The sequence below is a fragment of the Cucumis sativus genome, chromosome 5 (genome assembly GCF_000004075.3).
Source record: "Cucumis sativus cultivar 9930 chromosome 5, Cucumber_9930_V3, whole genome shotgun sequence".
Taxonomy (NCBI): domain Eukaryota; kingdom Viridiplantae; phylum Streptophyta; class Magnoliopsida; order Cucurbitales; family Cucurbitaceae; genus Cucumis; species Cucumis sativus.
Window position 1 is genome coordinate 916,881 of NC_026659.2, and position 71,646 is coordinate 988,526.

Here is a 71,646-nt window from a genome sequence, read left to right on the forward strand (position 1 = left end):
ATGCTTACATAATAATGTCATATTTTATAAAATGATTCCATTTCATTGAATTTAAGCATTTATTTCATCTCCAAAACTCCATATAATCATATTTAATTCTTTTTAGTTTACGTTAGATGATATATAAATTCCTCTTTAATCAACTTAGTCTTTTATCAAAACTGAAGACTCCATGTTCAACTTAGTTTTTTTTTTTATCAATCAGTAAATCATAACAAAAGACTCTGTATTAAACTTACCTCAATGAGTTTTTTTTTTTTTTTTCTCTCTCTCTCTATATTTTGCTAATAATTTTTTTCCCATATTCATGACCATTCCTTAAAAAACGAAAAACTAAAAAATTTCCAAGTTTGATTTATATATAAAAGAAACCAAAAATTGCGGGATTTGCATAAAAGAATATATATTGTTTGAAAATAATTCCATTTTAACACATATGGACTGCTCCAAAATAGATGAATATAATATTAAAGGCTGTTGAGAATTAATCAATGATCAAGTTTGGATATATTTATTTTATATATATGTTTGTAACTCAATTAGATCGTATTTATTGCTCACGTGGCATGGATAAATTAACATTATGTAAAGTAATAATTCTTTGGTGGGTACATCACATGTGTATCGTAATTGAAATAATATATATATATATATGTCACATCATTGATTACTAGTTTAATTTAAATTACTCATTATTATTATAGACAGTAAAATATTATTACATGTGCAAGCATGCGGCTTTCTTTTTTAAAAATAAATATAATACTTTAGGACATATATTTATATATATTGAAACCACATTGGTGACGATTTCCAATATGGTGTTGCCATGTCATCATCAATGGATCACCACATCAAAGGTGGACCAAAGAATTACAAATTTTAATGACCAAAAGTTGAAAATAATTAAAATAGTGATCAGTACCAAAGATTTAATTAAGAGTAGGATGGATGAAGTATATATATATTTTAGGCAAAAAGTGTGTATATACTATAGTTAATTAATTTAGATATAGATATTACGTAGCTACAAATAACACAATCATGATGTATTTGAGATCAAATGGGAGATAACCTAAAAAGGCTTTTAGAAAAAGTTGACATATATTATAATAAAATACTTTGATTTTGTTAACTAGTGAACGTTCGTTAACTATATTGAAAGATTATTTAAAATTAAATTTTCAAATTACAGTAAGAATAACTATGTGTTAAGTTTGTGTAATTGTGTTATGAGCTATTTAAATGTAACTTAGTTTAGGCAAACTTAATTATTATTTTAGAATTAGTTGTTCGATTTTTTGCCTTTGTAATTGTTTAACTAATTAAATTTCGCCATAAAGTATAATAAGAATATTGGACGAATAGGATTTTGACAAATTATTATAAGAGAGTACGAATTATTAGAAGAGAGTCGTTTTTAAAGAAAGTTATTATGAAGTTTTAAACTTATACATTTAGTTTCAAAACTTTTAATTTTTGATGGATTAAGTATATGCTTAGTTTAGATGATGCTTTTCTTATTAGGATCAAAAAAGAGTTTTTTTTTTCTTTTTCTTTTTGTGACAATAATAATCTTTTACATGATGAAAAATTTTTGGTTTGAGGTTTTTCTCAAAAGTTTTTCATGTTAATTTTTGCGTTCCATTTTTATTGATTTCTTTTAATCTCTTTGCTATTTTCTACTTACTGTTGCATTCGTAGATGATAGGTTTTTTTTTTTTTCCTACAAAACGATTTAGACATATTTCAGTCGTGTGCATGAAGACTTGCAATCTAGTTTAAAAATAATAGTTCAACAACCTTCCTTTTAGACATTAGGAAAGTTTAAAGATAATTCAATTTTGATGTTTGTCCTTATATGGTGAATTTAATATGGATTGGTGGGACTTACTCTTATACCTTAGTACTTATATGTGTATTTATGAGAATAATTTAGTGTTCTTAATTTGGGTGCTGCATATTCGACACTGCTAACTGATCTTCCCACTATCTTCTGTTGGAATTGGACTTCATATTCAAACCTAACTTTCTCATACAAACTCATATCCTAAAGCCGCACAATGATTTTACACACTATTTAACATATCTCATCTCCATTAGTGAAGCTACTTAATGAGGTCATTGTTCCAAAGTTGAAGACACACAAGAATTTGATCAGACACACTAATCTTTTTTAAGTGGCTTCTCGTAAACCTACTTCCACTATACTTTATTTGTAGTGGTGGTTGGTCATCTCATATACAAGGATATAATAGAAAGATCAGTGTGGTAAAAAAGAATATGATTGGGCTAACTTAGCTTTTTTTATACAATGTTCAAACCCTAAATCAATGTAACTAACCTCAACTAGTAAAATGTGGTAGCAACTCACTTTCCACCTTTTCTAACTTTCAATTGTATTTCAAAAAGAATCATGGATTTTAATTCAAATTTCCTTTGATGCTTTAACAGTACTCTTCATCTATCAAAACTTTTTTTTTTTTTGTGACTTTTTTCTTTTATCTAATTCATTACCAACAAAATCCAACCTATGAAGTTTGAATTTTTAAAATATAATTGCAAAATATAACACCGTTAGAATCAATAATTCAATGCACAATTTTAAAGAATTTCAAATAATATAGAAAAATCTAATAGACTCTAGCAGCAAAATCCAATTGTTTTTATATATGTAAATTCTTTGTATTTTAGTATATCTACTAATGACATTGAGTCTAGTTACTATATTTTTAATCATTGCTTTTTATAAATATAAGCGTATTAATTAGTTTAATACAAGGCTTTATGGAGTTTTTTTTTTTCTTTTAAATTATGATATTGGTTCTATTTGCTTTTATTTGGAAGATTTTCTCTAGTCTCTTGGTTTGTTTGAACTACTCTTGTATCTTTTTGTCTGCATGAAGCTTTCTCTATTAGCATCTACCGTCCCCTCTTCTCTTCTAGTATCTTATTAGGAAAAAAAAAGAGAGGTGCTAAGTCTTTTAACTAATGTGTTTTCTATATGTTCAAAAGAAAAAAATTTGTCTAGCTACAACCAATTCTCAAGAGTTGTCTTTTTCACCAAAGTTTGGTTGTCTATGCTATCGATCTGAGTGTAGTTTAAAATGATTTAAAATATTATAACAAAAAATATAAGACTTTATAGCATCTAAACCCCATATGTTAGAGAGAGAGAGAGAGAGAGAGAGAATACATTAACATAATATTCTAGAGTAGTATAACATTATAGTTATTCTATAATGAACTTTATGAGAGCTTTATGTCAAACCCTACTTTGTAGTTTATAATAATAGATACTCTCCTCTTCTCACTATTGATGTCATCATCCAAACAAAACCCTACTCTATTAGAAGACATAGTAAAAAGAAAAATAAATTGTGAAGTAAAAAAAATAAATTTGAGATTTAGAAAGAAAAACTAATTTGTATGATATAGCATACAATGATATACAACATATATTATCAACATGTTAAAAACTTCGTATAAATTTTTGTTAATTGAACTGTCAAATTCATCTAAAAAAAATACAATACATATGTGGTGTTATTCTTTTGAGATTATGATTTTCTTTCACATGCTCATGAACTTAAATTAGCCAATAGAGAAGTGATGGAGGAGCTAATCACGGGGAAAAGCTTACCATATCTTCCCTTTTTCATATAAAGATCCACTTTTTAATTTACTATATTAGAAAACAATGTTATAATGTCACTTAGCTTGATTAATTAATTTGGCAATGCAATAACCACTTTATAACGATAATTAGAACTATGCGTTTTTTAAGATTGTTATGCTTTCTTCTTTTAACTATATGATAGGATATTATAATAGTATATATAGTATCTTATCTTAAAATATATCAACTTTTTAAATATAGAGCCAAATAAAATATTCGAACACTTTATCTATAATAAAAAAATGTTACTCAAATCAAATCAGTTGAACTATATTCAAGTCATGTATATGACTAATTTAAAAACCATTTTGTTTCTTTCTTTATTTTTCAGATAATATGTATTTTTCTAAAATTAATGGTTTGACCCCTCACCTTTCGTACCTTCAATATTATATTAAGCTAAAAAATTCTTTTGTGAGACCTTTTAAATTTGAACTAATTTTGATATATATGTATATGAACAAAAATAAATAAAAAATTAAACGTATTGTATCTTTTAAAGTCTCTTTGTATGATTTCCCAAATTATGTAATTCATGATTGACATGATATTGATCATCTATTATCACAACATCATTGATTGAACTCTAATAATAATAATCACTAATTTACATTTATTATATTTGTTTGTCATAATTACAATAGCTTTGTAATAGCTTTGTAATATCTTGAATAAATAAATACTATATTTGCAACTATGCCTTGGTAAATATAGCTATAGAGTTTTAGAGTGTGTTTAGTTGAGGAAAATAACAACATATTTCAATAATTCTTTAAAATTGTAGACATTTTCTCATCTTGAAAAGGTAACGAAGACAATAATATGAATAAAGCTTTAATCGATGAGCAACAAATTAAGTGAGTATTGATGTTGGTGTTGCCAATTGAATATAAGAACTCACATTAACATCTAATAATATATACTGAAATTTCCAAATAAGAGTAAGTAAGTGCCTCTCTAATATAGGATGCATATCGTTCATATTATGTATTAGTTATTTCTTTAAATGGAAGAACAGTTGAGTATATATATTTGTTGGGTGCCTTCAACAAATATGTTAATTCACTGTTGGTCCTTTCAATTTCTTCGTTTTCTAGGTTAAATAACAAGTTCAGTCTTATACATTTTAATTTTTATATTTAATACGTCTATCAACTTTAAAGATGTTCCAATAAATCTATAAACTATATTCCATTTTTATCAAATAGTTCTTTGATCTTTTAGTTATAAAGTTATCGATTTTAAAAGGTTAAGTTTCGCATTACCTAACATATACATAAAAGTTAATGTTTACCAAAATATTTTCCAAATTCAACGACGTAAAAACTTAATAGATTAAGCCTTTTAATTTAACAAATTTTTTTGTCAATATATAATTAAATTTATCTTAAAAGTCAAACTTTTGAGTCAAATTGATGATTAAGATTTATTTTAAAATTTGTGTTGTTGATTATTATTTTTTTTCTCCTTAATTTGAAATACCCCACAAATTCATTCTAAAAGAAGTATTTATATTTTTTTTATTAATATATATTTAATTTAAGTTGGGTGAGTACAATGGATTTTTTTATTCAATCCAATCAAACAAAAATAGAAAAATTAAACCCAAGACAACCATAAAATATAAAATTAATCCAATACAACTCTTATATTTTATTGGTCTTGAATAGTTGAGGTTGTTCAAAATGTTAGTTCATTTGAATACCTCTAATATTGAGCATTGATTATAATATCATATTATGAGTGATTAATGAACCATACAATTCTAATTACCAACTTTTAATAATATATTAAGATATTACTTGAACACATACATCATTTTCAATGGTTCAATCAACATCATCTATATATTTAGTGTTGTAACAAAAGAGTTAAAAGTAAAGCCAATTAATTATTAATCAACTACATAGAAATTATAGAATAACAAAAATTCCATTTGGTGAACCTTCTTGACTACTACTATTAATTAACTTAAAATAGTTAATTCTCAAACACACACTTCAAAATCCAAAATGAAAAAGGAAAAAAAATGCTCAACAAGAATTAGTAATAATTAAATATACATTAAAAATAGAATATATATTTTTTCTTTCACATTTCATTTCATGTCTCTTACAAAGAATAAATAATATTTTGAGTGACACATTTGAGACATTGGTAATGAGTTTTACCGACTGACCCTACAAACCCTTTAAACCAAAATTCAATTGATTAATAATAATAATTATAGGATGATCCATCCATTTCAATGCCTTGTAAAAAGCTTTTTATGCCTTTGATTAACACACCTTAACAAACTTCTTGACCTAAGCAATAACCCTATTTTGACAATTATTTTTTAGCTAAATATTATATTCCCCCCCCTAAATATTGACCTAAAAAGGTTGATTACTCGTGGAAATGATTTTTAGAAAAAGAAAAAAAAAAACTTCTTTCACTATATGTTTCTATTAACTCCTATATATTTAATGTACTGTTTCGAATTTATGACATTAATTAAGATAATTAGTGTTGCCATTATTGTGAACGATTTTAATGTTCTTAAATTTTGTGTGCTCATCAATGGAGACGACGTATAGATAGTATAACACCAACTTGGAAATTGATGGATTAATTAATTGTTCATACATATAATAGTCTAAAAATTGAACTAAAATTCACTAAACAGTACTTGAGATAGGTAAAGAAATAGATACCAAAACTTAGGTTAAGTAAAAAAGGTCTCAATTATTATCGAATAAGTTTTTTGATTTATTGATGATTTAACATATGTGGTATCGTATAGTAAAAAGGCTATGCCTATGAACTTTAGTAATGTCGTTTCTTCCTCGATTAGTATTGATTTTCAATTTTAACTACTTAATAATCTAAATTTTCAAACTCACACATATGGTAGAAGTGTAAAATTATTTGTTGGGAATGTGATTAATTAAAGTCATACCTTTGGCAAAAAAGATGATCGCATGTTTATAAAGGATGACTAAGAATAATTTCACTGGTACGAGGCATTTTGGTTCGATGAAACTAAAAACAAAATCATAATGGTTTGACCTAAAATGGACAATACTATATCATCATGGAGAAATATGAAGGACGATTGTCTCTAATAAGTGGTAGCCAAGTCATGTTCTAACTTAGCCAACTTGATAGGGATCTATATACAAAAGAAAAAGGTTGCTCAACTTTTTAATCCATTATTCTCAACTAAACTATTGTTCAAACTTTTATCTCTTTTATCTATGTTCTTAGTACCTACAACAGATGTAAAAAAATCATGTCAATTTACTGTTAAATGCTTCAACCTATTCTATATACATTTAGTCATAAATCTTACAAAATATTTTTCCTAGATATTAGGTCCCTTGTTATTTATTATTACGATAAATTAGTAATTGAGTGCCCATTAGAATTAACTTTAGCTAAGATAGAGTGGTGGACCAATTGAGAATAGATGAATAGGAAAATTAATAGGCATGATGTATTTCGAGGACTTTCTTCTTCCTGCTTCTTTTTAGTAAAATTAAAACTTTAAACTTAATTTCTAATATATGCTTTTTTTAAAAAAGAAAACTTATCTTTACAATATTATAGTTTTAGAGATAAATCCTATCATGACCTACATTACATGTTACTAGGTTGTGTTTTAAAAGATAATTTTAAAATGTGACATAATAAAAGTTTATCAAATCATAAGTCACATTTGAAAGTGATACAACACATTTAGTGTATATCAAAGTTTTGATATCGTGGTCGCTTTTTCATTTAGAAAATTCAATAATGACCTATAAATTATGATTTTAATTATTATAAAATTTAATAAAAGTAATATAACGAGTAAGTGCATTAATTATAATTTTTTCTTATGAGTTCAATTATTTTATTTTATAAAAGAAATGAATAAAAAAGAGAGTAGAACGTGCATCTAACATCTCCTTTGTAAAAAAAAACCTACTAATATTATTAAAAAAAATAGTAAATTTGACAAAATATTTACAACATAGCAAAACTTTTAGATTTTATCAATAATAGACGGTGATAGAAGTCTAATTGATAGAATCTAAAATTTTGTTATAACTCATAATTATTTTAATTTTTTTTGTTTTAAAAAATGTCACTATTATTTATTTACTTAGAAGTAAAACAAAAGAAAAATTGCAAATAGAAAAGGAAAAAATTAAGTTAAATAAACACTCAACAATATTTAAAATGTTGAACTAAATTTTCCACAAATAATTTGGTATATAATATACACACATTTTTAAAATGCAAGTATATATTTAGAGAAATAAAAAGGGTGCAATAACTAAATAACTAAATGAATAGTTCATTAATTTTGGGATCATATTTCACTTTAATTATTAAAATTCAAAGGATGAATGAGATTAACTTTATAATTTAATAGCATCTAAAAATTTTGAATAAAAGTTTGTTGTTAAATGTAGTAAGCTCAAACTTTGTTAATTTGTAACAAATAGATATTTCATATAAAAGAAAAGGAAGTTTTTGGGTTTTTTTTTTTTGGTAAAACTATAATTTTGAGAAACGTTTTTATATATTTAGGAAAACGACTTTAATTATTTGTTGAATGACAATTATTGGGGTTTTTTTTTTCATTGAGAAATGGCAATTATTGTTTGAACCTTCTTTTCTTTGCTAATTAATTGACTAATTATCAATAATTGATTACTATTATTAGATACTTTATTGTTAAGGTCGTTTAATGATTAATATTATGTCTTCTAAAAGTAAGCTTAGTTACTACATGACTACCTGTTCATATTGTTACTTCACTTTATTTTGGATTTGATCATTTTCATAAATATTAATTTACGAAATTATATAGCCAAAATTATTTTATATTCAAAGAGAGCTCACCTCCATGAGTTCATATATTTGTTTTTATTTCTAAAGCTACCTTTGTTTTAGTTCTTAAAAAATTGGCTACAATTCTACAAAGGACAGTATGGCTTAAAAAATAACAAATCTGATAAACCTTACCTCGAATGAAAAACTAACCATTCATTTTTTCGATATTTACTCCATCTTCTTCTTTTTCATTGTGCAATAGATTCGAGGACCTTCAATGAAATGACCACACACATTACTCACCTTCTTATCTCACATTACTCAAAATCTATCAACTTCCATCCAAGCCTTCGTTAATTATATACTCAACAAAGTCGAACAACACTTCTCCATTTATTCATTCCAACTCTCTCATGGCTCAAAGTCAATAGCATTTGAATCTTGTTATACAGGGTTGCTTCCCTAGTGACTTTTAAACAGTGAAATAACAGTCATCCATGAAAAAAAAAACATCGTACCAATCACATAACTTTAACTTCAAATGAACATTAAATATTAGATCTAAGTTTCAACAATTTGGCTTCCAACCTCAAATGAAATCAATCCTGGAGAAGGAATTGTATGTTATAAACTGAATGTATTTAAACTAATTATTAATGTAGGAGTTTATTGTATTTTATTTTTATGTATTCAATCGAAAGATACCTTGATTCTTGGATAGAAAAAGTTTACTGAGAAAATGATAAAATCGGCCCAAGTTCTCCTAGTTTATGTCTTCTCAATTGGGCTTGAGTTTAAGAGATTTCAAACTCTTTCTGGGAAATTGTCGAAAATGACAAACATGAAAATTATTGTTGATATAATGATTGCCTTTATCAGTTTCTATATTTAAAAATGTCACTGATCTGTAATATACTATTTATAAATAAGCCTCAGCATATCACACATATATGAATGATAACAATCTCTTACCGTATATTTTCCACATCTCTACATAAATATTCTTTCAAGTGAATTCTTAGCAAAGTTCATCACAGCAAAGTACAAAAGCTTTGAGCTATTAGACAGACAGAGAGATGGAACCAAAAATAGTACAGAACCAATTTCTTTGATTACAAATCAGCCAAGAACTGACCTTTTAAACTTTATTGTAAAACTACAATAAGGGTCAGCACAATCCTTTCAACATTCTCTATAACATAATGAAAACGTATGGAACTTATGTGAAACCCATTAGCTGCAAATGGGGCAAAGAACAAGGCCATTCTCATTACAATCAGGGCATTTGACAACAATACCTTTGCTGCCATGTCTATGATGCCCTTCTTTTTTCACTCCCATTACAATTTTACAGCTCCCATTGCATTGAAAACATGGTAAAAATCTTGCATTCCCACAACCTTCACAAACAGACCCAGCTTTGATTTTTGGTAACCCTTCAAGTAATTCCCCTAAAACTCCTTCTTCTACCATTTTCAATACCTTTTCTCCATCCCCAATGTACTTCCCTCTTATGAAAACTCTTGGAGGTACCATCGCTTCTTGCCCTCTCCCTTTCATCAATTCCTTCAACTCTTCTCTGAACCCACGATCCATTGACACGTCTCGCTCGCAGATTTGCACTCCGGCGCCTTCGATCGCTGCTCTCACTGCGTTGCACTCCTCGAATGTCTTTCTTATCCCTCGTAACGTTGTTGTGTACACCACCACCCGATTCTCCCCGCTTGGTGGGCAGAGTGTCTCATACCTAATTAAATACAACGTAGTCTATAGTCAGTAGTAGTGACCCAATTCCCCCATTCAAACCTCTATAAAGATCATGTTTTTCTCCATTTTAAAAGTGTTAAGAAACTGACTATCAAACAAACACAAAAACATAAAAAAACAGTGAAATTTACATACGAATTTAGAGTGTAACTACGTCCAAGACAAAAAAAGATGTTAATTATATTTATTAGAGAGCCCCGAATTTGGCCATTCATTCGTAGTGACAGTTGACAGATTCAAGGCATTCAAACCTGTCAAGCAAATGTTTAACCGGAGAGGGAATCGCGATGGGAGCGGCAGCCGCAGCAGCAGCAGGTCGAGACGACGGTCGGAGAACAGATGATTCGACGATCTGGGTGGGGAAATTGGGGTTGGAATTCTCCTTATTTGAATCAATATCATTCTTGAGAGCGAATTGTTTAGATTGAGAGAGAAGAGAGAATCGAAAGCTATCAGCATCAAGGCCATCCATGAGCTCCCAAGAATTGATAACCTCGGGATCGGAGCGAAGGGACTTGGCAGGGATGGGGAGGGGAGGTGGAGCAGCGGCGGAAGGCGGGTCGAGGTTAAGAAGGCCATAAGTGGTGGAAGTGAGGGAAACGAAGTGATGAGTGAGAGCAGAGGAACCAAGTTGGGGGAAATCATCGTCGTGATTGAGAAGATGAGAAGAAGCACAACCCATATTGAGAAAGATGAGATGAGTAATGGAAGTGAATCGATTTCAAAGTGGAAGAAGGAGGGAATTAAAGAAGAGAGGAAAGTGAAATGGGTTTGGATTCTGGATTCAATTTTTGAATGAAAGGATTTGATTTTGGAGAGAGAGAGAGAAAGAGATTGAAGTCTTTGGGCGCTAAAATTGAATTCAAAAAGGGTAGCCATTCCATTTGCATCGAATGAAGAGGGTATTATCATAATTGCTTTTAACAATTCGAATTTCTAACTTTTAACTAACTGTTCTTCTTTTGTGAGCCCACATCTAAACTATACTCTCTTACAACACAACCTTACAACTTTCAAAAACAGCCATTGCCTATGGCTTCCCTCAAACTACACTCTCCAATGGTTTCATATTCATTTTGTAATAAACTCTAAATACTATGCTCAAGTTGCCATAATTTTTATATTATTGAATTGAAGATTCGCAACTTACAAAATTCTAATTACCCATGTTACTAGAAAAAGACTTCAGCTTAATACAATGAGATGACTCAAATTAAAGTTTCAAAAAGAAAAGAAACATAAAAGAGATTACTCAAATTAGCCTCGATGTTTGCTTTTTTCATTTTTTTTTTTTTTATAGAACATATATTTGTCTTTACATAAAAGAGAAAATAAAGCCAAAGAAATTCTTTTAAAAAATATCACCCGACAGATTATTTATTTTAACCATACAATTGCTTTGTTTCCTTTAATTAAAATCAATAAAGTCAAAATTATAATATATATATATATATTAAGTTTTTCGAGGTCTTGGTTGGTTGGCCATAGATGTTACATAGATTTTATTTTGTTTAGAGACTTTAGATTAAATTAGAAAGGTTATAGTTCGGTCATCTTAAATTTCTTAAATTTATTCATTTATTATAGTTTGCTTTCTTTCTAGTTTAATCTATACATATAGTTTTCTTTTTTTAAAAAAATGTTACAATTCAGTCCCAATAATTTTCTCTATTAATAGATGTTTTAAAAACATACATTTATAATATAATAACTAAAAGAAAATCAAATAGTTCAAATTTTAATATATAACTTGACGTATACATTGGGAAAGAGGTGAGGTTGCCTTTAATATATTGCAATGGAGCATGTGAAGAAGTCTTGAGAAGAAGGTTGAGAGAGATCCTCACAATTTTATTTTTGTCTACTTGATGGGGTATTTCATTTAGAAAAATATTTAGATTTATACGGTGTATCACTGTTTCCTTTTATTCTATTAAATTGTTGAATCATAATTTGACACGTGACAAATTCTTCTTGTTTCTTTTTTATAATACTTCAAATTTTTTTATAGTGTAAATGACAATGATATATAGAGACATAGGCGCTACTCATGATCCATCCAAACATATACTTTTACTTATATTATTAGTATGATTGAGGTTTGTTTAGTATAATTTGTCCAAACATTACGATAATTATTGTCTTGTTAGATTTGTATTAGTCCGGTAAAGATGATGAAATTAATTTAGAATGAAACTAAAATATATTTTTTGAAATCTCAAAAATCAAATAAACATTAAAAATATATAAAAAAAATTTGTTTTTATCCATTAACCTAATTAAAGTTGTGCACTCTTCATTCTTTCACAAATTGCTCCATTCTGTCTTGCTCTTCAATGTCCATCTCGAGTTCTGCAACATTGTTGGATTTGAGCACCAGAACGAAAAGCAAAAGAGATGAAAATGAATGTAAGTGTTCTAGCACCATCTCACTCACTAGAAAAGAAGAAAAAGAAAGAAAGAAGAAAACACAGAAGGAGAGAGAAGAAGAAGAAGAAAAGGCAATGGAGGAAGCGAGAAAAAAATGTGGGTTAGTTCTGTACGATTGCTTGAAGATGATGTAAGTAAGAAGTAAAAAACTTTAGGTTTATAAATTTACTCGTACAAATATTTTTAAAAACCTTAAGCCCTTACATTTAAACAAATTAATAACAGAATTTATAATTAGAAATATACATAAATACATCCACAGTTTACACCTCTAATCTTTTTGTTATCCCACCAAATTTTACTGAATTATCTTCATGTGTGTGATAAATTTGAAATGCATAAACATGTATTATCTTATAATTATCATTGAACCAATTCCTCAAAAACTTTTACATCTAATTCAACTGTCACTTTCAAATAAAAGAAAAACAAGAAACTCTATTCACAAAAATATTTTCCACAAAATTCAAACCGAAGCCAAGAAAGGAAAGAAATATTTTAATCAGTTCATATAACTTTTCCCAAAAATAAAAATATGGAGAAGAAACAATCAACCAATTACTTGATCAATGGGGATAGAAAAGAAAAAGAGAGAAGATATGAAATAAATTAGGTAATAATGAGATTGTCCGATCTGAGACTATGTTTTTGTTTGAGAAGAACTCTAAGCTGAGCTTTTTGACACTCCAATTTCGCCTCTGAATCTCTACTTAATTTTGATCCTTTTGTTCGAACCACTCGCCGGAATTCCACAAACCCTTTAATTCCTCTTACAATGTGAGGATTATTATTTTCCATCTCCGGCGAGATACTTCTTCGATCCCCCGTTTTTCTGCACGCGATAGCGTCCGATGATCTCATTGATTCTCTTACCGAAGATTCGTCATCGTCGCCATCGGCATTGTTGTTGTCCGAATTCACAGACGGGTTGTCGGCCACCGTGTGTTTTAGTTTGGCAGAAAAGTCTGGAAAAATGGCGGTGGTGGTGGTGGTGGTGTTGTTGGTGGTGGTGGATGTTCCTGATTCAATCTCTGAAAGCATATGTTCGAAGACAATTTTTACCTCTGCAAGCTTCATTTGAACTCTCTCTTCTCGTAAAACCTCAGCCAACCTTCATTATCATTTTAAAAAGAAATCAAGAATCAGTTTTCACGACTCCGGACAATTAATTCTTACTTAATAACTCAATTCAGTACATTTCCATTAAAGATCCATTCTTTTTTGTTTTGAGATATTTCAAAATTTACGATAGTTTAATATGATAGTAGAATAGGATTTAACTTGATTTTTTAAAAAATTAACTATCACACTTTCCAATAATTTATTCAATTTATATCATCAACTTTAATATCATTAACAATTTAGTTCATGTTTGACTTAATTAGTTTGTATCGTGATTTTCTTATACATGTAGATAAATAAAACATCAAAAGAACAGTTTTTTTTTTAACCTATGAATAACAAGGTGTTAATAAAATTTGAATGATGAATTTGAATATTAAGATTTTTAAAGTTTAAAGACTGACTTACTACTAATCAAAATTTGTAAACAAAATTGTTACAAATTTTAAAGTAAATAAACTAAATCTAATATAGTTAAAGAACTAAGTTATTCCCATCAAAAATCAAATTTTGGTTAAATTTGTTTATTTGATAATTATTATTTGCTTAAGTTTAGTTAAATTCAATAGTGTGATTTAACATTGTAGTAGAATATAACAGAAGTTTTGTTTAGAATTTGTTAGTTTCTCATCAATTATTTGTTAGTCTATTTCTATTTGTTTAATTATGTTTTGGCTTTAGGGGTGATTTATTTAATTTAGGTTTATATCTTTCAAATTGTTTTCTTAAGTACTCTTGAAAAAAAAAAGTGCTATTTCCATTATTTAGATTATTTTGTCTGCTACCCATTTTGTCCTATAATCTATGGTCCATCAGCTAATATTCTCACATCAACATTCAACATTTATTCATTTGTGAATCTCAACCATGTTTAGAAATTTTTGTAAGAAAATGCAAACTTAACAATTAAACTCAAATTATTTCCAATTATATCACAAAAACAAATAAAAAAATCATTATACACTTTATCCTAAAAGTATTACTTATTATAATTACAATAAACAAATAAAATTTAGTTATACCATAAGTTTGAAAAAGTTAATTTGTTTCTTCATTTCAACTCCAACTTTAGTTCAACTAGAAAAGTTAGAAAAGAAAAAGCAATATAAAGCCAAACCTGAGCATCTTTCTCTCATCTTCGATCTCTTTCTTCATCAGATCCATCTGAGCTTCATGAGAAGAAATCTCTCTTGCAAGTTCTTGACAAAGTCCTTCCATGGCTTCCCTTTGTTTCCTCTCTTCATCAAGTTCCTTAGCTAGTCTCTTGGTCAAAGACTCGAGCTTTTTCCGAGCCTTGCGTTCGTACCGAAGCTGGGTCTTGAGCTCTACGATCTGGCTTCGGGCGAGATCGAGCTCTGAATCCATTCGCCTTTTAGTAGGAAATAGATCAGAAGAAGAAGAAGAAGAAAATTTCAAGCAATAAAATTGGAGTTGGTTGTTGTTGTTGGTGTTAATGGAGGATTTATGAGAAGTTTGATGACGATGATGACGGTGATGATGATGATGAGAAGGGGTAATATAAAAAGGGTTTTCATAAAGTTTCCAGCTTGGAGAATTAGTATCATCAATCATCTCATCCTCCATATCTAATTGATCTCTTCTTCTTCTTCTTCTTCTTCTTCTTCTTCTTCTTCTTGGTCTCTTAAACTTTTATTTTTCTTTTCTTGTGTTTATGAAAGAAGAAAGTGTGAAGAGATGAAAGGTAATGGGTTGTAATGGGTAGGTCCATTGGTTGATTGAATTTTGCTTTTGAGAATGTGGGATTTGGAAAAAGGAAATAATGGCACCATGTCACATGCACCTCTTCCTTATTAATTACATCATGCAGGAGGTAGGTTTATTTATTTTTATTTTTATATCTCTCTTTAATAATTTATTGTATCTTCTCCCAACAAGCAAATCATTAAAGTTGCTTTGATTTGGGTTGCAAACACCCTTTCTTTATTTTCATTCTACAAATTTTTAAATGTCTATTTTGGTTTGGTTTGAAAAAGAGATCGATAATTCTATTCCTATGGAAAAAAAACTTAGACAAATTCGGTTGCATCCATACATGCTATCATTTTTTACTTATTATTGTAATAATATTATATTTCATGAGTTCCAAATAAATTTCAAATACTTTCGAAGAAGAAAGAAATGAGCAACATGCTTCTTTTATTGGTAGACAATCACAGACAATATGTATACTAAAACCACAATATTTATCATCATGCATGTCGTAATTTTTGCCTTCATATTAAACAATCATAGAGTGATCAAAAAACTTGAATGTGTACAAACATATACAGCCTGCTTTCTCTTTCATACTAAACTTGTAATTTGACCAAATTAATAAGGAGTTAATCTATGCTTAATTTGTGAATTTGAAACTAACTTGGTGGATAAAATTTGATAATCATATATGGTTTAGGTGGAACAAAAAGTATGAATTTGTTTAGGAGAGAAAATGGGCCTTTTGGGCTAAGGGTGGTATATAAATGGAATGGGCCTCATTAAAACATAGAGATGGGCTTTTAACACAAAGTACGTAATCGATTTAGAGTAGGAATGAGGTTAGAGATGGGAGAACTAAAAAGGCTAAAGGCCCAAATCAGTATGTATAGTACATACCATCAAATAAAGGTTTTCAAGAAATTCTTGATTTTCCTTTTTTAGTCCATTTTATTTGATAGTTTTTGAATCAAATACATTTGTTTTTGTTTATTGTTTGAAAGTTTAAGTTGAAACTTTTTTTAAGTTAGACACACATGATATCAAACTATTTTCTATAATTTTCCAACTAAAAGATGATCAGAAACAAAAAAAAAAAAAAAAAAAAAAAAAAGTTAGATGATATTTCTTTATTCAATTTAGATTGAAAATCAAACCTACAATTTGATATCATTTCATATGTCAATTCAAATCTAAATTCATGCCACATCTCCATTATAAAATCTATATGAGTAAGAAATGAAAAATATACATTGTTTAATTATTTATAAAAATAATAAAATAAGAACATTTTTTTAGACCTATAAGAAAAAATACATTTTCAGATATAACAAAAAAAAAAGAAAAAGAAAAAGAAATTGAACTATCTATTTGTTATTCATAGCTATTTAAAAAAAAAAAAACAAAAAGGAAGAAGGAAATTTTGGAACAAGTTGAAGTTTGTATTAAAAGATAATTAAGTAATGAAGGGAAAAAAAGGAAATAAGTTTATTAGTTTTCTAACTATCTTAATATCTCATTTATCAGTTTTAGACAAATTTAAATAATTAAATAGGGAGAAAATAAAATGGATTGAAACTAATCCATAGTGATTCTACAAATCATTCCAAATTATTCTTTTTTGTATTTTTTAGCGTGAGTGTTTGGACTTTTTCAATTTTCTAAATTGTTCTATATATATCGTGTAAATATTTTATCGTTTTGTTATATTATTGAAATATACTCTTTCAAAAACGTCTTTTTCTAATATTAAAATTGATAGATACAAAACATACCTGATATTTTTTAAAAATAATGTAAAATTTGAAACATATGTCAAAAATAGGTTGAGTGCAAAACTATTTTTAAATAATGAAAAAAAGTGAAATGTGTGAGACTCACATATATAAATAATGAAAAAATACAGAGTCCAATGTAGTATATATATAAAAATAAGAAAATAATAAAAGATGTGAAGTTCACTGCATGAAAGTCGTGCCTCAATTCACACCTTTTTAGAAAAAGTCTTGCACTCAACCTATTTTTGATATATGTTTTAAATTTTACATTATTTAAAAAAAAAGATCCACAAATACATTTAAAACATTTTATGGTAAGTGTACCTTTTATTAAAATGGACCTATACATAATATATATATTTAAAGCATTTTATGATTATGTGGTCAAAATGAAAAAAACAATATTTAAGAATGAAGGTAAAAACGTAACTAGAAGAACTACTGATCAATTAATACATGACAGAAGAGACGTATACTAAACAATTTAACAAGCAAAAGATGGAAGTAATAGGAATTAATTAAGGGTCACTTCCAAAAAAAAATACATAAAAGAATTTAGGATAATACGGTCTATATGAGTCCATTTTATAAATGGTAAAACTAGTAAACTTAAAAGTTGATAATTATTTTATATTCTTTTGATAGCCATCTAATATAATTAATTACTTATCATAAAAATTGTGTCGGCTATTTTTTTTCTAAATGTTTTTGTCGTATGATGCAATTTTTCATTAATGTATTTATTAGCCCCTACCCTCTAATTTCACTTAATTTTCATATAAGAATTTTAGAAAAATTACCGATCAAAATATTCTTTTTAGTTCTGAATTAAAAATTTAATTTAGAAGAATAAATTTTAAAAATAATATCGTTTTTAGATATATTTTTAGAGATTTTAAATATAGGGTAAAATCTAAACGTACAATTTATCAACTACAGTAAAATCTTCAAATTCTATACAGAGGTTCATTTGAGTTCTATCGTATTTTTTAAAATAATTTCAATTTCTTTTTGTTATTTATGATATTTTCTCTATATTTTTTTCTAAATTTAAAAAGTATATCATATAAATAATGTTTAAAAAACCAAATCAAAATTATTTAAGAAATTTTTAAACCTATTTTAAAACTCCACTGATAGAATATGAAATTGGAAAAGAGTCCAAATAAACATATTTTATGAACTTAATAGTCGAATGTACCTTTAGAACTCAAAAACCAAATATATAAATATATTCTCGACCAGAAAAGAATTTTACCAATTTTTTTAAAAAAATTTAATTTACTCACGGCAATAAGAATAGAAAAAAAAGCTTTAGTAGGGTTTTTAATTTTGTTAAAAACGTGAAAGAAAAATATTATTGCTCCCTCCAGTATTTTCAATATGTTCTCAAGTGTTCTGTTTTTTTTTAAAAATAAAGTACTCTATTTAATATTTTCTTTTATCTTAAATATTTTAGACTAGTTTTTTTCTTTTTGTATTTGAAATTAAAAAAATTAATAAAATATTATTGTAAATATAAAACTATTTAAAACTATTTATAAAATATAATAAAATTTGAGGTATAGACTTTGTTAGTGATAGAGTATGAAATAAAAAGAGTATTGAACTTGTTTTCCTTTTTGGTTTGTTGATAACTTTTACCTTTTATTGAAAATTGTGGTTCTTCATTTAATAGTCGATTTTGACAAAGGGTGGTGATTGTGATTTGTCAAAGGTGTTTGAATTTAAAATCTAAACTAATAGTTAGTATTAATTTAAATTCTAAACGTTGAAATTGTTCCAATTTAAACTCGCAACTAAGAGTTATATCAAATTAGACATTGTGTAACTTTATAAAGTTTAACAATTTAAACATTTAACTTTTATAAATGTATTAATTTAAACTCTTAATTTTCATACGCATATCTAATTAAGACATAAGTGGACGGTTTCCTTTATTTTTTCTCTTTGCTTCTTATTCGAGATTTTCTTGTTCCTCTTCCGCTCTCTTATGAGAGAGTCTTAAATTGATACAATTATGAAAGTTAATGATTTAGATTAATACACTTGTGAAAGTTCTAAAGCTAATGTAATATAACTATTAATTTCAAATTTAAATTAATATAAAAATTTAAGGTTTAAATTAATACAATTATTATAGCTTATAGTTAAATTTACACGATCTAAAAATTTGAGATCGAGAGTTTAAATTGATATTTTTGAATCCATTTAAAATATCTAACACTTCCATTCTTAGGGATAAAAGAAACTATAAAATTCCTTTGCTTAATAAGATTTTTTATAACAATATTATATCTATGCTTTATTTCTTAGAGATATTAAATTTGTTTATTTTTTAAGTATTATTTACCATTTAATTTCTTAGAAGCTACTTGTGGTTGATTCAAATATTTTGATTTAGATAATGGATAGCCTAAATCATGTAATTAGTTCTATACATTACATTTTTTTTGTTTCCTTAATTAGTTATAAATTCAAATACATTTAACTTAATAACAATAATTCCACATTAATTTTTACCACAATTTCCTCGCAATTTCATTTTTTAATATATTCCACAAAAAGAAGTATAAAGGCAAATAAAATATATGAATTAATTTTTACTATAATTTCCTTGTAATTTGACTTTTGAATTATATCCACAAGAAGAAAAAGTGCTTTATCTTTGTTGGGCATGAGTTTAAAGGCATGTAAATTTAGGTCACACTTAACTTTTAATTAAAATGGAAAAAGTATTATATTATTGGAGTGCAATCCTAAAGTTGAATGTATTTCTTTTTTAATTCATGAAAAAAATATATTTAAAATATCTTTTTTTTCTAAAAATGTTAGACGCTTCAATTTTTGAATAAACACTTGGATTGCATGAATATGAATAAATATGGGTGAAGGCTAAAACAACAAAATATTTTTCATTTGAATACGTATTCTTTCCTTCCGTCGCTGTTTATCAACTTTAATTCGAATCGTGTATATAGTTAAATGTCAATTTTAGTCGTTATGTCAGATATTTTTTTTCTTTGGAGGAAATTACTATGTGTTGACGTTAATATAAAAACATTATGGTTAAGGGTACATGAAAAATGGCATTTATTATTGTTTAGTTAATTATTATAGATGACCCATTTAACTAAATTTAAGTCTATTAAATATCCATTCGTATAGCTCATCACTTTGTGGTTAACATTAACATTTTTTTTTTAAAATTTAATATCAATGAATAATGAGTACTAAAAGAATTTAAAATCCAATTCTTGTATTATACACATTATTAGTTGTAAATACAGTGGGTTGATTAATTGAGATCATGTGTATCCAATGAAAAAACACAAAATGGATATTGCAATTGAGGCAACAAATTAAACATAGACTTAAAGTCCACTTTTGAGTTCATAAAAATGCATCTTCCAAACTGACAAAAACACACAATATTTAGTTAATTAAAGAGTCATGTGAGTATGGCCCCTTCTCTCTAACCATATAAAGATAAAGCCTCAACCATTGGCTAACTACTAACTAATACCCACACGGTTCTGCCACAGCCACACCCTCTTGTTCAATGGCCCCTCCTACCCTCCTCCTTTGACCAAAGCCCTCCCTCTCCCTCATATTTCGTTAATGAAAAAGTACCCTCTCTAAATCATTCTCATTATCACTTAGTTCTCCGTTGATAGCAATTTCGTTTTTAGATGTTTTCTACTTTCTAATTTTCCTAATTTCTTTACTGTGAAATGAATTTGGATGGTAAAATATAAAAACAAAAACTAATTTTTCTTAAGTTTTCCAAAACTCACGGTTGGTTTTATAAAACATAGATAACATGACATAGAAAATTTGGTAGTGAAAATAATGTTTCTAAACAAGCTTTTAAGTACTAGAGTCGATTTCAGTGATTTAACATTGGGTAACAACACATATGTAGATCATTATTTGTAAAAAAAAGTCTCATATACTTGTTGGAGAAGAGATAATTGCTATGGTTTATATTAATTACATAGAAAATTTTCTCATTTGTAATAAATGCAAAGCTACAATGGGATTATTCGTAATGAAAAGAGACCATATTTCATGACATGCAAAGCTGCCCACAAATGAATTGGGGAATCTCTTTATCAAACATCTCTCACAGCTCATTTTGTCTTTGAAACTATGACAAAATCCAAAGTCAAAGGGCTTTGATGTGTATTGTTTTTTGAGATCTCTCTTTTTCCTATGTACACAAACTTTAATTTTGAATACATAAATGAAATTCAGTTACCCCATCTCTCCGTGTTTGAATATATATATATATGTATATATAATGGAGGTTTTACAGAATAGGTTTAGTAATGAGAGAAAAGTTGGATACAGTGAGGCCAATTTATGGCACCAGAAAAAGGTCAAGAATATGGTATGATGAACATTTAAGAGTAGTAGAGCTAGAAAGTCAATGAGATGAATGGTACATATGACCTTGTTTTTAGGTTTTGTGCGACATGCCACGTGGCTAGAGTTGACTATTAAAAAATTGTAAATGATTATACTATCTATTGACTTTAGTTTTTTTCTTATTAAAAATTTTATATTACTAATTTCGAGATTTCGATTGACAAGTGTAACATTGTGTATTACAACAAAAATATTTTATTAATACGCTGTAGCATGCATACGTTGTATGAATGCATTCTTTAATTTAGTATATTTAGGATAGAATGATTTAATACATGTATGCTAAAGACATGAGTTACTCTCAACTTTTGATGGGAAAATTCACATCATTCTCTCTACTAAAACAAGAAATATATACGCTTAGATCCATAATAAACAAAAGAAATTGAAAGGAAAATTTTTGAATACATACTATAATTAAAAAGGGGTAAAATTAAACAAAATCTGTCACCAAACCAAATTACTATGACAATTTCTAACCCTTTGAATGCTTCAAACGATAACACAAATGCAAACAAAAAAACTAGAAAAAGAAAACATATATTTCAGATTCCAAAATGACCATTTCAAGTCGTAGTTGTTTGCAAAAACATGCACATATTATGTCTCTTCTAGCATGACACTATCAACTTTTTTAGCACAGATGGTTAAATAATCCAACAGCTACGAGTCGAGCCTTGGGAATGTTTGAAAAAAAAATGGAGTTTTCTAAATCATATGTTGTGATGGTCATTGTTTTCTTCATCAACTTCTTTCATGGTGGTTTTTGTTTCACGACCTTTGTGTTTGGAGACTCGCTTGTTGATGCAGGGAATAACGACTATATTTTCACCCTATCCAAAGCTGATTCTCCACCATATGGTATTGATTTTAAACCCTCCGGTGGCCAACCCACAGGAAGGTTCACCAACGGTCGAACTATTTCAGATATTATCGGTAATGCATCCCTCCAAACTATACAGTATATATATCAAACAGTTATCACCTTGATCTATAACTATATATAAGTCAAAGGTATATAAGAATCGATCTCAAGTACGCCTCATATATTATTAAACTAACAACGTTGTTATTGACAACAAGTTATACATACATATGTATATACAATCTTAGCGATCAGTTTTCTATCAAAAGTAATAAAAGTAATTAAGCATGTGATGTAGGATTGTTTATATTATGGAATGTTATTTGAATCAGGGGAATATCTTGGAGCCAAATCATTTCCTCCACCATTTCTAGCTCCAATAAGTACACAATCAGACACAATAATATATAAAGGAATAAACTATGCTTCTGGAGCTTCTGGCATCTTGGATGAAACTGGTCTTTTATTTGTAAGTAATTAATGACTCAATATGTTGTTTTCTTCTTTCTAATAACACCATTTTTAATTTGTCCCAAAACGCTTTGAATTTAGTTCAATTTTAACATCTTTACTTTCAAGTGTTCCTTATATCAAATTTTCGTTCAATTTTAATATCTTTACTTTCAAATGTTCCCTATATCATATTGAGTTAACTTTTGAGGGACTAAATTTAAGATTGATTTAAAGTATGGACTAAAATTGAAAAAAAAAATCAAAGTACAAGGTTTGAAATAGTATATTTTAACTTTCCTTTTCTTCTAATATATATATTATGAACAGTTGGGAAGGATTTCACTTAGGGAACAAGTGAAGAATTTTGAGGAGAGTAGAAATGCGATGGTGAAAGTGAAGGGAGAGAATGAAACAATGGAGGTTTTGAAGAATTCAATTTTCTCTTTAACAGTTGGATCCAATGATATAATCAATTATATTCAACCCTCCATTCCATTTCTCCAAACAAACAAGCCTTCCCCAAGTGATTACTTGGATCATATGATCTCAAATTTAACAGTACACCTCAAGGTAAGATAAATTGATTAAGAAAAATCTATTAGTTTCTTTTCATTGAGTTTATATATCTTTAATTAATTCCACCGTTTTATATCTACAACATAGTACTTGAAAAGAAAATGGTTTATATGTAACCCTTTCTAGCTATATAACAACTCTTAGTTCCTATAGCTCTTGTCTTGGTTTCAATCAAGACCTTAAGTTATATAAATCTCCTTTAATATTCTTATAGTTTTAAAAAAAGTTAATAGTTTTTCATGCATCAATTATTCTCTCTTTTGGTAGGGTAGAGAGAGATGATGAGCTAATATTATTCAAAAGAAAATGTATAAAAATAAGAAAAACAAATAAAAGAATTTATTATTTGGGGAATTAGCAAAACTATAGCAAACCATGAAATCAATTTAAAAACGATAAACAATTTCCTTTTAACAAAATCCAAAATGGAAGCATCGGAGAACCATAAAGATAAAAGATGAAACATAAATTTTCTTCGAACCCATGAAAATTAGATTACTCTTTCTAATTGGATATTGGAATCATTCTATTGATCAATGCAAGAGATTTTGGTAACTAATTATGTTTTTGAAAAAAATAAAAAGGAAAAAACAACTTTGATCGATCTTCTCTACATTTTCAAAATTCTTTTTGCTATTGTGACTTAAACATTTAATCATGGATAATGACAGACAATGAACTAAATATGAATTCTCTTATTTTTGTATGAATTACTATAAAAAACGTGTTTTGTTTTGATATCTCACCTCCTAAAGCCAAGGACACACCCTTCACTGAAGGGACAAAAAGGTGATCCCACCATACATGATGGACGATGCCAATCTTTTGTATGGTGAGACACTTTAGTGTTGGAACCAATTTTAGGACAATTATATCTTGGCAAGACTTGAAGAATAAGAGTATGACTTGGGGGCAAAGAAAAACTTAACAAAGCTAGTAATTACTTAAAGCTTACTTTTCCTACTTTTGATCAAAACACAAATCACCCTAATGGGTCATTTTTTAATACAATTAAAAAGTATCCGATACTTACTAGTTTATATTGAATATGGTTATTTAATTTGTATATTTCTATATTTGGATAGTAAATTTATGATTTGGAAAATATAGTTGGATAATAAATGAAGTTGTTTCATACGTCTAAATTTATAATTAGGTAGCGTGATAATAATTATATGTGTTTACTTATGAAGCGATTGCATGCGTTGGGAGCACGAAAGTTCGTAGTGGTTGGAGTTGGACCGCTTGGTTGCATTCCATTCGTACGAGCGATACATTTTGTAACAAATGAAAAATGCTTAGAAGAAGTGAATCAATTGATCGAAACCTATAATTTTCGGCTTAATGGAGCGGTTGATCAATTAAACTTAGAGTTTGGTCTTAGTACCATGTTCATTTATGCCAATTCATATGCGGTCTTCACGAAGATTATTGTCAATTATCGACAATATGGTTAGACTCCAAATCTCATCTTCTTATAATTCGATGTTATTCTATTTCAAAGTTCGATTTAAGTTTTTCTTTTAAAGAAAGATTGTTTCATCATTTTAGTCTAGATAGTTTGAGCATTTAATTTTATTTTAGCTCCTATATATATTTTCTTAAAAAATTCAAACAGTTAACTTTTACATTTAATCCATGACATGAATTATCAGCCATGCTTCATTGTAGTAGAGAAAAGTAAGATACATTGACCTTTAGGTATGAGTTAAAAGGAAAAATTGAATGACCATATAGGACTTTGTTGTGGTTTAGAGTTTGAACTTTAGTCCAAATAAAGAAAATTTGGTGGGATTTAGGTAAGAAGGAAATAGGTTGTGTAGAAAAAAGGGGTGTGTTTGAATACCATACAATATTACAAAAGTTCTAATCCCAACACACCTATAATTTTCTCTTTTTCCATGTAAAAAAATAATAATAAACAAAGAAGTGGGTATTAACGTAAACATTATATACTAGATGCATCGTTAATAAATCACGTAAATATATGTATCCTTCTTTTTCCCGGTGAAATATATTAATGGCTTTTCAAACATGAAAATAGGGTTTGTGAATGCAAAGCAACCATGTTGTGTTGGATACTTTCCTCCTTTCATTTGCTACAAGGATCAAAACCAATCATCAAGCTCTTTCTTGTGTGAGGATCGATCTAAATATGTGTTTTGGGATGCATATCACCCAACAGAAGCTGCTAATATCATAATTGCCAAAGAGCTCCTCGATGGAGATGAAACCATTACTTCTCCCATCAACATTCGTCAATTGTATGCCTATCGTTTATAATGTACTGTGTTTGTTTTTAGCTATGTTTGTATTGGTTATTTTTACATGTGATGTGTAAGTTCTTCTCATATATAAAATAGATGTGTTTTTCTTATCGTGGCCTATTTAAATATGGATAACCACACAATGGATATATAAAAATAAAAAAAAAAATTGAAAGTTATGGTAAATCAAAGTCTTGTATCAATTAAAGAAGAGAAAATCCATGTTTTAAATGAGATACATCTTATCATTTAACTTGACCTAATAATTATAATGTAAAAGGACTCGAATGTACAAAAAATGTGACTACATCATAAATAGGCATAATGGGAAGATATATCATTTATCCATCGATATCATTTGAGGTGTGTTCACCTAGAATTAGTCCATAATGAGATTGATGGAGGAAGAAAGAATTAAAAATGAAATAAAAAATATATTTTAAAAGAGATTAAATGAAGAAAACATGTTGGGATTTAAAGGGAAAATACTAACAATCTTTTCTTAATTAATTTACGTGAATTGTATTGTTGTCAAACTCGTTGTATGAAATAAAGAAATATTGCCTTCAATGTTGATTGAAAAAACTAAATAAGGATATACAATTTTAGTTTTTTTTTAAAAAAGTGCGAATCTTTTCTGACTAATTTTAATGTTGATTTAGAACCAATGTCAGTTTTGATTTAATGTAAACTAACATTACGACTTTAAATTAGGTTGAAATTAGTACATTTTGGAGTTCAACGAGATGTATATACAATACTAATAGAAAAATGACTAAAACCTGTAACGATTTGATCGAAGATAAAACTAATCTAATAAGTATTGTTCAAATTCGATTCCAAATCGATATTCCAAAGTAGCTAAACACGGGTATAGAAATACGAAACTGACACCCCTTAGCTTGATTTATAAAGTGCCTGCACTTCATCATGATAAACAGTAGTCCCACTAAATTAATGGGGTCACTTTGTGAGATGGTAATGTCTCCTTTTGGTATGTCTCAGTAAAGGTTGGGATGCAGTAAGATATTATTCACTTCCTATATACCAATGTTTTCACCATAACATATTTCAATTTATTTTTAGTGTGTTCAATAATATTTAATAAGCAAGCTTTTCCTAAACTTTGATTCATCTACACCCCTTAATACAACATTCAAAACAACTCATCCCAAGTTTTCAATTACTTTCCTAATTGACCTGGATTCGTAATATCTCTCGTACATACACTTTTTTCTAAAATAAATTGGTTAACTTTAAAAAATACATAAGCTTAACCTTGATAACTTCTTCGTTGAAAGAAAAAATAATATTCTCTCAAAGAAAAAGAAAGAAAATCAACCATATGATATATGCTCGTCACGAAACGTATTGTGTTGATATCTTGCACAACATGTTGCAAAAAAAATCTGACAGTCATTTAACACATATTGTTATAATAATTTACGACATTTTTAATGAGATAATGCATAAAGTTAAATTCGATACACAGTTTAGATAGTAAAAGAATTGTAAAATGGGAGTGGTGGTTGAAAATTCATGTTTTTATTTAAAATTTCATTACGGTAGTTTTAAATTTTGTTTCTTTTCTAAGGAATAATAATTGTTTTGAAAAAGTCATAAGAAACTAACTTAACTAACTTACAAGAATAGTTGAAAATCGCATTAAATTACACTAAAAAATAATGAAACGAAGCTTAGGAAAATGAAGTAAATGTAAATTATTTATCAATATATAAATAATTGAACACTTATTTAGCATTACACATCATCCATATTTTTATTTTTCAATGTGTTAGAACCTATGAAAAAGTGTTATATTCCACCAAATTTATTTCAAATCCTTTTGTAGAATTGAATTATATATCCATGAGAAATAATACATGTGCACAAATATAGAAAACCCTATAAGATAATATATACTTTTTTAAAAACCATTAGCCTCCAATGTTGTATGTGTGTGTGTTTTTTTTTTTTTTCATTCTTCAAAATAGAAGTAGATTTTCTTTTAAAATTTGTCTCTATGTATTATGATTGTCTGAAGCAGTGGGCCAAATATGAACCATTTTCAATCACTCTTGTTATCAGATAACGTTTTAAATATGTCCACAAAATATGATTCACTTATTAAAAAGATTCGTCCACATATAAACCATCTTTCCATCATACTTGGAAAAAAAATCTCTAGATATATATTTTCACGATGATATGATAATTAACATTGTTCACTTTATAATGCATAAACGTATCCGTTTGTGACTTTACTATCACTTAAAAGATCAATTTATACAAATGACACTACAAGAAATTTTGATTTCCCGACGCAGCTTCACACAATCGGAAAATAAGGTCTCTCCCAACGCATTACTCCCGACCTTGGTCCTGACGGCCATTTGTGCATTGAAAAAGAATCTTCCAACGCATTTTCGTATATCTCCCGACAAGTTTATGCGTCGAAAGATCTCCCATAGTTTCTTGTAGTGTGAATTAGGTATATAGTTGTCTTCACTAAGTATATCCATGTTTATTATATTCTCAGATATGATGTACAACATTGATGACATTGCATTTTTTTAATTAGATTTCAAAATACAACTTGAATTTAGAATACAAGTCGTTGGATAAGATAAAAAGAAAACAAACAAAAATATTTATAAACATGTTTTTCAATTATAAGAAAAATAAAAAAAATAAAAAAAAAATAATTGTCTCGCTTCAAAATATTCGAGTAAAGTGAAAAAAAAATAAAATGGTTATCGAACATAATTTAAATGGTTAAAAATGAAGTACAATATATTCACACGTTGAATATGTGTGGATAGAGGCACATAAAAACAACCCGGAAAGGTGTGGTGGGTTTCAAGTGCTTTTGAGAAAGTTTGAATCCCAACATCATGTTGGACAATAATCAATATGTTTTCATTGACACAAAAGGTTGCAAATAATTTAGAATTTGGATGTTTCTAATTACTTTATCACAATACATAATTTTTACGTTTCTATTTTATTTTTATAAATTCTTGTTTGAGTTGAGTCGATAGATATATTGGTTGTATTGTATTTTTTTTTTAATATATAGATATGATTTATACAATAAATACCAAACATCACAATCTATTAGATAGAGACATATTTGAACAAATGCTCATATTATTGTCCGGCCGCTACAGTTAATCAAGTTAAAGTTAAATGGGTATGATATGTAAACCATGGATGCAAAAACTACAATCTAACGGTCAAGATATGTCTAAATTTATTGACGTTTTTTTCGAGATCTCTCGACTTGTTTTTTGTATATCAGCAAGAGAATAAAAATCTTGTAGTGAAGTGGAAAAATAGTTTCAACCAAATTATGCTAAAGGTTGCATGATTAGAATGCCTTCTTTCCCTACAAATCTTATATAAACATGTATTCACAAGTTTCAATTAACTAGTAGTTACTAAAGGCATGATTTGTTTGATTTCTTAAGGAAAAAAAACAAAAATTCTAACCACACATGTAATTGAATTTTTATTTTGTTTTAGTTCATGTACTTGCAATAAATCTTAATTTAATTCATGCTGTTAGTTAATCGAGAGTTTATTTTTTCTTTTAAAGAAAGTAGATATAGACTAAAATGGAACGAAACTCAAAATACATGGACCAAAATGAAACATGGATGTGAGAGAGTACATACACGAAAGTGTCGACGTAGTGAAAATTATGTTAGAAATTTTTTTATATCATAGTTACGGAAAAATAAATATTCATTCCATTTAAAGTAGTCTTTATCCAGTATATATATGTAAAGTTGACTAACCATACATTAGAGAATTTTTAAAGGGAAAAAATGCTTCATTAAATAGGGACCCTCCCCACCTCACCTCATTAGGGTTGGGATTCCTCGGAAAAAATGGACATCCCTATTTATCGTTGTTCTTTAATTTAAACATAGTTTTAAAATCGACCACCACGAACTTAGATTTAGATGTTAAAGAACTTGACATTTACCAGTTAGGACGGTGGTGAAGATGACATCTTTAGAGAGTTGAAGGGGTCATGTGGTCTATGCAGCTTGCATTTAATACTAGAGGTTTGGAATAGAACTATATTCATTCATTATATTCATTCACTCACTCACTCACTAAGATTAATTGTGAACAAATATTTAATAAAGTTTGGCCACAAATTTCTCACTATAACATATACTTCATGAGCTGTAATCCTACTTGACAATAAAATCATAATATTATTTTAAGTCTCACCCATAACTTTTCTTAGTGGCAATGCCCAATATCTTTTCTTTTTTATTCTCTGCCTTAGATTCTATTTAAGGTTGAAACTAATAAATTAGTTTTTCCCTAAAATTATAAAAATAAAAATTAAAGTTTCTATCTCAACCCTTATTATACTCTACTTTTATAGTTAGTAAATGGAGGAATGAAAAAGATTTGAACTTTTATGTTGAACGATGTGGAACACGTTTTCAAATCAAATTTATTTGTTTGATTGCAGTTTAAATTCGATAATTAACCTATTCACTCATGCCACTCTTTATTTAATTACAACGTTATTCTTATTTATGATCAACTTATTTTGGCTATTTTGTTCAGTAGGAATGACTTTAGTAAGAGATTTAAAGTTGTATCGTTACCGTTACTAAACGTTTGCATAATTATTTTCTTATATTTTTGTTTAGTATATTAATATTAGTTGAGCTAAACTTTTGTTAACGTTTTTTTTTTCGTTTTTTTTTTTTGTTATTTGTGCACATTTCAAAATCCAATCTAAACAATAATTAAAAAAAGAGAAGCTTTAATTATAGATTTACTTTTTTTTGTTATTTATTTTTCATTATTTTTTAAATATACTCTAAGGAAGATAAAAATCAATCACATAAGGAAATTGTAAAAAAAAAAAAAAAAAAAAATCAATGGAGAAGGCCGTAATTTGCAAGAAATTATGTTTTATTTTTAAAAATTTAGCAAAGAGTTTGAAATTAACTTTCTTGAAATAATAATAATTTGGAAACTAAGAGAAAAGAATTGAAACACATTTCTATATCCAATTTTTATGCTTTTGTCAATTTCCTCCTATTTCTTGATTTCCACTTTCTTTTTTAAAAAAACATTTAAATCTTATGTCAGGATATCTATTTAATTATTGTTTTAAATGATAAAAGTGTAAAAAATATCTATAGATAACGATATTTTGCTATACTTTTAAATATTTTAGTTCATTTTTTCATGTTTGAAAACAACCCTAAAATATAAAATAAAGATAATTTATTTACTTTCTAACAATTTTTTTTTAAACCAATAACTAGAACTAGGATAAAATAAAAGTTAGAAGTAAAAAGAGAATTTTCAAATAAAGCAAAATGAGTCACAAAATATATAACAAAATTAGTGATTTTAATAGGAGGTTTTTAAAAAATAGTACAAACGATAAAATATTTATAATGTATTGAATAGTTTAAAAAACAGAAAAAGTTTACATGTCCACAATGAAAAATACAAAAAATGTTCTAGTCAACACGTGATTAAGTGACTACTCGTGCGTGTAATATATTTGGTACATGACTGTTTAGATTTGTCTACACGATTGTTTACATTTGACAACGATTTTTTTTTCAAAATTATATGGTATATAATTGTTTAGATGTGGCTCGTGTATAAACATCTCTAATGATTTTTTTCACTATGTTTTATATTTGATACATTATCTTAAATCAAACAACTGTCTGAAAAAAAAAAACAAGATTTATAATTAATTGAAAACTAAGATTATGATTCCGAAAAAATATAAAAGAAAAATTCCCGAAGTTCAAGAGAAGAAATACGATGGAAAAGAAAAGAGAAATTACAGAAGAGTAGAAGAAAAAAAAGATAGAAAAGGAAAAGCATAAACGTGTAATATTTTTTTTAAAAAAATTGGTCGACTCCATACACTTTGATTTTGTTAGGTATGTGGTCAAAATTAACCATTTTATTAGTTAGAGATGTTTTTCCATTTACAATAATGTAGCAAAGTACAATTTATAAAGGGTGATTTGCAAATACCAAACACTAATTAAATAGCTATGAAATCAAACAAATTACGCATGTTAATTACTTTCAGAAACACAATAGGTTACTCCAATTTTTGAATAGATACGACAAATTAAACCCTCCACATTTTTTTTTCTTTTAAAAAAGAAAGAAAAATGTGGAAAGCACTTCACAAATTTCCCTTATATAAAGGAAAGTGATTTGCATTTTGTTTGGTGTTAAAAAAGAAACAAGAAGAAGGGAAAGAAAAAAAAAACTTGTATCCAAGTCTATAAAATCCCATTTGCCAAGAGAGAAATTGTTTGCCCTCCTTCTCTCCCCAAAGGGAAGTTCAACTACCACCAACCTTCTTTTTTCTTCTTTCTTTCTTTCTTTCTTCTCAACAGATGGCTTTAAATAAAACAATGGATTCATTATTATTTCATCTGCTATCTGCTATTCTCTGACTATTTATCTCTCTCTCTCCCTTAAAAAAAAGTCAATTTTTTAAAAAAAAATTATCAATGAAGGAAATTACAAATTAGCTAAAGAGAAAGGTTAAGGTCTTTTTTTTTTTATATCTCCAAAATCATTACTCTTTTTTTCCCCTATCAAAATGACGGCAATGTCTTCTTCTTCTGCTTCTTCTTCTTCACTTTCTTCTTCAATGGCTAAATCAGCCAAATGGGTTCTCAAATCAATTGGTAATTTCACAAATGAAATTCTAAGTATTTTTCTCTTCTCTCTTCTTGACATCATTGACATTGTGTTATGCTTTCTTTACAAAATGGCTGATTTCTTTTTTGAATCTCAATGGAAGCCTTGTTATTGTTCTTCCCATAAAGAAGCTATTACAAGTTGTGATGGGAATAAGGTTTTGGTCTCTCAAAATAATGTCTTGTCTTTGTCAACTAAACTTCAACTTGAAGAAGTTTCTGATACTCTTTACACTCGCCCTTCGTATCTCTCTGAGATATCTAAGGTTATGCCTTTTGTTATTGGTTCTACTGCTACGACGGCAAAAACTACCGTCGGATCCACGTTTACAGTTCATTCCACCATTGTTGAAATGCTTCAAGATAAGATTAACGGTGGGCAGAATCCTCGATGGTCGGATTGTGATTGTAAACCTTGTACCCGTTGGTCTTCTTCCCCTAAACAATCGCTCTACGTTCGTTCAGAAGGACTCACAGGTAGTTTTCATTGTGCTTCATTCTTAATTTTAGTTCATCAACTTTTAACATTATATTTTTCTTTTTTATTTTACTTTCAAATACTTCATTTTCAACTTCGAAAAAAATTTGATATTTCTCTTTCAATAGTTTTTTTTTTCTCTCTCCCTCTCTCTCAAACGTTTTAAAAAATGTCAATTTCCAACTTTTTGAACTTTTTTTTTTTGGAAAGAAAATATTGTGGCTTCCAAACCTAAACTTTGGAGAAATGGTTTTTTTTGGTTATTTTTATCACCTAATTTTAGCTAATGTGTTTACCTACATATTACCATTAATAAAAAATTTGATAATTGTGTACTTTAATTTTTCAAGGGAAAAAAAAGTGGAGAAAAAATCTTTCTTTTTCTCTATTTTGCAATTTTCTCTCTTATGTTTCAGAAACATTAAAAGTAGTCAACAAGAGCTCTCTACCAATCTGATTTTTGTTATAAACCTATAAATTAGGTGTTTATTTGTTAAAAAGTAAAATATTCCTAAAGTAGTCAAAATTTGTCATTTGGCAAAAGTTCCAGAAATTAGAGATCAATTATTAAAAAAAATAAGACGAAATTTCACTGTCCACAAAAATTGAAGCTTCAAATTAATCTCTTTATTCATTTGTTGCATTAAAAAGAAGAAAGAAAATTTGACCATTTAAGCTTAACTATCATTGAATGCACATACAACTATTCAAGCATAACTCAAGAATGGGTGGTTTTCAGATCACCCACGTGAAGACGTGTTGTTCATTCATGGCTTCATTTCGTCATCGGCTTTTTGGACGGAAACCCTCTTTCCAAACTTCTCCGCGTCCGCCAAATCGTCATATCGGTTCCTCGCCGTCGATCTTCTTGGCTTTGGTCGAAGCCCGAAGCCGGCCGATTCCCTCTACACACTGAAAGAGCACGTCGACATGATCGAAGCCTCCGTTCTCGATGCCTATAAAGTCAAGTCCTTCCACATCGTCGCCCATTCCCTCGGCTGCATTTTAGCCCTCGCTTTGGCTGTCAAGCATCCTGGCTCTATCAAGTCGTTAACGCTCCTTGCACCGGTACGTTATTTCAACCTCCTGTAACACAATGTCATCTTTGTTAACAGTAGTGGTCCTTTGTTCACTTCGTTTTAGTATCCAAACTCATGTCATGTCGTTTTCCTTCTTCTACCATTGATATTTAATATCACTTGTTGTATCATCTTGTTTTTGGTGAATTCCTCTCATCCGTGTCATTTTCTTTCCTAACTAATTAACATTTAAAGCATTTGTCCAGTCATCTTCTCTTTGATATTCTAAATCGTCGTGTTTTCTGTTTCGATTTTATATTAGTAACCATCTTCGTTGTATTGGAAAATGCTATTTCCTTCCTAATAAAAAATCTTGTTAGCAACTTGTTATGTGTTGGGTTGTTATTTCCTCCCTAACTCATACTAAAAATCAATAACTTTGTTGTCTCGGATAAAATACAATTTTTTCATAATATACATTAATAAAGAAAATTCTTTCATTTATTACTTTTAACAACGTGAGTATATTTTTTTAAAAAAAATGTAGAGTTCATTAGTGTTAAAAAGACATACTGACGTGAAGACAAATTTCTTTTGTCGACATAGCAAGTGGGACTAAAATTTTTTCCATCATCTTGTGTCCCAAAGTCTAACAGGATGCATGTTATTTACTCACCGTTAATATTGATAGTTGTTTATAGAATTTTGTGCAAAATGTCAACAAAATGTATAAAAGATATATTAAAAACTTTAAATAGTTGATTAAATTCCCGAGAATTCATTTGACGAGTCTAGTAATAACTTAACCATTTAATAATTGGGTTGCAGCCATATTATCCAGTACCAAAAGGAGTAGAACCGAGTCAATACGTGATGAGGAAAGTAGCGCCACGACGGGTGTGGCCGCCGATAGCCCTTGGGGCATCAATTGCTTGTTGGTACGAGCATATCTCAAGGACAGTGTGCCTACTCATATGCAAAAACCATCGCTTTTGGGAGTATCTAACCAAAGTTGTCACCAGAAACAGGTATTTTCCCTCTCTTTACTTTTCTCACCATACTTCAATTCCTTGTGCTTTTTTTTCTTTGTTTTAGGATAAGAAACCCAACCATAATTAGAATCTTCCAAAAAAAAAAAAAAATAGAAGTTGAACACCCCTTAACTATTGTTTTGATTGGATTTTGGTTTAACGGTTCAGTCATGTTCATGCGTAACTTATTAATTTGTTCGATAGGGTGCTACTTATTTAAATTTTTAGGTTCGAGTCAACAAATTAAATCACCTTTCGTACATTCAATTTATTTTTGGGTTGAATAAATCTAGTGTCTAAATAGACTTCATTAAAATTCAAAGATATATTAGACATAGATTTAGTCATGTGTCTATTAAAATATTAAGTCTCAAATTTGAGCCTCAAACATTTATGTGCTTTCATAACGTTATAATGTTATAATGAAATAGATTTTGAAAATTTAAGATACGATTTTCTAACATGAATTTATAAACTCGTGTTCTATACTCTCAAATTTAAAAATGAAATTAATAAGACAACTTTTAAAAAATCTAACTAATTTAAAATTTGGCTTAAATTTAAATATATTTTCAAAGGATGCGAAATGCATTAAAAAAATATTTGTAAAAATAAACATAATTTCTAAAAATATAAAACTAAGACGTATGGTCCATATGAATCCATTATTAAAAATTCTTTATTTAATATTTTCTCTTCTTCACATTTAATGATAATACTGTAAACATAAAATATCATACACATAACTAAACTTCTATATATTTTTAAATAAATAAACCATTCAAACATGAGATAGTCCTACATTTTTTATCATTCAATTCTGTTTAGGCCAACCAAGTTTATAAATCTAATCGGATTTAGGTAAATTAATATACGACTTGGTCAAATTCATAAATACAATTGACCCTACCCAATTATTTAAAACAAACGCGTCAAAATTCTTACTTGTCAGTGACTTAGGTCACTTCTTGCACTCATTTAATTAGTTTGGATATATATATATATATATGTATCATAAAAATTAAATGCAGATATTTATTATATCAATTCTCCTTTACGCTAAAGACATGCTGGAAATAGAAAAATCCCAAAAAGAAAAAACTGACTCAAAATAACCTACTAAATTTTATAATTGTATGAGATTTTTGCTTTGCCACCTATAACCTACAATTGAAATTATTAATCAAAGTATTGATATTAAGTGGTGGAAATGTATGGTTTGTACAGAATAGAGTCATTTCTAGTGGAAGGTTTCTTCGCACATACACACAATGCCGCGTGGCACACACTCCACAACGTCATATGTGGCACTGGGGGAAAGATAGAGAGATATCTAGACGCGGTTCGTGAACGTGTGAAGTGCCACATCAACATATTCCACGGCAGCGACGATGACGTGGTGCCGGTGGAGTGCAGCCAGAGTGTGAAGGCGCGTGTACCAACAGCGCGGGTCAATATTGTGCAAAACAAAGACCATATCACTATCGTAATTGGAAGACAAAAGGCCTTTGCTAGAGAGCTTGAACAAATTTGGAGCAACTCAAGTGCTTAAATTTAAGAAAATAAATTAATGAAGCAATTATTATTGTTGTTGTTATTAATATATATTAATCGTAAATTAAAAGGTTTTTTTAAAAAAAAGAAGAAGAAGAAGGGAATATTGGACGATGTTTAATTGAAAAGAATTGATTCAATAACCTCATCAAAGGAAGGTTTTTAGAGAGTTTGGGTAATTGTAATTCTGTTTCTTTCTTCTTTCATTATGTAAAAAGTTTGTATTTTGTGGAGAGCCAAAGGCATGTGGAAGTTTTTGGAATATCCCATAATATTGGGTGTGTTTCCATTCAAAATATATGTTAAAATTTGTCAATCATATATAAAAATTTACATACATATATTCTTGTTTTTACTCTTTTAACTTAGGTTATATGTTAAAATGAAAACCTTATTTGAGTGAGTAGATAGTATAGATGGAGTTCTTAATCAAGAAGGTATTTGATTTCTATTTTACATGAGGAATTGAATTGGTTGCAAAACATAAATTTAGATTTTGAAGTGTTGGGGTATTATTATTTTGGTTAAATCATAAAGAGGTATAACCAATGTTTGTTCTCTCGTGTGCTATTTTTCTCTACTACTTATGTCAATTATTTCTACAAGCAACATTAAATATAGATACATAAATTATTATAAAAATTATCCAAACACTCTGCTATAGAATTTAATAACATAGCAATAATTTGATATTGCGTATCTTATGCACCACTCAATGTATTTATGGTATATGATTCAATAGTTACTCAGTAACGTTTTTAATAATTATCAAGGGTAAGTTTTGGGTAGGGTAAGTTACTCAGTAATGTACATTTTTTTTATAAAATAATTAGAAAAAAATATCAATTAATTTTCTATTTTTTGAATTGACCATACTTCAATTGGTCTATATGTAGTTTAGATTGGTCAAAGTCTACAGTACTATTAGTTCTTGGGATGCTCAGATTTTTCAGAAGTACTTCTTGAACTTTATGGTGCGTTATTTAATTACCCTCACTTATTTTATTTATTGGTACTGGGAGTTTTGTTTTCTTCTTTCATAAGAAAATTAGATTTCTCATTACCTTCCATTTTGATGCACTCAATTAATTTAAACACGTATAGTTAACAATAAGAGATCTTTTAGGTTTTGATTGTTTAAATCTTAGGTCGTGTTAAACTAAATAATAAGATTAATAAATTATGTAATTTGGTTTGTGTCATAGTGTGTTATATTGCACTCTCTTCAAGTGATTTGTAATTTGGTTGTTTAATTTGATATTTGTATATGTTGTTCTAAGTCATTTGAAGCTTCTCTATTAGTGAATTAAAATGGTTAAACTAAAACGATTTGCTAAAAGAAGTAGGATTAAATTAGAGATATATATTACACTAATTAAGGCTACATTTTAGCCAAATTTCTTACCAAACTATCAAAGCATATTGTTCAAATCCCCACCTCAAAAGAAAGGTGTTAGGTTGTTGGCTAACCTATTGAATTATATTCAGGTATTTCTTGTGGGTTTTGTCAACAGAACTTTTTGTTTCTTGAAGTCTCAAAATATTTTATATATATATGACCATTGGAACATTAATGATTGAAAATCACAAGTAATATATAAACTAATTTAAATATATATTTGAATCTATAGTGAAATTTAAAAGATAAAAGTAGAAACATGATTGTAAAAAGTGTATATATATAGACACCTAATAACACCCTTTCACATTTGTACATTATATTGTCTAAAGTAAAAAACTGCCACTAAATCTAATATTTTGTTGTACAAAATCTCAATGTTACCTTTTTAAATAATCAATTATTAATTATATGAAATTTAAGCCTTGTAGATGTAGGTAATAGGTTGGTCACTAGTCATTTTGAAACAACTGAAAAAATAATAAATAATGAAAAGAAGAAAAATAAACTTAAAAGGATTATTTCAAAACTATGGTCTCTTATTTAATGTGTTTGTACTTTGAATAAATAAATAAGAGTTTTGTTAATTTGAACGTTTTAAATGTTTTCTTTTTTTCATTTTTGCAAAGGGAGAGGTGAACAATACTTTCACATTGAATTGCCATCTATGAATTCAATTTTTTTTACAACATATCATTAAAAATCTAAGCATATATTATTCGAGTTAACAAGATGTGTTACATAATTTTAGATGCAACTAGGCTCAATTATTCTTTTGGGCCCTTTTGCAAGCCCATTTAATTGTTCAATGTTTTTGGGCCCTTAGTTAAGGTATCAACACCACTCCCAATTCAACAGGCCCACAGGATATTGATTAATTAACTATTAACTTTTACACTTTACAAATTAATTAACCTCGAGAAGGCCAAAAGCAAATAGGAAATCAAAGTTCCATATCTCGTAGAATGCATTTTTTTTCTTTTTTTCATTTTTGCAAAGGGAGAGGTGAACAATACAAGAAACCAAACACAAGAAGACAAAGACAAAGATATAATTAATAATTAGAAAATAATTGTATTTAGTTTTCTTACATTGTTTAGTTTGTAAAGAGTAATGTGTTTTGAATATTACCAATAAAAGATGTAGCCATTTGTTTGGAATTTTATGTTAAATTTTTGTTATTAATTAAACAATTATAAAAAGACTACATGTTTTTCTTTCCCTTTAATTTCTCTTTTCAACTACTCTACCACTCACTCACCAAATTCTAATCTAATTTACGTACGATAGAAATATTAATATATATTGTGTAGTATAAAATCAATCAATTGTACCTTTAACATTAAATAAATTTTCTTTTCGCAAGGTGGTGAATTACCATCAAGACTCATTAAAATTAAACAAAGTTTGAGCACACAAAAAATACATAGAAGTATATCGTTTCGTTTTGCACCATTAGCCTTAATTGCAACCTTTTATCACAAAAATGGTGTTCCATGCATGTAAGTTAACTTTTTATTTCTACCATATTGTTCTTGCACAATTTCTATATAGAAGTGTTAGCTTTTGAAGAGATAATTGGACATATATCTTCCTCACATGCATGTAAGTTAACTTTTTATTTCCCAAGAAGCAATTTGAATTATGCACTTTAGAAAAGTTGACTTATGAGGTCCATAAATTCTATAATAATACTAATAAAAGTTAAGAAAGAGGAGACAATGGCATTAATATTATCATGTGGTGGGGATTTTGGAAGAAAAGAAAGATTGTCTTAATTTGAAATGATACCAATGGAAAGAAAGAAGAAAAGAAGAAAAGAAGAAAAGAGAGAAAGCCAAAGGTTTGGACTAAATTTTGAAGACATTTTCATGAAAGATATAAGAAAGAATTAGGTCAAAGGGAAGGGTCAAGTCAGGTGGTTGTGTTTTTCAATGTGAAAGTGTTGAATTTTTTTTGGAAATTTTCTCCAAACTTTTGTGGTCAAAAGCCAAATAGTTATTGGTAATTGATGTCAATGTCAACTTTTTAATCTCATTTTTTTGCCCAAACCCAAACCCAAAGCTTAAGACTTTTTCTTTTCTTTTCTTTTTTTGCAAACTAATGAATATAATATTTATTTTTATGTCAAAAAGTTGAGATCGAATTATTACAATTTTGAAAAGTTTGTTTCTCAATCTTGGCTTGAGTTCAAGGTTTAGGAAGAATTGATTTGATATTTCAATTTTCCAAGTAATGACTATAGAAATTTTAACAGGTTAATTATGAAGGGGCAGTGACAAAATATTGTGCACAACAAAAGTGGTATTCGTTTAATGCCAAAAACATACAAGTTTTCTATATATACTAATTAGATATACATTTAAACCTTCAATCTATAAAAATTAATAAATAAAAATGAGAGGTGGATTACATAACTTAGATATCTACTCCTTAAGCTATACTCCAATTGCTAGATTAACATAATCATACCATTTAAAAGAACTAAAATAATTAAATTCAAAATATGTAATTAGAAAAAAATAATTTTAGATAACAAAATTTCTAAAAGTATATATAAAAATAATAAAATATCTTAATGTTCTAATGATAGACCAAGATAAATTACTACACATAGATAAAAAATAGTTTATTATGGTTTATCATAATTCATCGTTAAATAGATTGTTTGTTATATTTTATAAATATTTGAGTGTAAAAACATATTAGTGTAAAGATTATTGAGTTTTGGTGTGATGGGAATCCTGGAAAGCAGAACCTAAAATCTTTCTAATATCTTATATCAATTTCTTTAATTGAACTTTATATATATATCTATATATATTACACCTACTCCATCCATCACTAATGCTTATATACTTATTTCAAAACTCATATTGGTTTGCTGAGTTATACTTTAAACAATTTAATCTTTTTAATAAAAAAAGAAAATCAAATGATTGATGATCACATGAATCAATAGATGCATTAAGATCTTCCAATCATTTACAGTGACAAAACCCATTGCATCCTAATCATCTAATCAACAACTTCCCAAAAGAATTTTTTATGAATGTCATCTCATCCAAAATGAAATAAATGTACAATTTTTTGAAAACTTTGAACCTAAGCCTAAGGGGTCAACAAGAATAATAAGTTTGAAAGTATTAATAAGTAGGGATTGATAGAATATTAAATTTAATAATTTGATCGTTTCAACGGCTTATTATTATTTTTCTTGTATGAGTGATTTTACATTTCAAACCTTTAAATGTCATTTCGTCTTCAGTTTCAATAATTTCCAGTATTTGTGCTTTAACATATTTCAAATAATGAGAGAAGAGTTAATTAGAATGTTGATATATATTAAACTTACGTGGGTACGTGAAGGTAAATATAAATATTATATTGACATTCTATTTAAAAAAGTAGAAAATTAATAAGTCTTTTTCTTAAGAAGGAAAATTAATCCTCTTTCTAACCTCAGCACTAACAAGTATTGTCGAGGAAAAGATTTAATTAGGATGAATTTATAATGTACTAAATAAGGATGATTAAACTCGAATTCTAATATTGGAAAAGAGGTGCTAGTTCAAATCTCACCAAAAGAATCGAAGAGATAAAAAAGAAAGGGTTATATTCTAATTCTATCTCAGATGCCTTATTCATTGTCCCTTTTTGTTACATTGAGAATAATATATTTTATCCGAATATAAACCTCACAGTTCTACTTTACTCAAATGAAAAGAACCATCTCTAACAGGTTTAGTTCATGCATGTATGCAATAAACACCAAAGATCATAGTGCTACCCCCAATAAACAAAATTTCCATTGAAATAGAGATGTCAATTACACGAATTTGGAAAGGGACTTGATGATTATTCAAATCAATTAAAACACTTACTTAAGAAAATGAGGGGAATAATGTAAATATATAGAAAATTAACCCCAACCAAATTTAATAAATAAATCTTCCAAAAAAATACTTCCATACATAGATTGTTCCATTATTGGTCAATCTTAATTCTTAAACATACCTTTAACAAAAAAAGAAAAAAAAACTAACATTTCCATCCTAGTTTACCGAAGGATTTGATTAGAAAAAAATAAATAATCTATAATAAATATTGACAAATCTTGTATCTCCTCGATAAAAAATATATATTTTTTGTTGTTGCCTATAATATTCTAAATCTTTTCTCTTGTTTGGCATACAACAACGATTTTAAATATGTTGTTAGAAATATAAATATTACACAACAAATCATTTAATCAAACTTAAATGCATTTAAAAGCTTATGAATTCAAAACATATGTGGTGTTTTTGCATAGTAATTGACCCACACAAATAAATAGGGGAAAGTGAGAAGAGAACAATAAATATATACTCTCACTAGTCATTTCAATTCATTTTAAATACAAAAACAATGGGCAGTGGACAGGAAATAATAGTACTAAAGCTCATCCCACTTTTCTCCATTTCAGAAAAAGAAAAAAAAAAAAGCTAATAAAATCTCAAAGGTGGGGAATTTCATAAAGTAGAGAAAAAGATTAAAAAAAAAGAGATAAAGTAACAGTAAAAGGAAAAAATAAAAGTTAAAATATTATTTAGATCATTATATTTTTTATTATTTTTATTTATCTTCGAATATAATTTTTATGCTTTCTTTCATTTATCCAATTTTAACAGTATATTTTCAATAAAATACTAAATCTACCCCTACAAAAATTATCAAAAATTTTAAAATAATGATACTAATTAATTTCATACCATAAAATATAATATACAAAATAAGTTGACTTACTTTGCTATATTTAAAAACATTGTATGGGAAAACATATTTTTAAAATTTAAATTAAAAATACTTTTTTAGTATAAAAAATCAATAATGAAAATAAATTTGTGATTTATTGAGAGCGTGAAAACTAAAAAAATAGATAAATTAAAATTAACCAAACTTTAAGATGTTTGAACCGTTGTAAAGTAATGTAGTCCTTTTAATCGAGTGTTTTAGATTTGACTTGTAATATAAAACTCATTTCATTCTTATAATTTTCTATCCAACCATCTTCTCTGTTTAATTTTGAAGCTTCATGATCATATGATTTATCACACATTCAAATAAAAAAACAGATTGGATGTTAAGATAAATGAGAAAGATGAGAACACATGGGGGTCTCTGTGGACCAGCAGTCACCTGAAAGAAAAGAAGAAAAGAAAAGAAACCCTAAATTTGATATATTATTTTCTGACTTTCCACCAACTATTTTCTCTATACACATGAGGCCCCCTCACCTCTACTCTCCCCTCCCCTCCCCTCATCTCCTCTACTCTTCCCTCTTTCTTGATCTCGAACCCCCCGCTGCTAACGTAGAAAAATAGTGTAGACCCACTGAACGAGGATTTGCCTTTTTTATGATTCTTTTGTGTACACTTACCCCAATGCTTTTTACACTTACCCTCCCTCATCAAAACACACACTCAAACACATCTAATAAAAATTAATAAAACCAACTTCACCTTTTTTTTCTATCTCTTTTATCTTTTTATTTCTTACCAAAATAAGGTCATTGGATTGCCTCAACCAATCTCTCATCCAATATTCTGGCTTTTCTTATTTTGTATATAGTCATTTTTCATCATCACCATCATCTATTAATCATAGGGTTCTTACAATGGCTGATGTCTGATTAGGTCATTATGATTTTTTTAGGTTAAATTTATTTTTATTTATTATTTTTTTTTGTGATAAATGATAAAACAAATTGCAATTCCACCTCAAACTTTTTGAACATAAAATTGAATTTTTACGTTTATTATACGTTTTTAAATAGTTTAAGAGTTTATTTGCAAGTATGTATGATATGATGGTATAATATAAAAGGATTTTAAGAAATTTTTGTTAAGAATAAGTAGATGTAAAAATACAATTATGGAATTTGAAATGTGTATATATAGAGGGGGGTAAGTATAGGATGGGATTTGAGAGAGAAAAAAGGGTTATATATATTTCTTTTTTTAGAACCCAAAAAACCCGGTTTTTGTAGGTACCCCCTTTGTCCTTTTTCACTTTACAATTCTATCCCTTTTTTCCCCATTTCAATCTTTCATCTTCTCGAACACGCATTTCTCAGACTTCCTTTTATCTCTTCCTTTTCCTTCTCTTTCTCTTTTTCTCTATATTTCTTTGTGTTCTCGGAAGAACAACAACAAGAACATGAAGAACAAGAAGCAATTTTGTTTGAGGGGAATGTTGTCTGGCTCGAGGTCACTTTTTTTTCTTCTCAAAAATCAATTCCATCTTTTATATATTTTGGTTTTAATTTCAAACAAATTTCGACGATCGACGAATTGATTCATTCAAAACCAAAGTGTCGTCGGACCAGGCTTCATTCCCCCCACAAATTTTGCTTCAATTACTCAAACCATCAACAAAAGCACAAAACCCCAAATCGATTTTCTTCGTGGGGTTGTTGATTTTGATCTCCTCTTCAAGATCTACAGGTAAGGTTTCAATCTTTTTGTGTTTTTTAAGGGAAAAAAAAGATTTCAACCTCGGATTCAGTTTTTTTAGATGGGTTTTTGTGAAAACTAATGAAAGAGAAAAGAAAAAACAAAAGATTTAGATTTAGATTCGGTTTGAGGCAGCAACAGATTGGGGTAATGATGGTGTTATTTTGACTGTCTTTTTTTAGATCTCTTTTCTGACCACAGAGTGAAAATATCATCATTACATTTTAGTTTTTTTTTTCTTTTAATTCAATTTCTCTTTCATGAATCAAGATTGTGTGAATGAGAGAGAAGGATCTAAACTTTCTCTTCTAAATCTGATTTTTTTACAATCTTCTTTGTCTCTTTCTTCATTTCTTTCATTAGGGTTTATATTCAATCTACCAGAGTTTCAAACTTTTTCTTAGATCCATATGTTATGTTTTGTGTTATATGTTGAAAAATGTTCTTTTATTTATTTAGTTTTGTGGATTTCACTGTTTATTTCTGAGGCTTTTACATTATCTGAGAATTGCAGCCTTCAAACTGAAGTTCAATCATGTTCATTGAAAGGGGTAAGTTTGGTATAGTCTTAGTTTTACAGAGAATCTTATGAAAACATGAGATTTTAATGCAATAACTAGTACTGTGCATGTTTCACCCTTTAGACCACTTTGAAAAGATATATGACTTTGTAATAACTTGAATTTACATTATTACATTATGATTAAAAGAATTAGCCTATCCCCTATTCTATTCTGTTCCTACTTGCTTTGATCTATTATTTACATACATGACATGTTGATTGAATGAATATACAAGTTTTGGAAAGATGTGACACAACTAATGGGTTATGAGATAAAATGGAAACCCAGATCTAACAAAAAAAATTTGTTTAGTGTGTTTTATTTTTGCTCATTCTATATCATTTGTAACGATAGGAGATACAAACTTTATGTAAATTGAATTGTGTTTGTGCTTCTGTTTCTGTACGTTAAATATCCTTCATTCTATTAGATTCATTCCTCTCAAAATTATTATTAAAAGAGTCAAAAACATTTTCAGTTTCAAAATGACTAAGAAAATGGTTAAAAACATATTTAGTTTTTAAACTTTAAGTGATAATCAAGTCTCTCATCTAACTTCTTAATCTCTATTCTTTATGATTTGTAACAATTTACTTTCAAAACTCTGATAGGTAATAGATTTTAAATCTTTGTATATTTACAATTTATAATGATTTAAACCCTATTGTGAAAAACATTAGTATGATTTAATAAAATTTCTTACGTGCGTAAACTTACAAACCAGTCAAAAATCATATCTGTAAGCTATATAGATTAAACCATAAATAATAAAAAATAAATGTTTTATTTTGATGAAAATTTTCGGATAGAGACTACTACTAAGTCATTACACTCATTAAAGTTTACTAATTAAATAGTTACAAATTGGGAAGGACCAAAGAATTATTATTTGAAGGGTTTAGTGATGGAAAGTGTTTTTTAATGCGAGAAAAAGGTCGTCAGACTCAATAGAATCAAAATGATAATGGAAGTTAAAGAAAAAGGAAGAAGGAAGAAGGAAGAGGAAAGAGAATAGTGATTGAAAAGGTGAGGAAAGAGAAATTAATGGAAGGGAAGAAGGTGATGGGGTTGAGTTGTGTAGGGTTGTGTGTCTCATTGTGTCATCAAATTTTGAAACTGAGACATATGCTTCCCATCTTCACTCATAAATGTCTTCAATAATAATAATAATTAATTCTTTCAACAAAGAAATAATTAATTCATTATTGTCTCTTCTCTCTCTTCCCTTTCCTTTTCACTCTGTAAAAATCTGAATCATTTGTGTTAAATTAGAGAAGTCAACATCATCATTTACACACCATGCAAACAAAAAAAAAGAAAAAAAAAACTGTGATGTGTGTTCTTGTTCTGCCTCACCAAATAATTGAAATTATATATATAAAGAAGAAATATTAAGTGTTCGTATGTATTAATCAAGGTTTGATTAGACAGAGAATGAGAATTGTGGTGGTTTGTTTAAAGGAGAATGTTTTTGGATTCAACAATTCAACGTTATCAAATCAAAATGAAACATTATTTTTGGTATGAGACGCAAAAAAAACACTAATTCATTTTAAATCTATTTGGAAAATATCAAAACTTCTAAAATAAATATTTATAAAATATAGCAAAATACCATATTTTATCAACTATACTATCACACTTCTTCTCGTTTTCATTTACAAGGTAATCATGATTAGGCTACCTATAATTTATATTATTTCCTCGCCCATTGAAAAAGTTAAAATCTCATGCCATATTCAATCTTAATCCCACAAATAGCAATGGAGAATTTGTAAAGGTAGATAAAGTATTTTCCATATTTGTAAATGTAGCAACATCAATGCTCAATTAGGTATATTTATATTTTTGTTTTCTTCTTTGTGGATTGGGCCCTTTGTATTTTGCTATTCTCCAAACATTGATACTTCCATGCTACTTTTGTAAATTTCTATCTTTATTTTGTTGATGCTCGATCTTGTTTAATAATCATTTATATTTTCGTCTTTATCTTTTTAATATATGTTCGTTCTCATACAACTTTTTTTATATTAATTTTCATATTTTATAACAAATTTTTAGCTAAATTCTAAAAAGCATATGTTGGTTTTTTTTTCTTGTTGGAAGACATCTAACAAAATTTAAAAAGTAATGCACAGAAATGATGTCCAATAAGTTTAATTTTTTTTAAGTTACGAAATGGAGTTTATTTTGAAAATAATTAATCAATCAATCAAAATTTTGAAAAAGGGAACTACTTTTGCCACTTTTTCCTCCACTTCTTTGAGAAATAGTATAGACTTTCCCACATAAAAAATCAGTGGTTCAAAAAAGAAGATCAAACAAAAACTTCTTTGATTTTAATTTCTTGGATCCTTTTGAAAAGTGTATATAATGGATCTGTTTTGAATCTTTCTTGTTATTCTCAATAGAGTTTTATAAATGCTTTCTAATTTAAAGAAGAAGAAAAAAGTAAATATATTCCTCTCTATCTAATAATAGTCAACTCAAGAACATCATAGCTAATAAGACATAATAATTCTGATTTGATTTTGATCACAAACACTCAAATTTTTATTTTTATTTTATTAATTTTTCAAGTTTAGAAGTTTCTACCTTTGTATGTCTAGTAATTTATAGACTTTCTTGAGGGTTTCCCGTAGGAGCTTAAAAGTAACTCTTCAAAATTGAAACTTATCTTTTTTAAAAAAAGAATTTAATATTTTGAACTATATATCTTTATTGAATATGGTAAAAATTAAATAAATAAACTTTAATTTATCCCTTTTAACTTATGATGAAGTTTGCCATCCTTATGGTTAGATTAGATGAAGACTCTAATTTCATGCATCTAATTTCATGAATCATATGAGTCTTTAAATTGGATTTAATTTCCATAAATCTGTTGTTGGACCTGTCTAGTGTAGCAAATAATTTCTTTACTTAAATGCTAATTAAGTAAACAGTTATCTACTTTGATTTTCCTGACATAAACTTAATGTAATGCTTAGACTAAAAATCCCATTTTGCTAGACGTGTGATATTTTACTTTATCTACATTTAAATGGTAAACTGTAATATGATTGGCTAATTTTATCTTGTATTATGTCAACAAGTTGATATTAGTAGTACAGATTTGTGGGTTTGCTTTTTCTATGTTTAGTAATATGGTTTGCAACATATTCATGTATGATGTCAATCATAATGTTACCAATATAGCAGGTAGTTTATATTTTTGTTTCTTCATCTGTTAGCATTTATTTCAGTTTTGGTGATAATATTTTTTACTCTCCTTAAAGATCTTTCTAAGGCTTGAGCGTTATATAATATTGTGTTCTTATTTATTTTTTTAGAGATAGCCAATTTGAATAAAAGAACATGTGTTGAGTTTTGCTAAGAACGTTCAAGTCAAATTGCTCTTATTTTAACAGCAAAGTATTGTGTTGAGATTGTTGTTGTTGATGGTGTTGCCTAGAGTCATTTTAGACTAGGTTGTTAATGAAGATAAGGGAAACTCACACCTTCAGAGTTTAAAGTATACCACGTTATAAATTCTCACGAGAAACTTTTTTGTGGAACGTCGAGGAGAGCTTAAGTTGAGACTAAAAGAGTAAGTTATAAGTAAATCAATAAAGAAGTTTATCAAACAAGTATGTTGTTGTAATTGTTAATCTTTTTTTTTTATATAGTGAATCTTAAATGTAGATGATATTGTATCGAATTGAATTATCAATCTCTCGAAATGTTCAAGCTTAAATCATATTGGTTAGCCTCTTGCCAACATTATTTTGAAAGCAAAGCTGTGACTATATAACAATATTCTTTACTCTCACAAACAGCTCAGATCATAAACTATATCACAAAAATCAGTAGACAACTAATTGATCATATGGAATTTGATGACAGGTTAAAGGGCGAAAGAATACAAATGTTTGTGATAGCAAGAACTCTAAACTTCGATTATTTCATTTCAATTGAACTTGCAATTTAACTCCAAAAACATTAAGCCACATAAACTTGACTCTTAGCCCCAATATATATTATTACAAATTAAATATACACATCTAAGTGTATATGTGTGCAATTCTCTCTTTATATAAGTCACTACACAAATAAGATCTAAATCTATAATTAATAATAACCCCCTTCTAAAACACACCCTTTTAGAAGATATATGTTTATTCTTTCCTAAGAAACTTAATTAAAACCTTAAACATTAAACTACATTCGTTTATTCTAACAAACACACATATATGAAAGTGAAATCCTTCAAATCTTCATCTTCAACAGTGCCTTCTCCAATTGGTTCCACTTCTGCTCCAGAGTTCCAACATATCCAACAGACATCCTAATCAATCCAGGAGAAATGCCAGCCAATTCCTTCTCCTCCCCATTTAACTCGCTACTCGTGCTACTACCTGAACATGACATGAGGGTCTCGAAGAAGCCCAAGCTAACGGCCATGAGACCGAAGTGTGTATGGTTTTGAAGGAGATTCATGAGTCTGTTGGCTCTCTCCTCGGTCCCCATGTCAATGCACAAAACTCCGCCGTAGCCGTAGTCTTTGTTGGCTATGGAGCCTAGAAGTTGGTGATCAGGGTGATCGTTGAGGCCAGGGTATATGACTTTGAGGCCGAGATTCTTCATCCTTTGAGCGAAAACTAAAGCTCTGTTAGAATGCTCCTTCATTCGAAGGCTTAAATGGGGGATTCTTTGAGAGAGTTCAGATGCAACTTTAGCATTCATTGTTGGCCCCAGAAGCATCAATGTGCCTTGGTGAAGGTCCATCATAGAATTCACCAACTCTTTTGACCCACAAACAGCGCCTAAAATGAAAAGTTAAAAAAGGATAAATCATTTTATCATTTTTTTGTATACATTAAAAATCAATTAAATGGAGTTTGTTTGTTCATAGATTAACATTCATTTATAGTAACATAACTTAACTCAATTGGTCAACGCCTTTTCCATCCACCATAAAAAATATTCTCTTTTTCAATTATTTTTTCAAGTAGAGATTTTTGGGGGGGAAATTTGAAGTTCATTATTGTTTATATACTTTTTTTAATTACATTATCTATTTTTAAAACATGACACTATGTAATGACGAGTCACCAAAACCTCATTCAATGACATGTCAAAATAGAACATAACCATTATTCATTAAACAATATATTAGCCAATTTTTTTAAGCTTCCACGAAAGATCAAATTAAAATCATGTTTTCATTAGCTTACTTATAATTAAATAGACAAGAGTGAATATATAATATATAAAACATAGACTATACTTTAAAAATTGTTTAAATGTTAGGCTTTTATTAAATAATGGGTTATGTATAATTAGTGTTTTTTTAAATAGAAACATTTAAAACATATTAAAAAATTATTATTTCTAAATTTGCAACTCATAAATCCTAATAAAATATTTAACTAAATCAGAAAAAAATGGACTAATCATATACCTGCAATAATGTCTGCACCACCGCTGATAAACTTTGAGCAGCTATGGACGACGACGTCAGCACCGAGCCTTGTCGGTGAGATGATTATGGGTGAGAACGTATTATCGACTACCACAGTCACCCCCTTCTGGTGTGCCATCCGACTGAGCTCGGGGATGTTTGCCACCGTAAGCGTCGGGTTTGCCACCGTCTCAAAATACAATACCTATAGGTTCAACAAAAGGGTAAAATATTTAATTTCTTTGTAACCTATAAACCTAAATTAATTTTGAAAAATTGATTTAACTTGTTATATAAAGGAAGAACTCGGATTCAAACGTTTGAAAATAATTAAGTTTTTTTCTTATTAATGTTTAATTATCAATCCTTTTGTGTTAATTGTCATCCATGATTCGAATTAACGCGTTAAAAGAAAGTTAATCGATATGAAAATAAATCAAACCAAAACTAAAATTAAATTAAATACATTTGAATCATTATAAAAATCAAATTGATAGGGTAAAATTTCTCCCCAGGAAAATGACAGTGTAAGAACCAAATTCATAATTCAATCAAGGAAACATATATAAACCTAAAACTTTTAGTAGGTGTTAGATTATGTACCTTCGTCTTTCCCTCTACCATGGCATCTCTAACCATTTCATGGTTCCTCACGTCCACAAAAGTCGTTGTTATCTTGCTTACCCTCGGCAGAAAATGCGACAGCAATGCATGAGTACCGCCGTAGAGCGTCCTCGACGCCACGATATGCCCACCGGAGCTCACAAGCTGCAGCAAAACAGATGAAACAGCGGCCATCCCACTCGACGTACAATAGGCTGCCTCGGTCCCTTCCAATGCCGCCATCTGCCGGCTAAGGGCCATGACGGTCGGGTTGAAGTGGCGGCTGTAGATGAAGAAGTCCCGCTCAGGCCCCAACTCCCCTTCAAACATCCTACGCATCGTCTCCGCCTCCATCACCGTGAATGTTATGGAGTTTTCAATTGACATGTTCACGCCACCATGCTCTCCGAACTCGGGGCTGGCCATTGCCAGAGCGGCCGCTGGATCTAGCTCACCCATTGGCCATGATGATAGCCTCGTGATGGAGGTCGGTTCGGTATCGTAAGAGAAATTATTGTTGTTCTTGCATGGGAGAGAAGTGTCGTGAGCTCTTACTTCAGTTATCATTCTTAATGAAGGAATAGAGATATCTTAATTACAACTGAACTATAAACAATGGATGCGAAAGAATGAGAATTTGAGAATGAGATATGATTGTATTTGAAGGATAAGGTTTGTAGGGGTATTTATAAGGGGATAGGAGAGAGATTATAGTGTTGATGACTTTGATAATTTAATAATCAAGTCTAATTAATTTGATTAATTGAATAGTTAAAGTGAAAATAAAATATATAGTCTCTATAATCAATTAATAATTATGCTACATATTTGACCATATGGACAATGATTATTCCATCTTGATGCCATTCATTTCTTTTATACCAACACCATGAGATTTGGGTTTAATTATTTAATTGGATGCATACGAGAAGTTAGCAAATTAATCCTTCTTTCAAATAATCAATATCTCTAACCTAAATATTTAGTGTAATTAATCCAATGCAATGAATACCAAATTAATTAAACATAACAAACTAATTAGAATCACATTCTTGATATAAATTGTTGTAGAGTTAGATACTTCAAAGGCTCACAATAATGTGCATCATCAACTACATTTTGAGTTTTTTAAATTCATTTTTCTACTCAATTATTGTTATTATTTACTATTATTTGTGTGTATGATTCTTTTTTTTTACAAAAACATCTTTTTAAAAAATTTAACAAATCTCGATTATATCCTAACTTGTAACTTTTAATTGAGTTCATAGATCATTCTTACCATTTTTGTTTGGTAATCATTTTGTTTTTCATTCATAGCAAAATTTTCACAAGTTGCTTTATTTAAAATTTTGCTTGATTTTTATAAATGGTTGATAAAAATTAGATAACAAATCAAAAAAGTTGGACGTAGAAGTAGAAGTAGTAGTAATGTACATAAGTTTAATTTTCATAAACGAAAACAAAAAATAAATGATTACCAAACCAACATCGCTACATCTTTTAAATAACTTAAAGAACTCTTCTAACAATAAATCACTCAGAAATCGAAAAAAAAATAATAGTAATATTTTGAGTAATTATAATGGATAATAATTTAATTGATAATAATTAATAATATAGCAAAAAAATTAAAAATTACAATATAGTAAATCTTATTGGAAAAAAAATTTAAAATTTTTAAAAACTCAACACTTTTTAAAAACTCATAAGTATTTTAGACATTAAAAAATTTGTAATTTTATTGAAACCAACTAGAGAAAACTAAAAAGAAAATTGTAAAAAATCGTAAATTTGACAAAATATTTACAACATATAATAAAATTTTCAGATTCTATCAATAGTAAATATTGATAGCCACTAATATGCTTGTATAAGTGACATTGATATACAATGATAGAAGTCTATTAGTTTTTATCATTGATATCTAGCAAAATTTTGCTATAACTGGTAAATATTTTAATTTATTTTACTATTTTTTAAAATTATCTCAAACTAAAAATCATTTTTTTTCCAAACAAATATATTTCTTTTATTAAACTCGAAGAACAATCACATATACAAGAGCATACCCATCTTAGCTAAAGGTAAAAAACTCGAGCACCACGTACCTTGTAATAGTTTGTCTCAAATTTCATAGATAATTCCCAATTTTCTTTAAATAAAAGTAAAAACAAAATAATCATTTAGATAATTATTAGAAATATATATATATAGTTAAGTTATAGTTTATAAGTTATCTCAAATACCATTTATTTTATATAAAAGTACAATAGAGATCCACATGCAAAATATTTATAATATGGAGGTAGAAGAACACACCATAACAATTTATTATAAAATTAGAATACATATACTATATCAAATGTATGCATATGTTAGGTTTCACAATTGGTCTCTAATATAATGCCATGTGAAGTTGAGTACTAAGTCTTTTCCCAACTATCATATAATATACATATATTCAATCATTTTTTATACTACGACGTGTCCCGATTCACTGTAACTTCAATCTATTTAAAGTTTTATTGGATAGCTCTAATTTTTTTTTAATTTAAAATAATTTAGATAAGAATTTAACTTTCGTACTTAACAAAGATAAAGAGTTATGCATATTTCAACCCATTACAATAATTAGACTTTAAATGTCAAGTTGACATGATGCAATACTCAACGGTGATTTGTTTTTTTTAGAAAATGCACTTTATTTTTTGAATTTAATGTAAATTTCTTATATAAAAAAAGAGAGAATAAGATTATTGATGAAAGTCGTTTTTCTATTGTCATCGTATGTCTTTTTTTTCCACCTAATCACGATTGATCTTAGGTTTATACAAAACTATATTGTTTAGAAAATCGTCAATTTTGATATTATTGTTTTCATTTCAACCTGTAAAACAGTATCATTTTAAATTGAACTGCATAATAACCAATATTGCTCTAGTAAATACTATTTTGTAGTCATCAATTAGATACAGTTAACATTATCTCAAAACTCTCATTTGCTATAATCATTTTTACTATCTTTATATATTAATCATACTAGAATAATATATACCTTAAACACAAATTATTATAATTCAAATACAATAATAAAAAACTATATAACAATAATCAACTCTTACCATAACTGTTTGTTAAATTAAAACAAAATTAAAATTTTTCAATAATTGACTTTTTCTTTAATTTTTTAATATTAGATAATAACATAAGTAATCATGATTTAAAAAAAAAAAAGGTAATCTCAATATAATTACCTAAAACGTTTGATAAGACAAACATATGGTTGTTGAAAATAATAGTTGAATATATGAAAGTCCACTTTAAAAACTCTATTAAATACCTAATTTGTTTAGGGTCTTTTTATAATAATAATAAAAAAAAATACAAACTATACACAATCATAATCATAAAAATTTATTATACTTGATTTTAATATAGTTTATTCATTTTATCATTTTTTATCCCCTAATTTTTATGATTTTCTTTTTTAAATTCAGTCTCTCTTTTAATTCATTTTATTTTTACTCTCAATACTCGTATTACCAATTTCCTAATTAATATGACTCTTTCAATTGCTAAATAATTTATTTGCAAAATTATACATTATTAAAAAAATTCAAAGCTTGTCATTATATTTCATTCTCTCTCTAAATTTCAAATACTGTAATTTTCTTTTAAAGAAATCAAGTTTTTTTTTTTTTTTTTTCAATTTGATCCTGATTTGCATTTATTCCTTCCTATATTACGCTTTTAACCTCAATTTTTTTTTATAAAGACATTTACTTTGAGTCAATACCATTTATGTCTAGGTATGGATTAATTTAAAATAAAATTGTAAATTTAATTTTAATTTTAATAGTAATAAAAATAGAAAGATTAGTGTAAATTATAAAATAAAAAATATTTATAAATATAACAAACATTCAAATTCTATTAATATTATTAAATATGTAATTTTACTATATTTAAAAAATATTTTGATTAATTTTGTTATATTTAGAAATGATGGGTTTGAAATAATATTAACATAAAAAGAATAGTGTCTGTGTATATCATTTGAATAATTGAAACAAATTAATATGATAATAACGAAATGAAGAGACGTCAAATGGATAATAATTAATTCATCGCTTTCATTTTCATGAGTGATTGATTTTCAATAATGTGAACATAATTTTCATTAAAATAATAGTAATATAATAACACATTTAACCAAAAAAGAAAAAAAAAACGTGAAAATCCTCTCATTTACTTTAATTATTATGATTTTTTAAGAAAATAATATTATAATTAAAAAAAAGACCATCTAGAAATCGAGTTAGGTCAAGGCTGACGACGAGATGAAATATATATAATAATGTACATGTGTGCCCTTATTCGCCAAAGTTTAAGTACTACAGCATTATAGCGTCGAGCCATTTCCGCTAAAATCATGGTTTCTCTTTGCCATCTAATTACCTCCGTTTTGCCTCGGTTGATGCCTAAAGACTTTATAGTTGTCCAAATTTGCTCCAGAATGGCCTTAGCACCAAATTCCACGTATGAATTTACAACACAATCAAATAAGATCATAAAATCAGTCAAAATTAAGAAAAAATAGATAGAATAATTCATAAACTATTTATATACTTAATTTTCCTTTTTATATATGTTTACAAAACATTATAAACATGTATAATGTGTTTAAACAATTATATTATTTTTAGGTATTAACCCAATTATTGTTCGTCAAAACCATGAGGCTTTATTCTATATCTTAGAAGCTTCAAATATAAACATGGAATGTACGTACAATAAACTATATAAACAATGATGATTACTATTTTAATTAAAACTAAATAATATTATTATGCTTTTTTCATTATTAGATTTTGTTTTATTCTATTGCTTATTCTTTCAATTATTCGATTACTCTCAAACATTTAGTTTTTTTGTTTTTTTTCTACTTTTAAGGAATTTTAAATTTAGTTTGAGTTAATTTATTTTCGAAAAAATAGTTGGTTAAATTTAAAAAAATAAAAATGTATAGGAATAAAATGAAAATTTTATTTTAAAATTTATTAAAACTTAATAGAGTGATATTTTTGAATTAACTGTTATTATATTTTCTTTTTAGATATAATTTTCAGAAAAATTTTAAAAATGATAAAAATAGACAAACTACTTTGTAAAAATGAAGTGTAATGAGTTTTTTTATAATGTGTAAATAATTTGTATTTTATATTTTTGAAAAAACCCCACAATTTTCTCCATCGATTTTTTTCAACTCTTTTCCAAAGTTGAAGCAGATATATTTAGAATATTGCATTAGTTCATAATTTTCAATGAGTACACCAATATTTTGGGAAGAAAATCACATACATTACAAAGAATAATCGATATAACGATCTCTCTAAATATTGTTAAAAAAAATATTCCCAAGATAAACTACCTAAAAGGGTTCATAAAGAAATATAGAAACAAATAGCTTTGATTAAGAATGACTTGTATTTTACACTTATAAATAAACTATATACATGACATTATGTTTAAACTTCTCACAAAGCAACTACTAGGGATATAAGTAACGACTATTTTCGATGTTTCTACTCGTATGCTCATAGATATCATCACCATCAATGGCTATGTCATTACCTCTGCCATTGTTAAATCTGTAGAAGATGCTGAGGCTTTGAATTTTTTATTTTCCAAATACATGAGGAAATCGATCACGAATGGATCAGTCCATGGAAAACCGAGGGGAGCACCGGGCCCTGCAACCCACCCTAGATGCCCACCTTTGGGTGTTACTATTAACATACAATTTGGATTTTCCTACAACAACAATCACGTTTCAAAAATATGCTCACTAATCACAAGAAGGGTGCATGTTAAACAACGGAAGCGTACGTAGAATCACATTTGAATCTTTAGTCAAACTCTAAAAGACAAAGCGATGGTAAACATGAAAGGGTGCATGTTAAAGGTTTTTATGTTTCCCATCTAACTTTTAACAATATTTTCAAAATCAGAGCAAGGTTTCGAAAACAAACAAGAGAAGATCATTTTTAGAAACATATTTTTGTTTTCAAAATTTGGTTGAGAACTTTGATGTTTTTTTTTTTTTTTTTTGGGAAAAATGTAACTTATTAGAAGAAATTGTGTGAAAAAAATACACAAATTTCAACAACCTTTAACCATGAAATGGCTGTTAAAGGGAGAATAAACCAAGAACTTATGTCCGCACACATATTGCTTATAAGCATGATTTTCAAAAACAAAAATTAAAACCGCCTTAGTTTTTAAAACTTGGCTTCTAAAAAAGTAAATGCTTATGAAATGACATTAAACTTTTCAGTAGATTTTTAACAGATAACTTTAAAAACTTGAAGATAAAGATGTGTGAAACCTCTATATCTTCTCGGGGGATTCCTCTATTTGGAGCAATTGGATCATTTGCTGCCTGAAAACCAAATTAAGTGCCCCTTAACATTACAAGAACAATATTGTCTAGAATGCCCAAAAATATCTGTGAGAGAACAGTGCTCTTAGCTACAATTTCCCTAGACATTCTGTAAGTTCCCTAAATTCAATTAACAAGAAGTTAAAGGAAAAGAGAGAGTTTAAGAGTTGTTTGGAAACTGTTTTCAAAATAGTAATTACAATATATTATTTCCTTACAGATGATAACTTAAAAGAGATTTGACAGCAATTTTGAGTTCTAAAAGAACAATTAAACAAGACAACATTTGAAAAAACAAAGATGGTACCTGGATGCAAAGCAAAGGAATTTTGACATCTTTTATGAATTTTGAACTGCTAGACTTTGAGTAGTATTCATCCACAGTGTTGAAACCAAATGAAACTGAAAGTTGTTCAAAGAAAAAAGTAATAATAAGATAAAGGTATAGAAGGAGAAGAAATGGCATATATGATAATGTTCTTCGAATGAAAATAATTACAAAAACTAAGAGAACGTATACCGCGTGTTAAGGCATCATCATAGTCTCTAACAGTTGTAGCTTTGGCAGCCAAGCGAATATTGAATTCACCAGTCATATCAGTGAAGAGAGCAGCATGCCTACAATCTCAGGGGAATATAGTGAGATGATACATGTTACAATCTAAGGCTCGACGAATGTTTCAGTTTCAGGTTATGACTCAATTAACAAAATAAAACGTATTCAGATAAGAGAATTACTTGTTGAAAATTTTACGTAACGCTCCAGCCAGGGATTTATCATAGACGTTGTTGAAGCCCTTCCGAAAGTCCTCATCTGCAACTATTAGATCGAATGGATTACATAAAGACACAGCACCAGACAATGGACAGGTCAGGGAATCCTGCAATGAAGATGTAGGAGTGATATGTAAGAGATAAAGATGGATATATACATATAAGTACGATATGGAAATGCAACTTAAACATTGTACTGAGATTTTGGCATAAGAGGGTCCTTAAACTGTCAAAAGGGAGTTTATCTAAGGGGTAATTGACATGTATTACCTCCAGTTTGAATTCCCATACCCCACTTGTTGAATTAGAAATAAACACAAACAAAAACAAAGAGAGTCCCCAGATCACCGAACTCTCAGACAATGAACTTTGCATTATCACCAAATATGTTATTCAACAATGTAATCTTTAAAAGAATAGCTTTCTTTGTTTCAAGTTTATTCACACAAATCTTGGAGTGTCTTATGTGTTGCTGAACTTCTGTTACGCTAAATCCCCAAAATGTTATAATATTGTTCATTTCAAAAATAAGCCCACGAACTTAAATTTTTGCTTCGTTGTCTCGTCAAGACAAACATTATCCCAAATGACTTTTTCTCGCAAATTTGAATTAAATACCCCAATTTCCGTCGTTCCATGAGACTCAGGAGGTTTAAACAAAATGACAACCAATAAGTAGAGTAAAGAGTGATGGAGATTAATATGTATTGTTTTACTTTTACCTGTCCCAAATAATTAACAAGAATGTTACCACCAAGTGACCAGCCAACAGCATACAAATTAGCCTTGGGATATCTTTCAGTAACATGCGCAACTACTTCACGCATATCTCCTAAAAATGAAGCCGAATAGAACTGCATATATCAGTGTTGTAAAGTGAATCATAAACAAGAATGTCAATTCCGAATATTGAAAAGGAAGAAAAATCATCTGATGTCAAAGCTATATGATACTCAATACCACATAAAGAAGAACAACAAATGGATACCTGAGGAGTGGTAACAGGGCTATTCCCACATCCACGGCTGTTGAAAACCACAACCCTCCACCCACGATCTCTAGCTCTAACCAACATGTGTCTTACATATGAATCCTGACTCCCTCCTGTTAAACCAGGCTGCAGAAGTTCAAGAAAAAAAAAAATTAAATCTTTTGATATGAATCGAGGAACTATAATGATCCCAATTACAGGAAGTCGACAGTAAAACTATATCGCAATATCAAAGGTAAAATTACAGTATCAATAGCCTTTCAAGAGAAATATTTCTCTCCCAGAATCAGTACTGTAGACTGATTCTCATCTCTCCATAAACCGCACCTAACCTCCAAAATAATTACTACAAGCTGAGAATTACACAATGATCTATCCACACACTCATAAAGACGATTAAACCTCACAACCTCCTACACTTCCTTACCAGGAAAGGGAGAGTTTGTAGAGTCCTCCCAACTATAGAGGACACAGAGGACACACTGCCTTCTTTTCTTTTTTTTAACCATGTGTTCAAGTTAGATGTGCACCTAGACTAACCTCACAAGATAATTGTCTCTACAACAATGGGGTGTCAAGAAACGGTGTCAAGAAATCCATAGGATATTAAATACTAGGTAGGTGGCAAACAGGGCACACTTTGAGCATAGAATTAAAGGAGAATGCCACATTCTACCATGTAAAGGTTTCCAGGCAAAGAACTTGCACTTCCTTACTAAAGATGGGAAAAATTAAAGCCCCTCAATGGGAGAAGGGGGAAAAAAAATGGAAAAAAGAGCGACACGGGAGCTATAGACCGTAGAGTAATTACAAATACAATTAGGATTAAATGGATTAACAAATTGGGTATGTAAAAGCGTTTCTTTTCAAGGATGCCCAAATCGATTCAAATAATTTTGGTATAGGAATATCTTTGCCATTTCTATCTAATTCATAAATTCTTCAAAAAACCAATAATCATTGAGCACAGACCAGAAGAATAAGAACAGGAGAATCAAGAGGCAAACGGAGATCGTCACCGGCGACCCAATCGAGCGCAACAGTCCCATTATCAGCCGCACGAAGACACTCCCGGTGGAGGTTAACACTGGGACAAGTCCTAAAAAAGGAAGCAAAAATGGTCTCCAAATGGCGATTCGACCCAATTACAGGGAAAGGCTTATAGGGGAGATCCAAGTCCTTAAAAGCTGGGAGGAACTGATCGCAGCCTCCACCGATGACCTCGAGAGATGGGTGGGGCTTAATGCGCTTCTCCGACGGAAGCTCCGCCATAGGGACGACAGTGTCGGTGGTGAGACGAAGGGAGCGAGGGCGTTGATTGGTTAAAAAAAATGATGGGGTAAAGGAAGAGAGGCGTAAAGCGATTAGTGGGGAAGAGGAAGGCGTGGAACCTAAGAAGGCTCTCGCCATTGGTGGGGAATGAGAAGGAATCGGAATATTGGAGATGGGTGAGGAACGGCTGTGATTATTATTAAGAATCCTGATGATGCCATCATCTTGAATTTGTATATCAATCTGATCGGAGGAGGGCCCCGCCGGTAATGCTGCCCAAGTTCCGGACAGAGATGACATCGACCGTTGATATTGGTTGGATCTTTTTCTTTTAAGATTTTGTATTTTGTTTCTTTACAATTACATTGTTCTATCAAATTATCTTATCATCCATACCAAATTCTCAAATACATAAAAGCATAAAGAAGAGAGAAAAAAGAAAAAAAAGCATAGTAATTGGTTTAAGAAAGTAAAAGATTGATCATTGCCCACACAGTTTTCCATTGGATCACTCTCCCACGAACCTACTCTACTGTCTTCTTGTCAAATCCCACGTTAAAATTGCAAACAAAACCATTTTGATTTTACTTCATATACTCCCATTTCAAAACTCTAATATCATTTAGTTGTTTTAAGTGTTTCAAAATCGTCACTCGAATATAAAAGAGGAGAGAATCGGCCTACGAATTTACGAAAGTGACGACTTTAGTAGAAATAATGTAAAAGAAAAAAAATGCATATAACAAAATAGTAGAGTCTCTAGACTTATACATCGATAGGAATTCTAAATGAATTTTGGAAATTCGTGTACTAGTCATTATTATTAACTTTTTAGTAATTTTTAAAACAAGTCGATTTGAATTTAAAAAATTAGTTTAAACAATCATTTTTATAAAGTGGTTGCTATCATGCAAATTCTTTATTTTTCTATGTTTCTTAACTAACCAATATAATATTCTACTCCAAAAAAGTAAAAATAATTTTACGAAATTGGATCATTTTAAAAACATTCTTAGAAAGTGAACAAACTAATCATTCGATACGAGTACATCGTTTTTAAGCTTAATCTTTTGTAAATAAAAAATTAAATACTGAAAATTCGATTTAGTAACCATTTCATTTATTTGTTTTTTATGTTTTAAAATCAAATCTATATCCTAGTCATTTTTTTGCTACAATGGTGATAGTTCTTTAAATGAATTTCAAAGATAAAAACTATTTTTTATAGTTTTTAAATTTTAGCTTGATTTTTTAAACTAATAAAAAAAAAGTAGATAACAAAAGATAGAATTTAAAACTAAAAGTGATGTCTATAGACTTAATTTTAGAAAGACGAGTCTAGTTCAATAGTTACTCGGAACACATTTTTTGTTTCGTTTTATATTTGTTGTACTGAATGTAAGGGTAACAAATAAAAAGAAACAAATTAAAGGAAAATGGTAACTTTTAAAATGATGAAATTAAATTAACTAAACTGATCTTATTACCCAAAATCTAGCTGAAATCTAATATGAAAAGAGGTGCAAATTAAACATAATAAAACACCAATCAATAATCATTGTGTACTGAAATTAATTAAAACTAATTAACTCCCAATACAATCTTAAATTAGAAATTATTGAAAATTCAAATCCAACAATTCATAAACAAAAATTAAAAAAAAAAAAAAAACCACTCATTCCTCAAGCTTCTCCAAATACATTTTCTTCTCTTCATCCACCATGAACGCGGTTATAGGAAACGATTTTCCAATCCCCATATTAGTTTTAAAACAAATCTTCTTCTTACTTGGATCCTCAATACTCATCTCCCCAATTGGAACCCACAAAAGAAGCTGCCTACTCTTCACACCCGTCATCTTCTTCATCTTCAACTTCTCGACGTACGCCGTCACCTCAGTCGCATACGCAACACGCGAGTTCGTCTTCTCGAAAAAGTGCTCGTAGGGTTTCTTTTGCTTCATCCAAATGAACCCAGTCTCCCTCACAATCCCACACTCCTCAAGCTCTTGCAATGGCAATACACCGCTCGGGAAACCAAGATCCTTCAAAAGCTCCACCGATCTACGGTAGCATTCTTCATGTCCGTATGCGATCTCTGCTCCGGCTCGCTCATCTTGTCGTGGAATCACTGTGGCCATTGGTGAAGATTGAGAGTAATTTAGGATAAGGGTTTTGCCCTTTTTAAATTTTCTCTTTTGCTTTGTTTTTCTTTGTATTTGTATGATGATAGGTTTTTTGTTCTTTTGGGGTTAAATATTGTGTCTAATGAAAGTGTGAGGTTGGGTGGGTGGAGGTTGATAAGCTAAAATGGTTTCTTTTTTTATTTCTGGTTCATGAGTTTGTTCAACTAAACAAAGTGGTGTGTTTTTTAATTATTTAGGTAAGAATGTTAACCTAATTAATTTGACCAATATATAGTTTATAATAAAAACAAAATGAGAAGGGAAGAAAAAAATCTGCATACACACATTGGTTAGCATTTTGATTAGTTTTTGATGTGTTGTATTTTATCAGTTTTATTTTTCTTGAATTTAACAAATAAGGTGACATACAAAAATATTCTATTAGCTAAGAAAGAAAATTTTATGTCGAGATTAAAGAAAATTAGAACATTTTATCTTAAAAATTGACCCTATCGATAAAGATGTTGGTGATCTCAAACTACACTACTATATATATAAAATTTAAATGACGAGGTACACAATAGCCACCAACCAAACTATAAAGAACAACACAACGGCTCTAGAATGTAACCATACATACTTAGAATTACAAAACCTTACAAATTTAGACAGCAATTGTGTAGCTCATTGACATATATTTAAAAAAGTAAAGCTTAATTTGAAGCTATGAAGGGACAAACTTCATACAAATGGGAGGATTAATCTTGGCAAGAGCAAGAACAGAAGCCGGTAAAGTCCAAAGACCTTCCCCACAAATCAAGCCAGATGCCACCGCCGGCAACATCATCTCAGCCTTCTCCCTATTCATTTTCCCCCAAACAAACACAATCAAACTCCCCAAACACATATCAATAGCGAAATACCCCCCAACCAAAAATGGCACTGCCATTACCATTGGCAATGGCATCAATTTCCCTATCCTCCTACCTCCAAAATCCTTCACTAGATTCACCCCGATTGCGAACCCGAAAAACCCGTAACATATCTGCAAGCAGTGCTTCGGTAAAGCCGAGACTCCCTCAACTCCGAGAATCGCCATGTTCCTATATATCAAGGCATATGGCGCCTTGAATTCCCCTTTAGGATTTCCCACGTCGAATGCCTTGTAGAATAAGAAGAAGCTTAATGGCGCTGTGACACACCCGACTGCCGTGCCGATCATTTGGCTTACAAACATTGCTCTAGGGGAAGTGGAGGTCAAGTGGGCTGTTTTGAAATCTTGCATGAGAATGCATGCAACTGAGACGACCGACTTTATGAGACCGCAACCAGCAAGACCTGCGATGAGGGCATCGTGTTTTGGGCTGAGGGCAGCTAGAAGAAAGAGAGCAACCTTGCCATAGTTGTAGGCCATGTTGATGTCGGTGAGACCGGCCCCATAAGCATTACAGAAGGCAAGGGCGGGGGCAAGGACGTAGGCAATAATGACAAAGTACCATTTGAGTTGAGGGAACATTTGTGGGATAACAATGGTGGAAATTGTAGCCAAGGTTGTGTAACCAATGAGTCCCACCCATAACGGGATACTTTCTCTTAAGAACATTTCGTCTTTCTTTTCATCCATTTCTGTTTTCTCATTGTCATCTAAACCTATTGAAATAATATAAGTCGTGTTAGAACTAAAAAGTAATTCTAACAATTTTAACTTGAACGAAGGTAGTAAAGAAAAATATATCGTAGAATAACCTGCTTTTGCTTTCTTGACTCTATCGCGTACATTTAAGATTGTTGAACCAAGAATCTTGATAAAGTTGTAAAGTCCATCTCCTAGAATTAGAGCAACAGATAAAAAAACCTGAAATGTTGATGCCAAAAATCAAGATATATAAATATTTTTCATATTACATAAATGATCTATTTAGAACAGATATTCTTGGAGTTGAATACCACTTAATTAAAATATCATTTCATATCGACTAAAAAAAGTAAGTTTCAAAATGGAGAGAGTAATTAAGATAAGAAACCTTGTATCCATATAAACTCTTCATGTCACTTTCTTCTAAGCTTTCAGGGTACCATTGACCTTTGAGTCGATCAAGAAGAGGCCACATTAAGCCATAAGATAAGATGGCTCCTAGAAGTAAAGACAAATTCACTAAGTGGGAACAAATCATCCCTGCTCCCACAAAAGTCGAGTCAAAATCGAAGAAGAATCTGCCCATTTTTCATCAATTTCACTTATCAAAACACAAAATTATTCCAAAGATTAACAAATATGAACAACCTTATTCTTAGAATTATATTTATTTAAGGGACATTTATAAAGGTTAAAGTATCCTTTTAGTTTCTAAACTTTGCTTATTTTAGGTTATATTCATTTAATAAATCTCAAATTTAGTTAATACCAAAAAGAAAAAAAATCATGTGAATTTTTTAAAACATATTTATATATTTTATTTTGTTTTTGTATAAAATTATTATTATTATCAATTAAAAAAATTGAAAGGACTAAATTCAAGATTTATTAAAACGTAAATATTAGACATTAAAATTAGACTATGGACACAATATAGGAAATCAAAGTAATATTTTAATCATCGGTTTAATTTATATATGGTAAGAAGTTATATAAAAAAATTGGAATAATATGATGGAAGACAAAAAGAATAATTTGAAGTATAGAAGAAAGAGAGAAGCTTACGTTTGGTTCCAAGCTTTAAGTCCAAAAGTGGGAAACTCAGAGAAACCACACTTTTCTTTGCCTTTAAAGAACCATTTGAATAAACCCCATAAGAAGCTAAATGAAAAGTACTTCATAAACCCTTTAACTTGCTTTCTGCACTCACATTTATAAAATATTTGTTAAATTTAGAAAATAAAAACTTTCAATAAATTTCTTTAACCTTTTAACTTAGGGTTTATAGATAATTTATCAAGAATCGACAAATGGAAATTGTATTTTCACTTGTAAGAGATCAGAACGAATGATGATTTTCTTAAAAATCTAAAATAACTAAAATTAATCAAAGTTGGGAGTATAGTGACAAGAATGAAAGATATTCTAAACGTAGAAAAATAAGATGAAAAATAGAGATTGGAGAAGTCTACTTTGCCATGTCATCACCCTGAGTGTGAAAGCCATTGATGAGTACCGCTGTCGCCATGCCACTAGGATATGTCAATTGAAGGTCCACTATCATAACCTGTGCACCACCAACCTCTAGATTACAAATCTTACATATATATATACATATATATATCTTCGATGGTAAGAAATTGAACAATATAATTTTTTAGCGTAACAAAACAAATTAATATCTTAATTTCTAGGTTTTGATGCTTAAAATGAAATATAAAAGTATATAGATATATATGTATGAGAAAGTTAAATAATGAATTGTAAGATAGGAAGAAAGTGGGGGAATTAATGATTAAACTATAATAATGTATGAGAAAGAAAACGAACCTTTCTAAGAGGAATCAAAACAAAAAGACCCACAAAGCAAACAACAAAAAGAAATGCAGTCATCCACCCCAATCCTGGCTCTTTCACACTGTACGAAGAATTTCCTTCTGTGTTTATTCCCGATAACTCATATGTTTTTCTGTTCATCCCCAGTAAATATGAAGCAAATCCACCTGCATTAAAAAAATATATTTGACATTTCTCTTATTTGGGTCTTCTTCGTAGACGGAGATCATCACTAGTGAAGGATATAATCAATTGACTAAAAGCTTAAAGATGATAGGTAAAAATAAATTTAATTATATATCTAACCTTTCTGCTCTTTTAAAGAGCTCAAGTGTCATTAAATATTTAGAAGAAAAAAGTAATGCTTTTTTCAGAAAACACAACAATTCACTTTTTCTGTATAAAGAAATTTTGAAACAAAAAAACAGAAAACATAATCTTTTATCTTTATTTTTGAAAAGAAAAAGAAAAAGAGAACATAACTAAACATTAATATATAGTTGGGGTCCGGGATTTAGTTTACCTCCAACTGCAATACTGTAACAAGCAACAGCGCAAGTCTGGATCATGGTGTTCTCTTGACGAGTGAAGGGTTTAGTTACAAACCCAGCTTTTTGCAGTGCTTTAGTCCACGTCCGAACAAAAACAAATGCAAGAAGAGCGGCAGAGACATTGAGATTTGGGACAAGTCCCGTGGTCAGGTTTAGTTTCATCACTATCACACTATAAACACTTCCAATAATGACGCTCACTGTTACCCCTCTAACCGTTAATTGCCTCGTCCATGGTTGAAGCTTCTTCCATCTCACGTTCTTCCCCAATTCACCACCATCTTCGACGATGGTCGTCCGATTGCCCTCGATCGGCTCCTTCGCAATCTCCGCCGCCATGGTGTGTGTTAGTATGAACAAGAAATATGTGTGTATATATACGAGAGAGAGAGAGAGAGAGAAAGAGTACTTTTTCAACTATTTAGAGAGTATATGGATTTTGATATTCTTTTGTCTTGTTTCATCACGTGTAGATGGGAGGACTAAAGAGAAGAGCATTTTGAGAGCAATTGTGACAGCCATTATATAGGCAATTGTGTGTTTGAGGGGTCTTGTTCTAGGACTACTTTTTTGTTCTATATTCTCTTCAACTTTTGTAGCCTTCTAAACTTTAAGTAGAATCTAGAATGTAATTCGATGTGAACTATATGCATAAAAAAATACTTAAGATGATAGATGGTTGAAATTAAATTGGGAGTTATATATAATGGAAATGATTGTTTAAGAAAATTAAATTATTGTTTGGGTTTTAATTGAGAAAGAGTGTTGAACTTTTTTCTTTTCTTTTTGGTTTCTTTCTGATGGGTTATTTTCATAAGAGAGAAAATAGTCTGGGATTTGGGTTTTATTGGCCAAACCTTATCTTTGTGATGACCTTCAATATAATACAATAGACCAATGGTCTAAGAGAGGCTTCCTTTTCTTTGATGGGTCCATTGCATATATTAAAGTGGACAAAATTCTATTGAAAAAAATTTACTCCATTCATATAGGAATAATAGTAAAAATATCAACTTTGAAAGAGAACAAAGTATGCTCTATCATTGACTCATTGACTCGAATGATTAAGTCTTCTTTTTTGTTTTTAGCTATGAAAGATTCGCATTTCTCACTTCTTAGTAGTATAGAAAATAAACCATTTTATTATATATTTAACAACTATAAATGTACATGTAGATTATAAGGTGTGAACATATCAAAAATATGAGAAGTGCTTTTTTTCTTTTAAGAAAAAAAAGATATTTATGCCTATGTTTTGATATGTCTAACATTCTCCATTAAAAAGAGATATTTTGATTCCCCAAATTGAGCCTCGATGATTTGACACAATTTGGATTTGAATTATTAAAGAGGGATGATGTAAACATTCGTTAGTAATTAATAATTAAAATGAGGAAAAAAAATCAATTCTAACCATATTAAAGTTATAACTCAAACATTATATTATTTGACTATGCTCGTTTTGAAAAAAAAAAACTTAAACTTAATCTCCTATAAATATAAATATAAATATAAATATAAATATAAATATATATATATATATATATATATATATATATATATATATATTATAGATCACTTTTTTATTATTGGTTTAAATTAAATTAACTCATAATTCTTGACTTTTTTTTTATACTGTGATAATATGTGAGGGAGAGGAATTGAACTTCTAACTCCAAGATTAATGGTGCTAAATTTATGTTATATATTATTTATGTTCGTATTGGACCTTGAATTATTTATATAGAATATTAATGAATATAAAGTTGGGATAGATTACTCTTTCAAATTGCTTTCGATAGAATAGGAAGTTTTGGAGGTGAGAAGTCATGCACTGCTATCTCCCTTCACTCCTTATGAAATAGTTATTGTCATTTTCAATCAATGTGGGAAACTCACCTTTTTAGGGGAAATTTATCTTTTAGCAGAGTCTACTAATCCTTCACTCTACTCTATTTAGGATAAATATTAAAATTTCAATTTTGTGTTTATTTAGTTTTGAATCATAAAAGTTGGTTCTTACCCACTTAATTATATGTTTAATTAATAGGTCTCTCAAAAAAATTTTCTTCTAATAGCTACTTACATTATTGATGATCTCTTCAACATTTTTAAAATTCATAGACATATTATACACAAAATCTAAAATTTATTGGTTTGTTAGACATATAATTCAATTTTATATCTATTTTGACCCAATAGATTTTTCTAAGTATTAGAAAGAAAAGTTTATCATTTAAGTAAACATTTTAGCAAAGGGGTCTATTTATAGACATGCATGATGGTGATTGATGAGAACATGGATTGAAGTTTACATCATTTGAAAGCTTAAAAAGGTATTGGAAATTTAGACCAATATCATTTTGAGAGAATACTAATAAAGAATAATTTTACTTTAATAATTCCCCTTAGGTGTTTATTTGATCTTTAAAAATTATTTAATATAGATTCAATAAATTATGACTTGTTTGATGCTTTTAAAATTTTCCTAACCTAATAAATAATAAACAATAAACGTTTAGAGTATTATTTTAAATTAAATTATACTTTATATATGGTATATATATTGATTAATTTTTAAAAGTTTCAATGGGTTAGAAAATAATTAATACTAACAAAAAGTTGAAATGAAGTTTAAGAACATATTAATTAGGACATTTATTTTCTAATTTAACTATTCTTTTCCTTACACAAAAAGCAAAATAGGTAGATTTGAATCTCTTGACATTTTTTTAAAAAAAGATCGTTGAACGATGTATCTCTAAAAAAATCTCAATGGACAAGAAGTGATATTTATGGCTTTGATTGATGAACTTAATCTTTCAAAATTGGGAGAAAAATCCAACACATCATGTGACCGACCAAAGTACCACATTGCTCAAAAGTGGTATACACATTTCAACCATAGATATGCCTCTATTATTATCATTATGTGTGCTTAAGCTTAACTATATAACATCACAATTGTATCACTAAACATGTTGTAATTCAATCCCATATATAGGGATCAGTCCATACTTACCATGAACAAACACACGATATAAACGCGTGAACAAAATATTCACCAAAATCACAAACACTAGAATCATGTTTTTGACAAGAAATTATTTTTAAAATTCACCATATTTATCCAGAAACGCGAGTTCAAAAAATATTTTGAATATATATTAATAATTATAATATCTTTTCGTGTAGGTTCACTAGTTATTTATTAAAAGACAATCACATCCTATAGTAAAAAAAAGTGATTTTTTTTTTGTCTCCAATGGTAGGGCCATTTTATTTTAAATAAGAAAAATTCCACAAGCAAGAACAAAAAACTCCAGATTTTGTGCACTTTTTTCTTCTCTTCTCTTCCCTTAGAAAAAACTTAACCCACTGTTTTCTCTTTTTTTTTCATTCTTGAAAAAAAGAGGAGAAGAAAATAAGTTTGATTATTTATTTCTAGTTTTTATTTCATCTTTTTATCATTTTTAAAATTTAAATGATGGAATGGTGTAATGATATTAATTTAATATAGTTGGTAATACAATATATAGAACCATCCTAATTAAGAAAATATAGAAAGCCACAGAAAGGAATTATAGTGTTTAAAAAATAGTAAAAAAACAAATTATAACAGTAGAACATATGTCACCCACATTTCTAAAATTATTAAAAATAAAAAAATTTAAAGGTAGATTAATATCATATTTGTTAAATTCACTGTATACAAAATTATGAACAGTTTTTTTCTATAAAAAACGAAAGAGATTGAATTCAATCAATGAAGAACATTATTGTGATGATTATATGGCCTTGTTTTATTATTTGTCTCCATGGACTCAAATAATGGGAAACACCACATTTTGTCACTTTCTGTGAAGTCAAAAAAATACTTTTTTTTATTATTTTAATTTTGTTAGCCTTATCAATTATGTCAAAAACAAACAAAAATTTGATAATGTTCAACATTTCAAAAAGATTATTGAAAGCCGGAGCTTTTTGACCATTGATACGTCCCTATAGTATTGGTTGGCTATGTATCTAGAAGGACCATAAGTTTTTTCTAAATATAAATTGGAAGAACAAAAGATTGATTTAAACTCGAAACTTTATTATAGAACTTTAATATTAGTTATGCATTAAGAAGAATATGATATATATATTTCAATGATTTTAACCCATACAAACTTGGGAATATTATACCATAGGAAAGATAAAAGGAAGGGTAGGGTTTTATTAGCCTATGAGGGCACAAACTTCATACAGATAGGAGGAGTAATCTTAATAAGACCAAGAAAGGAGGATGGTATAGCCCAAAGCCCTTCCCCACAAATCAAGCCTGAAGCTATAGCCGGCAACATCAACTCTGCCTTCTTCTTATTCGTTTTACCCCAAATGAACACAATTAAACTCCCCAAACACACATCAATGGTGAAAAACCCACCAACCAGAAATGGAACTGCCATCACCATCGGTATCGGCATCAGCTTCCCAATCCTCCCACCCACAAAATCTTTCACTAAGTTCACCCCAATCGCGAACCCGAAAAACCCGCAACACATTTGCAAGCAATGCTTTGGCAATGCCGATACCCCCTCGACTCCTAGAATCGCCATGTTCCGATATATCAAAGCGTATGGCGCCTTGAACTCCCCCTTTGGATTTCCCACGTCAAACGCGTTGTAGAACAGGAAGAAGCTTAGTGGCGCCATGATGCACCCGACTGCTGTACCGATCACTTGGCTGACAAACATGGCTCTAGGGGAGGTGGAGGTCAAATGGGCTGTTTTGAAATCTTGCATTAGAGTGCAGCCAACAGAAACGACGGAAGTTAT

General features: G+C 28.8%; 9 protein-coding genes across 10 annotated transcripts in view; 2 read left to right on the plus strand and 7 right to left on the minus strand.

The window, feature by feature from the left end:
• Window positions 1-9,440: 9,440 nt before the first annotated feature.
• Window positions 9,441-11,147, minus strand: LOC101222330 (uncharacterized protein At5g39865). Its single transcript, XM_004143790.3, has 2 exons — window positions 10,504-11,147; window positions 9,441-10,232 (listed from the first exon to the last, which is right to left on the minus strand). The coding sequence occupies exons 1-2, from the start codon at window positions 10,932-10,934 to the stop codon at window positions 9,719-9,721; spliced, it is 945 nt and encodes a 314-aa protein (XP_004143838.1). The 5' UTR covers window positions 10,935-11,147; the 3' UTR covers window positions 9,441-9,718.
• Window positions 11,148-13,057: 1,910 nt separating this feature from the next.
• LOC105435433 (protein BRANCHLESS TRICHOME) lies at window positions 13,058-15,586 on the minus strand. Its single transcript, XM_011656375.2, has 2 exons — window positions 14,922-15,586; window positions 13,058-13,793 (listed from the first exon to the last, which is right to left on the minus strand). The coding sequence occupies exons 1-2, from the start codon at window positions 15,386-15,388 to the stop codon at window positions 13,292-13,294; spliced, it is 969 nt and encodes a 322-aa protein (XP_011654677.1). The 5' UTR covers window positions 15,389-15,586; the 3' UTR covers window positions 13,058-13,291.
• A 6,806-nt stretch (window positions 15,587-22,392) lies between these two features.
• LOC101206776 (GDSL esterase/lipase At5g41890) lies at window positions 22,393-25,997 on the plus strand. The gene is made up of 5 exons (XM_004143894.3): window positions 22,393-22,662; window positions 22,924-23,060; window positions 23,372-23,614; window positions 24,814-25,072; window positions 25,665-25,997. The coding sequence occupies exons 1-5, from the start codon at window positions 22,410-22,412 to the stop codon at window positions 25,901-25,903; spliced, it is 1,131 nt and encodes a 376-aa protein (XP_004143942.3). The 5' UTR covers window positions 22,393-22,409; the 3' UTR covers window positions 25,904-25,997.
• Window positions 25,998-32,130: 6,133 nt separating this feature from the next.
• On the plus strand, window positions 32,131-37,045 carry LOC101222570 (probable lysophospholipase BODYGUARD 3). The gene is made up of 4 exons (XM_004143791.3): window positions 32,131-33,089; window positions 33,830-34,158; window positions 34,938-35,137; window positions 36,368-37,045. The coding sequence occupies exons 1-4, from the start codon at window positions 32,513-32,515 to the stop codon at window positions 36,690-36,692; spliced, it is 1,431 nt and encodes a 476-aa protein (XP_004143839.1). The 5' UTR covers window positions 32,131-32,512; the 3' UTR covers window positions 36,693-37,045.
• A 12,015-nt stretch (window positions 37,046-49,060) lies between these two features.
• Window positions 49,061-51,838, minus strand: LOC101207013 (methionine gamma-lyase). The gene is made up of 3 exons (XM_004143895.3): window positions 51,197-51,838; window positions 50,594-50,798; window positions 49,061-49,955 (listed from the first exon to the last, which is right to left on the minus strand). The coding sequence occupies exons 1-3, from the start codon at window positions 51,761-51,763 to the stop codon at window positions 49,399-49,401; spliced, it is 1,329 nt and encodes a 442-aa protein (XP_004143943.3). The 5' UTR covers window positions 51,764-51,838; the 3' UTR covers window positions 49,061-49,398.
• A 4,719-nt stretch (window positions 51,839-56,557) lies between these two features.
• Window positions 56,558-60,984, minus strand: LOC101222809 (embryogenesis-associated protein EMB8). Its single transcript, XM_004143792.3, has 8 exons — window positions 60,379-60,984; window positions 59,404-59,532; window positions 59,138-59,269; window positions 58,380-58,522; window positions 58,162-58,259; window positions 57,949-58,043; window positions 57,588-57,641; window positions 56,558-57,013 (listed from the first exon to the last, which is right to left on the minus strand). Exons 1-8 carry the CDS (start codon window positions 60,976-60,978, stop codon window positions 56,822-56,824), a joined length of 1,443 nt encoding a protein of 480 aa, XP_004143840.3. The 5' UTR covers window positions 60,979-60,984; the 3' UTR covers window positions 56,558-56,821.
• A 1,221-nt stretch (window positions 60,985-62,205) lies between these two features.
• On the minus strand, window positions 62,206-62,951 carry LOC101223048. Its single transcript, XM_004143793.3, has one exon. It carries the CDS (start codon window positions 62,816-62,818, stop codon window positions 62,354-62,356), a length of 465 nt encoding a protein of 154 aa, XP_004143841.2. The 5' UTR covers window positions 62,819-62,951; the 3' UTR covers window positions 62,206-62,353.
• Window positions 62,952-63,331: 380 nt separating this feature from the next.
• Window positions 63,332-67,319, minus strand: LOC101202776 (metal-nicotianamine transporter YSL1). Of its 2 annotated transcripts, XM_004143794.3 has the most exons (7): window positions 66,799-67,318; window positions 66,270-66,442; window positions 65,912-66,006; window positions 65,505-65,639; window positions 64,828-65,017; window positions 64,550-64,658; window positions 63,332-64,453 (listed from the first exon to the last, which is right to left on the minus strand). In XM_004143794.3, the coding sequence occupies exons 1-7, from the start codon at window positions 67,163-67,165 to the stop codon at window positions 63,528-63,530; spliced, it is 1,995 nt and encodes a 664-aa protein (XP_004143842.1). In that variant the 5' UTR covers window positions 67,166-67,318; the 3' UTR covers window positions 63,332-63,527. The 2 variants fall into 2 exon arrangements, with proteins under 2 accessions (XP_004143842.1, XP_031741657.1); XM_031885797.1 differs by having other exon boundaries at window positions 63,332-64,658; window positions 66,799-67,319.
• Window positions 67,320-70,901: 3,582 nt separating this feature from the next.
• Window positions 70,902-71,646, minus strand: part of LOC101207252 (metal-nicotianamine transporter YSL1) — a 3,550-nt gene continuing 2,805 nt past the window's right edge. Inside the window, exon 7 of the mRNA XM_004143896.3 lies at window positions 70,902-71,646. This exon is cut by the window's right edge and continues 335 nt beyond it. Within this exon, the coding sequence (XP_004143944.1) occupies window positions 71,053-71,646 (594 nt within the window). The 3' untranslated portion in view covers window positions 70,902-71,052.

Coding starts and splice junctions, on each gene's coding strand:
- LOC101222330 (XM_004143790.3), bottom strand. CDS start 10,934: ATGGGTTGTGCTTCTTCTCATCTTCTCAATCACGACGATGATTTCCCC. Junction 10,233..10,503: donor GTTAAACATTTGCTTGACAG/GTTTGAATGCCT, acceptor GTATTTAATTAG/GTATGAGACACTCTGCCCAC.
- LOC101207013 (XM_004143895.3), bottom strand. CDS start 51,763: ATGATAACTGAAGTAAGAGCTCACGACACTTCTCTCCCATGCAAGAAC. Junction 50,799..51,196: donor TGGTAGAGGGAAAGACGAAG/GTACATAATCTA, acceptor TTGAACCTATAG/GTATTGTATTTTGAGACGGT. Junction 49,956..50,593: donor TGGTGCAGACATTATTGCAG/GTATATGATTAG, acceptor TTTTCATTTTAG/GCGCTGTTTGTGGGTCAAAA.
- LOC101223048 (XM_004143793.3), bottom strand. CDS start 62,818: ATGGCCACAGTGATTCCACGACAAGATGAGCGAGCCGGAGCAGAGATC.
- LOC101222570 (XM_004143791.3), top strand. CDS start 32,513: ATGACGGCAATGTCTTCTTCTTCTGCTTCTTCTTCTTCACTTTCTTCT. Junction 34,159..34,937: donor CGTTAACGCTCCTTGCACCG/GTACGTTATTTC, acceptor ATTGGGTTGCAG/CCATATTATCCAGTACCAAA. Junction 35,138..36,367: donor AAAGTTGTCACCAGAAACAG/GTATTTTCCCTC, acceptor TGGTTTGTACAG/AATAGAGTCATTTCTAGTGG.
- LOC105435433 (XM_011656375.2), bottom strand. CDS start 15,388: ATGGAGGATGAGATGATTGATGATACTAATTCTCCAAGCTGGAAACTT. Junction 13,794..14,921: donor GATGAGAGAAAGATGCTCAG/GTTTGGCTTTAT, acceptor ATGATAATGAAG/GTTGGCTGAGGTTTTACGAG.
- LOC101206776 (XM_004143894.3), top strand. CDS start 22,410: ATGTTTGAAAAAAAAATGGAGTTTTCTAAATCATATGTTGTGATGGTC. Junction 22,663..22,923: donor AACTATTTCAGATATTATCG/GTAATGCATCCC, acceptor TATTTGAATCAG/GGGAATATCTTGGAGCCAAA. Junction 23,615..24,813: donor ATTTAACAGTACACCTCAAG/GTAAGATAAATT, acceptor TTACTTATGAAG/CGATTGCATGCGTTGGGAGC.
- LOC101202776 (XM_031885797.1), bottom strand. CDS start 67,165: ATGGCGGCGGAGATTGCGAAGGAGCCGATCGAGGGCAATCGGACGACC. Junction 66,007..66,269: donor TTTTGATTCCTCTTAGAAAG/GTTCGTTTTCTT, acceptor GGTGGTGCACAG/GTTATGATAGTGGACCTTCA. Junction 64,659..64,827: donor AGAGTTTATATGGATACAAG/GTTTCTTATCTT, acceptor TCAACATTTCAG/GTTTTTTTATCTGTTGCTCT.
- LOC101222809 (XM_004143792.3), bottom strand. CDS start 60,978: ATGTCATCTCTGTCCGGAACTTGGGCAGCATTACCGGCGGGGCCCTCC. Junction 58,523..59,137: donor TTGTTAATTATTTGGGACAG/GTAAAAGTAAAA, acceptor TCTTCATTGCAG/GATTCCCTGACCTGTCCATT. Junction 57,014..57,587: donor TCCCCCGAGAAGATATAGAG/GTTTCACACATC, acceptor TTGTTGTTGTAG/GAAAATCCAAATTGTATGTT.